The following is a 67,160-nucleotide window of genomic DNA, read 5'->3' as shown; positions in this document are numbered from 1 at the left end:
TAAAGCTCTATTTGCCTGAAGAGCCAGTGCTGCTATCTGGAAGTATACACAAGTATGGCGTGTGCATCGCGGATGCTTCGTGTGCAAGAGGTGCGTATTGATATACGTAGATGATCGAGCAAGGACATGAGATGTGGACATCTGTCTATCTGTATGAGATAATGCGGGGATTGAGCAGCTGACTAGGAGAGTAGATGACACACACACACGTACAAAATGCTGGTGGAACGCAACAGGTCAGGCAGCATCTATAGGGAGAAGCACTGTCGACGTTTCGGGCCGAGACCCTTCGTCAGGACTAACCGAAAGAAAAGATAGTAAGAGATTTGAAAGTGGGAGGTGCCAATCAACTTTCCAGCTCTTAGCTTCATCCCACCCCGTCCGGTCTTCTCCTATCATTTCGGATTTCCCCCTCCCCTTCCTACTTTCAAATCTCTTATTATCTCTTCTTTCAGTTAGTCCTGATGAAGGGTCTCGGCCCGAAACGTCGACAGTGCCTCTCCCTATAGATGCTGCCTGGCCTGTTGTGTTCCACCAGCATTTTGTGTGTATTGCTTGAATTTCCAGCATCTGCAGATTTCCTCGTGTTTGAGGAGAGTAGATGAACTTGGATTGTGCCGTTGTGCGCTGGAGACAGTGTGAGGGCCCGAGTATGATATGGAGAATGCATATACTTTATTGTCAGCTATTATTTCCATACGAAGCAATAGATAATACATAGATTAACCCCATTACCCACCAGTTTCCACTTGTAACCCATTGTCTCCACATTTTTGTCAACTTCCCCGTTGATTTTCCCTACTCCCCTAAAACATCTTAGGACGTGTGCGAGCATGCCGGGAAACACACGCGGTTACAAGGAGAATGTCCAAACAGACAGCACCGGAGGCCAGGACTAAACTCGGGTCTCTGGAGCTGTGATCTCAATGTGTTTACTTACATGTGTATAGATGTGTGCCTCCGGAACTTTAGTATGTGTGTACTGGAAGGGCGTGCGCGTTTCGATATCAGTTGTATTTCCAGTTTAATAGCTGGGAGAGGGACCATTTTATCTTTTGGCGTTAGGTGGCCGCATGTCAAATGTTTTTTATAGAGGAATTTGGGAAGGTATTTAATTCGGCACCTGATCCGACATCGATAGTTTAACACCGTCGCCAGACATTCGACTGGTAACCGGCTTTAGAGTGCCGAAATTCGCGGCATTTTCTGCGCGGAAAGATGGTTACGGTTAGGAAACGCCGGTGCAGAGGCCGCTTCGGGAGATTATTGTATTACATTCTGAATGTAACCAAGCGTCTCACAGCTTCCGCGGGCTCCTCTGCCTTCAGCACTTTCTAATAGCTTTCAATGTTCTGTCTTTTGAGCTTTTACGAGAAGTGGTAACTGTTCTTTTCATTTTTTGGAAAAAAAAGTAGTGAAAAAGCATGGCCAGAGATACCCTAGCACGTACCGAAATGAACCATTTATTGGGAATGACATTTATCACTTTGTTGCTGATTCATTATCGACTGTCTAGGGCTTCGTGTCGCCTATGTAAATTATTGGTACTCCGCGGGGTTAGTGCCTCAATCGATCTGACTAATGGATCCATGATGTGGCAGCGATTTGTGGGATCCGTAGCTTGCGGTTTGCCATTTCACTTTAAAGTTAAAGAGTCGTGGAGCGCTGACCCAAGTTACTTCTATTGACGTCCTTGCAATCTAAAATCTATTTTGCAATGTTTGACAATTTTTGTATGGATTTGGAGATACAATGTGTTGAAACTTCTCCCTTTCTCAAATCGTGCGGTGTTACTGAACGTGTAGATGAAGGGACAAATTTTCTCGACTTATCAAAACAGGGTATGAACAACATTAACTTGCTGTGACCGTAATTTGGAATGTTCCAGCATTTTCAGTATCAGGAATTCCATTTCATTGGCTCTGTACGCAACCCTGGAATTTCTGGATAGTGAAGATGCATACATTAGGAAGCTTTTCATTGTCACAGCTCGGCACTCAGCACTATCATCCCATCAAAACTAATCAATAAACTCAAAGACCTAGGCCGCAATACCTCACTGTGCAAGTGGATTCTCGATTTCCTCACTTTCAGACCCTAGTCAATTCGGAGTGACAACAACGTCTCCTCCACCATCACCATCAGCACTGGTGCACCACGAGGCTGCTCTATTCGTTTTTATACTTATGACTGTGTGGCTAAGCACATCTTCAATGCCTTATGTAGATTTGCTGATGACACACTGTTGTTGGCCGAATCAAAGGTTGTGACGAGGTGGGAGATTGAAAATCTGGCTGAGTGGTGCCACAACAACAACCTCTCACTCAATGTCAGCAAGACCAAAGAGCTGATTATTGACTACAGGAGGAGGGAATCAGAGGTCCATGATCCAGTCCTCATCAGGGACAAGGCCAGCAAAATGAAATTCCTCTGCGGCGTTATCATTTCAGGGGATCTGTCCTGGGTCCAGGTCGTGACTGCCATTACAAAAAAGGCACGACAGAGCTTCTACTTTCTTAAAAGTTTGTGAATACTTTGGCATTCACCTAAAACTTTGACAAACTTCTACAGATATACAGTGGAGATTATATAGATTGGTTGCATCACGGCCTGGTATGGAAACACCAATGCCCTTGAACGGAAAAGCCTACAAAAAGTTGTGGATACAGCCCAGTCCATCACAGGTAAAGTCCTCTCCACTATCGAGTACATTTACACAGATCACAGGAAAGCAGTATACATCATCAAGGACCCCCCCCCCCCCCCCCACCACCCCCACCATCCAGGCCATGCTCTCTTCTCGCTACTGCCATCAGGAAGAAGGTACAGGAGTCTGGGGACTCACACCACCAGGTTCAGGCACAGTTATTATCCCTCAACCATCAGTCTCTTGAACCGGCAGGGATAACTTCACTCACTCCAATACTGAACTGATTTCACAACCTTACTTGGACTCACTTTCAAGTACTCTACAACTGATGTTCTCGGTATTTATGGCTTATTTACTTGCACAGTTTGTTGTATTTTCCACACTGGTCTGTCTTTGTTGTGTGTGGGGTTTCATTGATTCTATTGTGTTTCTTTGTATTTACTGTGAATGCCTGCAAAAATGAACCTCAGGATAGTATATGGCCACACGCACACACTATCACACACACACACACACACACACACACACACACACACACACACACACACACACACACACACACACACACACACACACACACACACACACACACACACACACACACATATAAAACTTTGAACTTTAACTTTGAAGACGGCTAGAATTTTTGGTGTGCCTGATTGTCTCTGACACTGCAATAGAAATTGTCTTGACTTTGCCTCGTCAATGGAAAAATGTTGTTGTGTTATGTGTTAAGCGCAATGGCAGATCTAAAATCTATCAATTCCTACTCTGAACGTCATTCGCCAAGGTCTTAGTCCAGTTGCTACATCGACTATTTTCTCCCTCTCTCTTTTCTCGACATCTTTAAAACATCGTTACATCTAGTAATAATACATAATTAATAACACTCCCATGACAGACAATAACAGGATTCATGCTTTCCAAAATTGTTCGTAAATTGTTCGATCTGTAAGTTGTTTGATGGTGTTAAATCCCGAAGTCATTGTGAGTGGGGAACAGATGGATTCCGTACACATTGTAGGATGTCAGTGCCTCGTAGTTGAATATTGTTCTAATGGGTATTGAACACGCATGTGTAACATCGGCAGATACGGAAAATAATCGTACTCCACCACAGCCACGTGTTTTAACCCAACCCTCGGACGAGCCCAAATAGCATGCATTTCCCAATCCCCTGTGGATATGACACGTTGAGGTCCCACACTCAACTCTTAAGCAACAATACTTTTACAAGTCGGCAGGAGGAGGGGGTGATTAGAGATGGGGGACACGTTAATCTCATCCACTGTGCGGACCTCCGGCCAACTGAAATTAAAGTGCCGAGAGAAACTATAGAACTGGGCCGAGAAGCCGCTTGCCTTTCCCTTAAGTGTTTCACTCGTACATATTGGAATTGACAAGGTTTACAAACTAATTGTAGCTCCAAGATCAACTGCCGCTGATTAAACAGGCCACATGGTTACTTTCGGATGTCATTATTAATCAAACAGATGCTTGGGAAATAACTAAAATTTCTAAACGCCGATATTTACTGAAGGAAGTTTCGGTCACAATATTGCCATTCGTAGGAAGGTGGTGTTTGAAACTCCTGAATATTTGCAAGCTTTGGGGAGAGCGGAATGAAATGCCCCACACATCGGAACTCACAGATTAAGGAAACCTGCGCATTGTCAATTGATTCACCAGCCAATGGGGATTTATAATACAAAAAAAACTTAGTAACGATGTACTTTAAACTATTGATCACTACTATAGCAAAGAGTGTACTGAAACTTCTCACTTTCTCAAAACGTGCGCTGTTAATTAACGTGTTGAGAGTTCTCCCATTCTGTTTCATTCACTGCAATTTCCATATTGTAATTTCAGATTATGTCACGAAGGGACAAATATACCCGATTTATCAACATTAACTTGCGGCAATTAATACTACGCAATTGTCTATACACGATGTTATAATTGTGATATTTAGCATCCCTGTATATCTTCGTTGACACAATCTCAAAATCACACGTTTCTGGGACCGCTGATATAATCACAACCATACCACCTCCGCCTATCTGCCTTGGCGTCTGCAAGGGGACCCCCTACTTTTTTTGTCAACTTTGGTCGGCAATGGTTGCTTTGTTCTGCTGCTGTCGCAAAGAACAGCCTGCATTAAAGAGAACGGCGAAAGGAGCATTCAAGGAAAAACACCCTACACGGGAAAACCATATACGTAATCCCTCATGGCTGGGGTGGTAGGCGTCGCTGACAATGCCAGTCCTAATTGCCCCTCAACCGAGGAGGCAGTTAAGACTCAACCTTATTAGTGGGTCTGGGCGATTTCATCCTCATCTTTGAGCAATAGACACGACTTGGGTGAGAATATTAGTTGAGGGGGGTGGAGTGGAGGGAGTATTAAGGTATTTCACCCATCCGCCAGCCCCTCTCCCTCATTGTAGGGCAAGGCTGGTACATGATCTGCTCTCACTGATTGACCCGACATCTATAAATATAAACTAGTGGTTCTATCAATTGACCTTAAAAAGAGCCAGTTGATCACGTTAAATTTTAAATTCCAAGAGGCCAAGTATCTCATTCGCCCGAGAATAAAGAGCTGGCTCAATGATATTTTAACCTGCTGCATCTCTCCGGTGAGAACTATAAAACAGAGAAACCAGCCCTTCGGCCCAGCGAATCCCTGCCGACCACCCACCACTCTTTTACACGAATCCTACATTAATCCTGTTTTTTTAAAAAAAAAATCGCCTCACAAGTGATGATGTAAATGACCGCCCCTCAAGGGATCGAACCTTCAGAAAGTGTTACATTCTGTTGACAGAGTATGGACTTATTATCGGTATAGAAGTATAGCAGGCGAGGTTATCGTCTTGTTTTACACTTAGTGACGAGAAAGCAGCAGCAGAGTCCCCGCGCCAACTGCGATGCGGCCTACCACTTGTATGCCGTCCTGATATGATCGAGAGCCTTTCAATGTGCCACTTATCACATCTATCGGGCGGCACACTCGAATCCCCAAAGGACTCTTCGTTTAGTTTCTGGTTCTGTGTGAGATTAGCTAAGTGCAGTTTCGACTCGTACCAAGCTGCCTCAAAATATGAAGGCAATAATAGAACTGTCGTATCAGACTGAAGGGGAAGAAAAGTGGGACCCCCTGACCTTTGCACAATGCACAAGCATATATCATCTGTCTTACCGGAGTCAGCAGCAATCTCAGTACCTGCACAACATGAAGACAATTTAGCAAAAGGACAGAAAGCTTGCAATAGCTGTTTATTGGCGAGTAGAGATGCCGGTCAGGAGTTTGTTTCACTTGAGTGGCCCCGCATTTCTACTCTGACCGCATCCTCAGCAGCAGGTGCTGGGAGGACGTCGTTACTTCTCGCGGCAGAGCCCCGACTATTTGAGCCACCTCCACCTTCCCATTCTTGAGCTGACTGACCTTAGCTAGCACTGCGATTGTTCCTTCCCAGCTCCTCTGGGTTGACATAAAAAGACTTGCATGGGTGCGGCGCCTCTCTCAGAAAGGTCTCCAAGGGCTTCACGTGTAATGAATTGCTTTGATTTGCAGTGGCTGTCAAGAAAGCAATAGGTGTCCAGTGTGTGTGTTTTTATGTGTTTTGAAACATGCTGCATTTTAAATAACGTAAATAATGGAATCTATACAAAGGGAACGAAATGGGGGTAAACCGAAGTCCACAGCACACTATATTCGGGATTCTTGGATTGTTTGCGGATAGGACCTATTTAGATTCCAATGTGTGGTTTATATTAATTACTGTAATAGCTGGTTTGAAAGTCAAAGGCGGATTTTCAAGGAATATTTTGTACGTAAATTGGTTTAACTTGAATTTGTCTGTAATTGCCCTTTTTATATTAGACGGGACAGCGGGAGAACAAGAAACAAATAGGTGGAAATGTAATGGCGAGAGAGAGATGAGAAAGGCAGAGTAAGTGAGCGAGAGAGAGTGACAGAAGGAAAGAGAGAGCGAGCCGGGGTGGCAGAGAGAGTGAGAGAAAGTGGGGGGAGAAATGAGTGAGAGAGAGAGAGAGAGGGGGGAGAGAGAGAGAGAGAGAGAGAGAGCATCACTTGGCGAACCTGTTCACTTCCTCCCATCGGTTGCACTTCAAATAACTTTTTCTTCTCAAAGATTGCCCGAACATTCATGATCGGGCAATAAAGATCAAAGTATTCATTTTAATGTTGCGATTTGTTTAATCCACCTGCATTAGAAGCAGGAGAGAAGAGGGGAGGTGACGGGAGATGAAAGAGGAAGAGAGAGGCAGGGTGGGAGAGAGACTGAGGGAGTGATGGAGAGCTTGAAGGAGAATGGATGAGAGCTGGGAGGGGGAGAAGGAGGAAGCGTGTGGGTGGGAGAGAGAGACAGAGGAGGAGAGAGGAAAGAGGGTGAGGGAGGGAACGATTGAAATACAGTATAAAGATAGAGGGAGATAGAGAGTGACAGAGATAGCGTCAGTGATCTGGTAAAATAAGACTGACTGTTCTATCTCCGTTCAATCTGCCTTTGAACTGAGTGGAGATGCTTTTTTCCCTCCCGTGACTTTTAAAACCCTGACTGACTCAATCTAGCGGCTACACAGAACAGCTGAGCGAGGAAATGAAACATGACACTGAGGAGGAGATTGTAATTATCCTGATACTCTCGCTGCCAGACCTGGTTTGTAAAGTCTATTCCCGTGTGGTTCCCAAAAGTCCTTTGCACCGATCTATTTGACCGATTTAATTTCCTGCCATGGCAGTTTTCCCAACCTCAGGACACGCAACTCTGCTTCTCACCGTCTCACTCACCGTCTATCGGTAAGAAACAATTAGCGTGGCTGCTTATCATTGTGCCTGGTTTAAAAATGGTCCTTTTTAATTGAAATATTAAAGAAGAAAAGTAGAGTTATAAAACGCGCTTACTCTTTCTTTTGGCTAACATGTGTATTAGTAAACATGTTTTTGTTTGATGATTTCTCTCCGGTGTAGTGTGGCCGGGAATGAGATCCTGGGGCTGAAGATACCTGCAGACCCGATCCTGACTGCCAACACGGTCTGTCTGACGCTGCCGGGACTGAGCAGACGCCAGATGGGGTTGTGTGTGAGGAGCCCTGATGTCACGGCGGCTGCGGTTCAGGGTATTCAGATCGCTATTCACGAATGCCAGCACCAGCTCTGGGATCAGAGATGGAACTGTTCGACCCTGGAAAACGGTGGAAAAATCCTGCAGGACACCGTCATCCTGAACAGAGGTACAGGACGTTTTGATTCTTTGCCTCAGGATGCACGCCGCTATGGGGCTGCAAGGGTTAACAAGGGAGGCGCATGTCTGATCCAAAGGGATTTTCCCTGAAACGTGTTTGGGCAGTGGGTGCTCAGGTGCAAGGGGAAGGTGAATAGAATAGGTAGATAAATTTAGGGAAGAAGAAAAAAAATAGAAAATTGTAACCTCCTAACATCCTCCGCAAGCAGCAAAACGACGGAGAGAATGAGGCGGGATGGAATTTAGGAGTAGAAATGGGAAAGGGACAGTCAAGATATATGTACAAGAGATGTAAAGACTTGAGGGAGATGGGCGGTGTGATTTCCATTTCGATTCCCCCCCCCCCCCCCCCCCCCACACACACACACACAAGCACACACGCTCCTTTCACCTTTTCGAACCGCGCTCTGGGTTTCGTTTATGTACCGTTGATACTTGCAAGGTTCACTCGCCAAGGATTTGTGCTGACAATCCCAGGTGAGAGACTGAAGCAAAGTGCACTGGCCCATAGCTCTGAGAACTTTGGTGGCCTACTTTAGCGAGATTTCATCAAACCCGCCCTTGCTACACGCGCGCGCTTGCAGGTGTGTGTGTGTGTGTGTTGAACATGAGAGTGCGCGTCTGCGTGTAGAAACAAAATATGGTGACATGCCAAATTCTACTAGACGTGAGTTTGTTGCTGAAGGGAGAGCTGTTCTCTGAACGTCGCTCTTTCAACACAAAATACAAATTCCACACAGAGATTCAAAGCACTCTCACACTTCATGGTTTCATGCTCGAGCGTTGTCCGTGGCTTACTAAATAGAACTGTCCCCTTTCACCCCACTCCAGAGACTTCAGGCCCCAAATCTCGGGCCGCGCTCCTGGTTGGTGCTGAGGGAGTGCTGTAAAGAGCACAGGTGACCTCTTTCGGGTGGATACAACAGTTTCCCTGGCAATATTTTGAGGAAGGATGGTACCTTGGCCTATATTTAATCCTCTCACTAACATCTCTAAAACTAACGATCTGTTCACGCGTACATTGTTGCTTGTGGGATTTTGCTGTGGGCAAATTGGCTGCCACGTTTCCCACATTACAACATTGCATCGTAATTTGGGGCACGTGGCAGCCAATTTCCCCATATTAATACTGGCTGTAAGGCGCATTAAAGAGGTGTGAGAGGCGCATTAGAAACAGCAGGCCATTCTGTTACAGCTTATGACCTAACATCATTACGTTTTTCGGAGGGCAGAGTCCCAGAAATTACGGGTGATGCAGACCCCATATCCCGAATATTAATGAAACCTCAGCAGTGACCAGAATCTTAGCCACTGCCAGGACAATGGATGAGGACTTGCTCATTCGTTCTTCACCAGTTCTCTCTCTATCTCTCTTACACACACACAAATCACCTGTGCACCACTAATTAATCTGGTTTTATCGCTTACTAATGACAGTGTTTGATTTCCTTCGCAGGCAAACTGAACCAATTCTTAACAACAAAGCACCGTGCGTTTATATTTAAAACTCATCCCTAGATCGAATTTAGACTGCGCATCTCACTCTTTAGGACTTACAGGTTGAGACTCCAATAGGTAGTTGAGTTCCTCTGGGGTTCTCGATCTGGTTAATAGTATAAATAGCGTTCTGATTAACACCAAGGAAACGGCCAAGCGCGGGCACTAGTTTGAGCTGTACTTGGACAGGTTACCTGGACACAGGGTGTTCACATCAGCGGTTTTCATACTGAAACACATTGTAGCGAATGATGAGGGAGAGACGGGGTGGGTGGGGGGTGGGGAGCAATAGCGCAGCATCCGATTATACAGGCCAAGTTAACAGATGAACTGTTGCGCCTACTTTTTGCGAAATCAGAATCAGAATCGGGTTTATTATCACCGGCATGCGTCGTTTAATCTGTTAATTTACAGACACGGCGTTGCTGATTGGGTGTTCCGCCTTGGGTTGATCTTAGTGGGGTGGTAAACTAACGTTTACTCAGGTGGATGGGTAAGACACGGCACCATGAGGGGGAGATGGACAATATTTATCCCTCAGTCGAAATACTAAGTGAAATATAAGATTGCCCGCAATGCATTTAATTGATCGCAAATGTCTGGGGGTGGTCCTGAAAAGCACTACCCAGATTCTGCAATCTTCTTTTCCTAACTTTCCTCATCGACACAGCGGCATCACACTATGGATTTCACCTATTAACGGCATTGTCACTTGTCAATGATATATATTCCAGGATATTTTCAAATTAATGGTACTTTTGTTCCGTAAACATTTTACGTTGCTTTGATGCTTCTGGATAAGCAAATGGTTCAAATAAACGTGCGATGCATTTCAGACGTAGCGTTTCAATATAGATGCTATCAACTATTTAATGGGAACCGGCTTGTCAAAGCGGTCCATTTGAAGACGCTGTGATCTTTACACGCATGTTATTCCATAACATCGCTTCAAAATCTAGATTCTACTCCGGTAACTGCGTACCCCAATCTCAATTCATGGCCGCTTTGATTCTACGCTAGGCATTTAGAAAAGAGAACAGGGGCTGAAGAGAGCGAGGTCGTTTGCATAATAAAAATACACAAAGTAACAGATGTTCGGGATGAATTGCAGATGTGCGTGGGGCTCCAGGTTCGGTTGGGGCTGTGGCTGATTCTGTGCAGCACGTAATGACCCCCCAACTCAGCATCACATAAACATCTGCAAATAACTCAGGCCAAATGCTATGTGAGTCAGGGACGGGATGAATCGCTGTTGCCAGTTCGGGCCATGTGTTCTAATTACATTTATCTGTGTTGCTGTTCCACGTGCTTCTTTCCCTCCCTATCTCCTTGCTTTTCGTGGGAAGTGGCAGGGACACTGGCGGTTCAATTCGTGCTGCCAACCACACGGAGAGATCCGAGTATGTTCTGAATAGTACAAGCTCGGGATTAAAGAGGAAACGAGGAGCCCGTTACTACAATCTGATGAACTGAAACAGAATATTTAAATAGTCTCATGGAACTATTTATCCCATGAAACTGGTGGTGAAGTTATGTTTCAGTTATATAACGCTCTAGTTAGATACCAACCGAACTACCGCTTTCATGAAGCCAAGAGCAATATATTTTAGGAAAGAGCTACTGGCCTTTAGCAGTTTGATCAGTGGGATGAATTAATGCACTGGCATACCGAGTGGTGAAGTTATGTGGGCGGGTTAATAAACTCGGAGTGTTGGTTGTAGACACGATGATGGTGGTGCAATGATAATCTAAGTGGGGCCGAAACCCAACGTTGAACCAGGTGGTTGGGCCATAAGCTGCAGCCTTTCCTCATGGAATCTTTTTGGTGACTGTGCTGACCTTCAGCGATGGCCTTGGACATTCGGCTGTGGGCAAATTGAAGTTGCTCAGAAGTGCAGAGGGCTGGATTGGTGACACCTGAGCCTCCAAACATACTTCACACCTCATCCCAAGTTCTTTCCTGCACTACTTCCACGATCCTACTTTCTGCTTCACCTTGCTCCACTCAATACTTAGTGTATGCCCTGGCTATTCCAAACCGTACTCTTGCAGAACCAGCCCATCCAGTCTCTCCTCATAACTGCAACCCACCTTCCCAGGCAACATCCTGGTGAATCTCCTCTGCACCCTCTCCAGTGCAGTAATGTCCTTCCTATAAAAATAGAAAATGGCCTCAAACATTAACTCTTTTTCTCTCTCTAGATGACCTGTTGCATATTTCCATCATTTCCTGTTTTACATCCATCATGTCCAGGTGCGGTATTGTGCCAGAGGCCATCTCCTAGCCCAAACTGACCATGCAGGTGTCCTCCCTGCCTGCCCATCTTATCTACGGGTGATGGTATTCCTGAACAGAGGTCCTTTTACTGGGTATGGTGCAGTTCTGGTCCAGGTAGATCACCTGCATCAAAATAAAACCTATTCTATTGGACAGAATCTTGTAATGCACATTTAAGGATGAGCCCATTCACCAATTTCCGAGCTCTCTCTCCCTCTCCAATGATCTTTTGATCCTGGCAGTTCTATACACCTCCAGCAGGCCAGAGCCCATCTAGACCCCACAATGCCAAGTCCAACTCAGCTAGCAAGATTCCAGGAGACACTATAGATTCAGGAGTAACACTTTAAAAAGACACCAATAAGTTATGAATTGATGAGGTCGTAAGACTTTAAGAGACATTTAAGGCAATCAGGTCACAGTGAGAACTGTCTGTGCCAAGCATGCTGAGAGCCAAATGCTCCATTATTGGAAGTTGCTAAGCATTAACTGTCTATAAGATGAGTTTCTGTGCACATTTCTTCGTAGCCCTCTTTCAACTCCCACCTTATTGTCATCCATGCAGGGTTCCGTGAAAGTGCCTTCATGTTCTCCCTGTTGGCTGCTGGGGTCACCCACTCGGTAGCCACTGCCTGCAGCCTGGGGAAGCTGAAAGGCTGCGGATGTGACCAGAAGCAGAGAGGAGGAGATGACCAGAACTTGCGATTCAAACTCTACCAACTTCGGGTACAGGCCTTGACCCAGGGTCTCCCTGTCTCTGTTCCTAAGCCTGAGGGAGTTTTCTCTAGGATCCAGGACTCGTGGGAATGGGGTGACTGCAACCATGACATCGAGTTTGCAGAGAAATTTTCCAGGGATTTTCTGGACTCACGAGAGACATCGAGGGATATCCATGGGAGGATGAGACTCCACAATAACAAATTGGGAAGGCAGGTAAGCCACCCATGGTGAATACATGCACTGGCCAGTCAATTGGCATAATGCTCAATGCTTTAACCCAAAAAAATGTTGAATGTCTACAAAATGGATTCTCAGTGTTTTGAGCTGTGACAGGAAGATATGTGTGTAACGGCAATATCCTGCTAGAAGCCACAAATCTGCTGGAACCTCTGTCTCAACCATTCAGTCAATTACCCTCTGAAGTGTAAAATGAATAACTCCCCTCTCAATTAAATGGGTATATGGTGGCAAAGTGGCTGTTACTTGATAAGTACCCAGAGGTATGGGCAATTTTCCTGTAGGCATTGAGTTCAGGTCCCACCATTGCTTGCTGAGGAATTTAAATTCAATTTCTTAGGTAAATGTGGAATAACAAAGTTGGTTAATGGTGGCCATGAAATTACTTTCAGGAATGTCTTTAAGGGAGTATGCCTGCTGTCCTTCCCTGCTCTTGATTACATGTGACTCCAGACTCTTAACTACACTCTGAAAAAGTCAAACAAGCCTTTCTGTTCAGGGGATGCAATAAATAGATGCCAGCAACCCGTCAAAATGGAAAACAAGCAGGGGCAGGGGCTTGTCTATACCACAGCTTAACTGCATTAATGTATATGTTCCTGGCGCTAAAATGTGCATTAGCAGCGCTATAAGTGCCCATCAACAGCGCGATAGTGTAACAGTTAGCACTTCGTTGGACAAGATCGGGGTTCAATTCTCATTGCTGCCTGTACATTCTCCCCGTGACCATGTGAGATTCCTCCCACTTTCCAAGGACGTACGGATTAGTAAGTTGTGGGCATGCTATGTTGATGCACTTGCGAGCTGCCCCCAGCACATCCTTCCAAGGATGGTTGTTGACGCAAATGGCGCATTTCACTGCATGTGACAAATAAATCCTATTCCTGCTGGATTAATGCTGGGGGTTTTTTTTCTTTTTAAAAATAATGTAAAATTATAAACACAAGAGATTCTGCAGGTGCTGGAAATCCAAAGCCACAAACACAAAATGCTGGAGGAGATCAGCAGGTCAGGCAGCGTCTATGGAAATGGACAAACAGTCGAAGTTTCAGGTTGAGACCCTTCTTCGGGACTGGGGATGTAATAAATCAGGACAAGATTATAAAATTATAGTTATTCTGTTTAGATAATTTCTATTTCAGTGCAGTTATTGGATGCTGGATTTCTCTTGGGCAGTCCCTCAGGACTGAAGATGACTTGCTTGCTCTATGGGCTCAGAGGTGACTGGGGAGGCCAATGTGGGACCTGCAGTCTCTTGCACAAGTGGGGTAGGAGATGGGTGACAGGAGTGGGTGTCAATAGCTTGTGAGAAAGTGTACTCCTTGCATTGTTTATGCTGGGCTCCTGTGTGCTCCTGACAAATGGACAAAGCTCTTAGAGCCAGTCTTAGAGCTCCTGCTCCATATTTGAGAAATCATGGGTCAGGCATTCCCACAAGATGGTGGGGAGTGTTGGACTTCTGCAAGGAGGCTTTGGGAAGTCTGTCCACTGGCAGTCTCTTTCCATGGTAGAGTTTGGAGAAGAGTGTGTCTCAGGAGTCAGGTGAGCTGCAGGCAAATGCTGTGGCCTGCCTAATGTGGCCAACTTAGTATAATTTAGGCTTTGCTGCTGAGGATATTGACTAGGGAAAGGACACTGCTGTTGGTTCCTTTATTCTGCTAATGGATTTGGAGGACTTGCAGAGACAGAGTTCACAGTAGCTCTAGTTTATTGTGGTGGCTACTTGTAGATGATCTATGACTCAAGGGTAGAGATCACAGCTTACTGGTAGACCATAAGATATTATGCCAGGTTCAGGGCCTTGATCTTTTCCTCCAGATGGCCAAAGGCTTTGCTGATGCACTGAATGCAACAGTGAATTCTGTCATTAATGCCTGCTTCATTGCTAGGCACTGACAACTGCTGTGAGGTGAGTCTTGACTTATTCCAGATGCGTGTGCCATCTTGTGGCACCTTCATGGAGGCAAAATGTCTGCAGTTAATTTGTGCTGTGATTGAGGCAGCAGAGCTAACTCATTCACAAGTGTAAATCGAAAATGTACCAAAAATGGGTATAAGTTACTTGTGTGGCAATTTTGAGGGATCTATGGATGTGGACCCCAAGATCCCCCTGTTCCTCCAATCTGCTAAGAATCCTGTATTCTGCCTTCAAATTCAACCTTTCAAAATGAATCACCTCACACTTTTCTGGGTTGAATTCAATTTGCCACTTCTCAACCCAGCTCTGCATCTTGTCCATGTCCTGTTGCAACCTACAACAACCCTCCACACTATGCACAAGAATATTTGCAATATGGACACAAGGCCAGTCCTGCTCAGGTAAACATTTGCTTTGGCCACTTAATGTCAATTGGTTTGCACAGTCTTTTTCAACCAACAGACACCGCAAGATACTGTGGTTGCTTCATTAATACACTTTTCAGTTGTTGGTATCATTTACTGCCATCCATTTAATGAGCTTGTCTTTCTTGTTAGCTACACCTTCATAGGCTGCTGAAAGAGGGCACAGGGTGCATGCCTTTATCACACACCTAGGTACCCCTTGACAATGTCCTCTGATTCACGTGAAGCTGCCTATGGACTATCAGACCCTGCCAATGAGACAGCACTTGGCAGAAAGCTATAGTTAGTTGTTTCAAAGCTTCTTTTATTGCTTCTATATAGCTTACAATCACTCAGTTCTGAAACAGCCTAGTTATGGATTCATACTGTAGAGGGCATTGACCTGTAAACTTCAAAGAAACCACAAGCTCTTTCTAATGTAGTTTTACTTGCTTCATGTGATGTTACATTCTCAACTGTGCAGAACGCAATTTCACAATATGACAGAAGAACTGAAATAATAGCCCTTATCGCTGGTAAGACTCACTTAAGTGAGTACCAATGAAGTATGATTTAAATGTTTTGCAATGGGGCCTGACTGTATACACATAGTCCCTTATAATATTGAAGGAAGGCATTTAGTCTGTTGAATCTATGGTGGCTCTCAGAGCAATCCCAGTCCCTAACTTGTTTTTCTGTAATCCATTCCTGTCACACGTGCCACAGAACACTCTGCTGAATCTCCCACCAACCATCTACACTATAGGTAATTACCAGCAGCCAATTAACCCAAAAACCTGCGTGCCTTTGGGATTTGGGAAGAAGCTGGGAAATCCCCGTGGTCACAGGGACAAGGTGCAAACTCTATATAGACAACGTTGGAGGTCAGGATTGAATCTGCATTATTACAACTGTGAGGCAGCACCACTGTGTCACTTTGCAAATGACCTTTACAATCACAAACTGAAATGGCAATCACCTCCTGAAGAAAATAGTTTGACATGGATTCTTCAGTTTGGTCTTTTGAGAGCAAAAATAAATAACATTTTTACATCTGGTAACAGGCTTCACTTCATTTAATTCATGTGTTTTCATGTCATTTACAGATTATTTAAGTGCAATGTCAATTGATGGTCCATTTCACTATTCCTGATATATAATAATCAGTAACATAGACTCATAAAGCTGCTTAGATTACCATCTAGAGTCATAGGACACTACAGTACAGAAAAAGGCCTTTCATCCCATCTAGTCTGTGCTCAACTGTTATTCTGCCTAGTCCCATTGACCTGCACCTGGACCATAGCCCTCCATACCCCTCCCATCTGATAATTCTCCCTACAATTCATTGCAATTTATGACTCATTCACTCAAAGTATGTCAAAATTATTTATGATTTGCATATAGAGAAATTATCACACAGAGAAGTAAGTCATTTGGTCAGTGAGTCTGTACTGGTTGAAGAAGAGTCACAAAGATTAATATCACTGTCCAGCACTGGGTCTACAGGACTGCCTGCTGCTCACAACTCTCAAGTGTGTCCGTAGTTTCTACCTCCATCATTCTTTTTGATAATGTGTCCCACACACCCAGCTTCCCACTATTTCTGTCAGCTACTCTAAACCTATACCTCCTAACTTTGGATCCCTCTGCTGATGAGAATAAGTCTTTTCTATTCATTCTATCTAGATCCTTCTACAAAAGTTCTATTAAATTTGAGTGTATTGATCGATGTTTTGTTAAAAAGGACAAAATATACATCCAGGCATGGTGTATTGTATTCTGAAAGTCCTGAACTAGTGTTGAGCTTGGAGGATTGTTAAATGCCTAGTCATCTCTTTGCTGACATTTGTGCACAGAACCTGGCCGTTCTGCTTATGCACCAATGCAACCTCCTTCCATTTGGCAACATCCAAATCTATGAGCACGAACCTCTGTTCTTTCCCCCCTCTCCTTGTCAAGTCTCCCCCTAAGTGCATTGATACTCCCACTACCAACTGGGCCTGAATCTCTTTCTCCTTCACAATTCCAGTGCCCTCCCTCATCTCAAAGGTCTGTGGGTTGCTAGATTAATTGGCTGCTGTAACTTGCCCCTAGTGTGTCAGTGAGTAGCAGAATCTGGGGGTGATTTGATGGGAACGTGGGGAGAGCAAAATGGGATTACTATATGGGTGCTTGATGGTCAGCACGCACTCAATGGGCTGAAGGGCCCATTTCTGTGATGAATGACTTTGTGAAAGCGGAACCTGGAGCCAGGAGCTAAAGGCACAGCCACCAATAGTGAGCAAATAAATGTGGGATTGTGCAAGAGGCCAGATCAGAGGAGTACGAGGGCTGTAAAGCTGGAAGACCACAAGACGTAGGAGCAAAATTAAGCCATTTGACCTATTAAGTCTGCTCCATCTGGAGCACAGGAAGAGGTCACAGGAGAGGAAAATAGAGGGGTTTAAAAATTGAAGCTAACAAGAATGGGAAAACAGTGTAGATCAGCAAGACACACCCATTCAAGGCAATTGAGCAGAACCCTGTGTGACAGGAAATGGGCAGCAGAGTTTGGGGCAAACTCAGGTTGGGAAGGGTGTTGTGCTGGTTCCGGAGAGCATTGAAGTAGTCAACCCTTACAGGCACACAAAGCTACAGATGAGCAGCAGATGAACAGGGGGTTGGATGGTGGAAATGATCAGTCAGCAACACATGCCAGCAGAAGAACCAAATCAAAGTGAGCTTGCAAATGCACATCAGCAAGAAAATAAACCACATCTGCACAGAAAGCCAACTGAAAAAAAATGTAAAAATACTCACTAAGCCAGAAGACATCTGTAGTCAAACATCAACAATAACGATGCTGAAGGCACGCACTCAGCGATTCAGGAACAGCTTCTTCCCCTCTGCCATCCGATTCCTAAATGGACATTGAAGCTTTGGACACTACCTCATTTTTTTTAAATATAGAGTATCTCTGTTTTTGCACATTTTAAAAATCTATTTAATATATGTAATTGATTTGCTTGTTTATTTATTTATTTTTAACTTTTAATCATTATTTTTTTCTGCTAGATTATAGACAATAGACAATAGGTGCAGAAGTAGACCATTTGGCCCTTCGAGCCTGCACCACCATTTTGAGATCATGGCTGATCAATTCCTATCAATACCCGGTTCCTGCCTTGTCCCCATATCCCTTGATTCCCCTATCCATAAGATACCTATCTAGCTCCTTCTTGAAAGCATCCAGAGAATTGGCCTCCACTACCTTCCGAGGCAGTGCATTCCAGACCCCCACAACTCTCTGGGAGAAGAAGTTTTTCCTTAACTCTGTCCTAAATGACCTACCCCTTATTCTCAAACCATGCCCTCTGGTACTGGACTCTCCCAGCATCTGGAACATATTTCCTGCCTCTATCTTGTCCAATCCCTTAATAATCTTATATGTTTCAATCAGATCCCCTCTCAATCTCCTTAATTCCAGCGTGTACAAGCCCAGTCTCTCTAACCTCTCTGCGTAAGACAGTCCAGACATCCCAGGAATTAACCTCATGAATCTATGCTGCACTTCCTCTACAACCAGGATGTCCTTCCTTAACCCTGGAGACCAAAACTGTACACAATACTCCAGGTGTGGTCTCACCAGGTCTCTGTACAAATGCAAGAGGATTTCCTTGCTCTTGTACTCAATTCCCTTTGTAATAAAGGCCAACATTCCATTAGCCTTCTTCACTGCCTGCTGCACTTGCTCATTCACCTTCAGTGACTGATGAACAAGGACTCCGAGATCTCTTTGTATTACTTCCTTACCCAACTCTATACCGTTCAGATAATAATCTGCCTTCCTGTTCTTACTCCCAAAGTGGATAACCTCACACTTATTCACATTAAATGCCATCTGCCAAGTATCTGCCCACTCACCCAGCCTATCCAAGTCACCCTGAATTCTCCTAACATCCTCATCACATGTCACACTGCCACCCAGCTTAGTATCATCAGCAAATTTGCTGATGTTATTTTCTATGCCTTCATCCAAGTCGTTAACGTAAATGGTAAACAGCTGTGGTCCCAATACGGAGCCCTGTGGCACCCCACTAGTCACCACCTGCCATTCCGAGAAACACCCCTTCACCGCTACCCTTTGCTTTCTATCTGCCAACCAGTTTTCTATCCATGTCAATGCCTTCCCCCAGATGCCCTGAGCTTTGATTTTACCCACCAATCTTCTATGTGGGACCTTATCAAATGCCTTCTGAAAATCGAGGTACACTACATCCACTGGATCTCCCCCGTCTAACTTCCTGGTTACATCCTCGAAAAACTCCAACAGATTAGTCAAGCATGATTTACCCTTGGTAAATCCATGCTGGCTCGGCCCAATCCTATCACTGCTATCTAGATATGCCACTATTTCATCTTTAATAATGGACTCTAGCATCTTTCCCACCACCGATGTCAGGCTGACAGGTCGATAGTTCTCTGTTTTCTCCCTCCCTCCTTTCTTAAAAAGTGGGATAACATTAGCCATTCTCCAATCCTCAGGAACTGATCCTGAATCTAAGGAACATTGGAAAATGATTACCAATGCATCCACAATTTCCAGGGCCACCTCCTTTAGTACCCTAGGGTGCAGACCATCTGGACCTGGGGATTTGTCAGCCTTCCGTCCCATCAGTCTTCTCATCACCGTTTCCTTCCGAATGTCAATCTGTTTCATTTCCTCTGTTACCCTATGTCCTTGGCCCATCCATACATCTGGGAGATTGCTTGTGTCTTCCTTAGTGAAAACAGATCTAAAGTACTCATTAAATTCTTCTGCCATTTCTCTGTTTCCCATAACAATTTCACCCAATTCATTCTTCAAGGGCCCAACATTGTTCTTAACTATCTTCTTTCTCTTCACATACCTAAAAAAGCTTTTGCTATCTTCCTTTATATTCCTGGCTAGCTTGCGTTCGTACCTCATTTTTTCTCCCCGTATTGTCTTTTTAGTTAAGTTCTGTTGTTCCTTAAAAACTTCCCAATCATCTGTCCTCCCACTCACCTTAGCTCTGTCATATTTCCTTTTTTTTTTAATGCTATGCAGTCTCTGACTTCCTTTGTCAACCACTGTGGCCCCTTTCCCCCCTTTGAATCCTTCTTTCTCTGGGGGATGAACTGATTTTGCACCTTGTGCATTATTCCCAAGAATACCTGCCATTGCTGTTCCACTGTCTTTTCTGCTAGGCTATCCATCCAGTCAACTTTGGCCAGCTCCTCCCTCATGGCTCCATAGTTTTCCCTGTTCATCTGCAACACTGACACCTCCGAGCTGCCCTTATCCTTCTCAAATTGCAGATAAAAGCTTATCATATTGTGATCACTACCTCCTAATGGCTCCTTTACTGCGAGATCGCTTATAAAAATCCTGTTCATTACATAACACTAAATCCAGAATAGTCTTGTCCCTGGTTGGCTTTCATACAAGTTGTTCCCAGAATGCATCCCGTAGGCACTCTACAAACTCCCTATCCTGTGGTCCAGCACCAATCTGATTCTCCCAGTTCACCTGCATGTTGAAATCCCCCATAACTACTGCGACATTACCTTTGCCACATGCCAATGTTAACTCCCTATTCAACTTGCACCCAATATCCATGCTACTGTTTGGTGGCCTGTAGACAACACCCATTTGGGTCCTTTTGCCCTTACTGTTCCTCAGTTCTATCCACACAGACTCTACTTCTCCTGACCCTATGTCCCCCCTTGCAAAGGACTGAATCTCATTCCTCACCAACAGGGCCACCCCACCCCCTCTGCCCACATTTCTGTCCCTACGATAGCACGTATACCCTTGTACATTCATTTCCCAGGTCTGATCTCCCTGCAGCCATGTCTCCGTTATCCCAACAACATCATAGTTACCCATTTGCACCTGAGCTTCAAGCTCATCCGCCTTATTCCTGACACTTCGTGCATTCAGATATAGAATTTTTAACCCATTTCTCCTCTCTCTGTTTGAATCGCTGCCTATTGTGCTTAACCCAGCTCCCCGAACTCCCATCAGGCTATACGACCCTAGAATTTTGTTGTCCTTCCTAAATTTACTTATTCTTTCTGCACATTTAACTCCATGTTCCATCAGACCATCCCTCTGTACATGTGTCCTCCTAATCACTTGTTCCACCTCACCTTTCTCTACTACACACTTAATATTCCGGAACCGTGTAGTCCCCACCTGTCCTTTATTCTTCCTCTCGCTATCCTCTCTCACATTCTGGATCCCCGCCCCCTGCAAATTTAGTTTAAGCCCCCCCAAGAAGCTCTAGCAAACTTCCCTGCAAGAATGTTAGTACCACTCCAGTTCAGGTGTAAACCGTCCCTTCGGAACAGATCCCACCTTCCCTGGAACAAGGCCCAATTATCTACAAACCTGAAGCCCTCCCTCCTGCACCATCCTCTCAGCCACGTATTAATCTTTATAATCTTTCTGTTCCTTGCCTCACTTGCACGTGGCACAGGTAGCAATCCTGAGATTGTTACCCTGGAGGTCCTGCTCTTCAGCTTCGCACCTAACTCCCTGAACTCCCTACGCAGGACCCCCTCACTCATCCGACCCACATCATTGGTCCCTACATGGACCACAACATCTGGATTCTTGCCCTCCCTCTCGAGAATAGCCTGCACCCGATCTGAGATCTCTCGGACCCCGGCACCAGGGAAGCAACATACCATCCGAGACTCCCGATCTTCCCCACAAAATCTCCTATCCGCCCCCCTGACTATAGAATCCCCTATCAATACCGCTCTCTTCTCTTCCCTCCTCCCCTTCCTAGTCGAGGGTTCAACCTCAGTGCCAGAGACAGGACCACTGCAACTTGTTCCTGGTAGGTCATCCCCACCAACAGTATCCAAAATGGTATACTTATTTTTGATGGGAATGGCCACAGGGGTGCTCTGCTCTCTCTGTCTGTGTGGTGAACTAGATATACCTGTCTGACTGCTCCTGTGGCTCCTCCCACAGACCCTGCTGACTGCCCCTGTGGCTCCTCCCACAGACCCCTGTATAAAGGCGACTGTGGTCTGCTGCTCTCCCTCATTTTCCCAGGATGTAGTGTTGTTCTTCAGTCAATAAAAGCCGATATCTCACTTCCTAAGTCTCAGCGTGAGTTATTGATGGTGCATCAGTCTGCTCCCCCTGCCTCGCTTGACTGTCACCCGTTTGCCTACCTCCTGTCTTTTCGGTGTGACTGCCTCCCGATAACTCTTATCTATCTCTGCCTCTGCCTCCCGAATGATCTGTAGTTCATCCAGCTCCTGCTCCAATCCCCTAACTCGGTCTGATAGGAGCTGTAGCTGGATGCACCTTTTGCAGGTGTGGTCATCAGGGACAACTGTGTTGACCCTGACCTCCCACATGTATTGCATTGAACTGCTGCTACTAAGTTAACAAATTTCACGTAACATGCCGGTGATAATAAACCTGATTCTGAGATGCCAGTCATCAAATGCCATATAGGTGATGCAGAAAGCCCATGCAATTAACTACAGATAATACACAACTAGAAAGATATATCTATCACGACAAACACATCACATACGGTGCTGCAAAGTGAGAACGACAAAGTGTCGAATATTGCAAAACAATCCACTCATGATATATTGAAAGTTTTAATATTAAAACTCTCATTCCCTTGACCACTAAGTTAATGGATTGGCCTGAAAGTTCAATGCACTGTATGTTGCTGCTATGGCCTGAAGACCCACACTCAACGATTCAGGAACAGCTTCTTCTCCTCCACCAGCAGATTTCTGAAAGGTCCATGAACCCATGAACACTCTATTGTCATTCCTTTTTTATTTGCATTATTTATTTTGTAAGTTATAGTGTTATTTACGTCTTTGCTGCAAAACAACGAATTTCACATACTATAAATCCACTGGGAAGGGATGTGGAAGAGGTGATTGGTTCAGAAGCCTGATAGCTGTGGGGAAGAAGCTGTTCTTGAGTCTGGTCATCTGGGCTTTCAAGTTCCTGTACGTTCACATCCCAGGCATTCTCCCTTTTTCAGTATGGATGTGGACATACCTTTTTCATATTGCCTGCACTTGGGTTATTTTCTTGCTTCTAGACTGTCTCTAGACTTGACCTTTCCAGTGCTCTGCTGGATGGCCTTTCTCACATGTCTTCCATGAACCTGAGGCCATCCAAAGCTCGGGTGCCTGTTCTCTAACATGCACCAGGTCCCATTTCTCATCTCTCCAGCACTCACTGTCCCATAACCCTCTGAGATATTATCCAACTCTAATTCTGGCTTCTTGATTATCTTTGAATCGCCACCTCTTTTGGTGGCTGTTTTTTTAGCTTCTGATGCCCCAAGCTCTTGAATTCCCTCCTAAAACTTTTCTGCTTCTGTCTCCTCTTTTTAAATGCTTCTTAAGCCTACCTTTCTCTTCAAAATGTGGTAATCTGCTCTCGTATCCCCTTAAGTAACTTGGCAACTGTTTTGTGTGTCAACACTTACGTGAAGTATCTTTAAAAGTTTTTAACTTCATTACGGGAGGTATAAAACGCACGTTATTGTTGTTCCATTTTCCCAGTGACGTTTTTGTATTTAAAGGGAGCAATTGTAATCTGGTAACTGAGGTGTTAGCCCATTAGTCTGTTGTGTTTAGAGGGGTTTGCACTCTATTCATTGCACTAGTGCTTCCTATGGTATTTCTGTTTGATTGCTTTTCTTCTAAATTTCAGGCGGTCATTGACAACATGAAACGCAAGTGCAAATGTCACGGCACCTCTGGCAGTTGCCAGTTCAAAACCTGCTGGCAAGTGACCCCTGATTTCCGACAGGTCGGGGCTCTGCTCAAGGAGCGGTTCCAGAACGCAGTTTTCATCAAAACTCACAATAGAAACACAGGCCAGTTCAGCCTGAAGCAAAACAGGAGACGGATTTACAAGGACATGGTGTACTTCGAGAAGTCCCCTGATTTCTGCGAGAAGGACCTCGGCACGGACTCACCAGGGACACAGGGAAGGGTGTGCAATAAGACGAGCCAAGGGATGGATAACTGTGACAGTCTGTGCTGTGGGAGAGGGCACAACATCCTCAAACAGAGCCGGAGTGAGCGGTGCAACTGCCGTTTCCACTGGTGTTGCTACGTGTTGTGTGATGAGTGCAGAGTCAATGAGTGGGTCAGTGTCTGCAAATAATCAGTGGGCAGCTGCAATTGGGATGCATTTCCTTCCAATGTCATTTGGAATCTTTGTACCAAATTTTTTCTCCTTTTACTACCTACTTTGATGGACAGTTTGAATACTTAAGGATAACATGACATGTTTGTTCTAACAGTGATTCTTATCCGATTGGTTTACAGGAATCAGTTTAAACTTGTAGCCAAAAAAAAATGCAACTGCCCATTTTGATAACACTCCATTCCACTTGAAATAACCACTCAATCTTTCCAGAACTGGCTGACAAAAGGAAACTATCAGAAGGTTTTCAGAGTCCAATTTAAATACTATAGGTTTACCTTTACCGGCTTAGCTTATAGAATACAATGCTTCAAAATCCTTTTGAGAGGTGTTTTAACTGCCAGTCTTTGGACAGATTGTCCAGCTGCACCTGATGCTTTCAATGAGGTGGGGCTAAACTAGAACACTCCTGACCACGAGAGATGTGCCTAGCAAGAGGCTAGTGATAGGCTCCCCTCCATGTTCCAATGATCAGTGCCCGCTCCTCGTGGCACTGCCACTGTGCACGTTGCCCTGTTTGCAGCAGCTGCAGGCTAAATGCCCTGGCCTTAAAGGTCACTTCAGTGACAGAATGGGCAACATCAATTCACATCCTGTGGGCTTTCTGGCTGGATGAGCTCAGGAATGTCAGTCTGATGTCAAGGAGGATGTTAGCCAGAAATCTCGGCAACCACATAAGAGACCATGTTGTAGCTTAAGCAGGAGGACACCCAGAAAAAGAGCAAAGTGGATTCTAGGGGGAAACGCAAAAGAGTGAATTGAACTCAAGGCACCTTGCCAGAGTGTTAGTTGTGAAATGAAGAGACAAGAGAGAGTTGAAAAGGCCAAAGTTTAAATCACCCTCTGGTTTTTGAGAGAATGGGTCAGTGGATTGGGTAGGGGGTGGTGGTAAGCAACAATCCAGTCTACAAAGAGAGCTGGAAGCGTCTGAGCGTGACATTTGTTGGAGAATATTATTCAGATAGATGGGAGACATTGGAAAAGGATTAGAAACCAGGGGCCAAGAGTTTGGTGCAGTCAAAGCTAATAGTTAGAGGACATTGTGACAAAGAGATTTTAGGCATTGAATGTTTGATTGTCTGTGGGTTGTGGAGGGTAAGATGAGAGGTAATCGCTTCTCATGGGCTCTGAAACTGCAGCTAGGTGGGGACATAACTGATAATTCTGGCATCGAAGTTTCATTTTGTGATTTTGTTGGTCAGTGTACATCACCAGGCACAGCCGGAGTTAGCCATAGGTACTGGTGACAGACAGACAGACAGGCTTCAGTCTTATGTAACTAGTACATTGGTGCAATGCTAGAGATGTGTAGCTGCCCAGACATATACAACATTAAAAGAGAAATGAAAGATTGTTGAGCTGGAATTTTATTTTAGCCAAAGCTATCCTAAGTTCCACGTTAACGGTGGGAGGGGATCAAATTAGGATCTCATGGTGGGGGGGGGGGGGAGCTGTTTGAAGCAAACTGTTAGCATGAAAGGAGTCCAAAGACTATCTGTTCCACTTGGACTTTTAATTTTAAATTCACTTTGATACATACAGTACAAAGGATTTCCTGCTAAATTATATATCATTTATGGTTTCACCAATGTTATTCCCCACTAATAACCCACATTCCGGCCAAGAAGACTCAGATGTTAAATTCTTCTTTGCAAAGTCCTCACCATAAAGGGAAGTGGTGGGTTGGCAGTCCTTTGCAAATGCATTTCCTCATTAACCGTCAAAGGAGAAGAGAAAGCGGCATTTGAACTATTAAGGGAAAAAAAACTGTTTAAAGAAACGTCTTGCTCTGTGAAGCCCTGTACCTACACCTGTGAACACTTCCTAACTGGCCTACAAATATTCCCCAACCAGAAAAGATCTTTTTGAAATGGAAATTGACTGGGACAGCCGATAAAAGATGTTCCAACTTCAAAGCCAGGTGTTCAAATTGTTTGGCGGACCACCTTAATTAACTTATTTAATATCCTGGGGCAGTACTCTTTAACAGCCACATGGCAAGCCTTAGTCATCAGCATTCCTCAGCACATGCCCTAGTATATCTTAATGATTCCTCTAAGAATTAGAAGGTATTTCAAAAAATTTCTTGCTTTTGGCAGTAACATTGAAAGTTATACTGAAAATTATTAACGAGCAACATATTTCTCCTGAACTATTCTATTGTTTCTTTAATCTGGATTATGCATCCACACTTGTAACATCAGTATTTAATATTTAGCTACGTAGTTGCTTACAGCAGTATGTGGGCGTTGTTGGACATATCAGTGGTGCCATGCATGGACATCACAGCTGGCAGAATAGTACAAGGAAGCAACATCTGGACTGTGGTCCAGCTCCAGGATGGAACGTATTTTGCCTTTTATCTGTTATGCCTCTTGTCAGATTTGCAAATTTGGGATGTGTATATTCTCGAGCTTCTGGAAATTCTGGGCACAACAAGTCCCCATAAACTGCAGGGGAAAGCTTGCTGTACTGCTTAGAGTGAACTTCTGTCTTCCTCCAACGCACGCTGCCCTGCCATTTATTGCTGCTTGTTCACTTGCCCAGGCCCAAGTCAAACATCCTTTACCCCCTCTGCTCCTTTGTGCAGGTCCTTGGATGCATGCCTTAATGTCTCTTTGTACAACTCAGCATCGATTTTTTTATTGTTCATAATGTTCCTGCAAAGCAATCAGCTTTACTGCATTAATGGTGCTAAGCAAATCTAAGTTCTTGTCTACCAACTGACGTAGCTTTTGAGATTTGTTGGTATTAGGGCCAACAAAGTCTTTGGTGTAGAGAATTAGACACAACACTAATTTCATTTATTCCATACTAAACCTATATTTAATGCTAGGCCAAAAATTTTGAGGCATAGTCTCCAGTCCTGCTTATATTTACAGAAATGTAGGTGAAATATGATGTCAGAATCTGATTTTAATATATCAATCTGAAACTAATAGATGTACCCCTCCTATGTATTGAATATCTGTTTTAAGTTTTTAAATATTATTGTTTTCTATCCTTTAATTTCCTATAAATACAAAATGTTGTATATTATGATGTCTAAATAAAGAAATGCCATTCATTCTCATCTCATCCAGCTTCACTTTGGTTTTTCCAAGAAAATGGTGTGTGCCCTGTGCTGATCTTCTAGTAAAAGAGAATGCTTGTAGCTATTTCAATGTGTGCATGAGTGTATGTTGAGTTCCAATAATCTTTTTTTATAAGGTTATGTCTTTTTAGGTTTAAAGAGATATGTAATTTAAATCCAATAATGGGTCAATTACTGGTGTACTAGAAGGTCAACATTTTGTTTTTGATCACATTTGAAGAAGAGATTCAGTGGTTCTCTGATAAATCTGATACGCACCGTCTGGCAGGGTTGAAGTAGTCTGGCTACATCTTCCACATAATAAAGTAGAGTTCTACTCAGAGATATGACAGAGCTCTCACAGCCATGGAGACATACAGTGCAGAAACAGGCCCTTTCACTCACCAAGTCTGCACCAAACATCAAGGACTAATCGTTCATTGAACCCATTTTATTCTCACCACAGACTCATCAACATCCATATATCCGAGCACTCACCTGCACACTGGGGCCTACAGAGGCCTACACTCACCTACAGGGGCCAATGAACCTTGCAACCCACATGGCTTTAGGATGTGGGAAGAAACCCGAGCCCCCAGGAGGGACCCATGAGGTGAAACCCATGAGGTGACAGGGAGAACATGCGAACTCCACACAGACAACACCCAAGGTCAGGATTGAACCCGGTCAGTCTGTGGTGCTGCGAGGCAGTGGCTCAAACCACTGAGCCACTCTGTTGAAGGCCGGGTTCATCTGGCTCTTGCTTTTCCATGATCACTTACGCATCAAAGAGTACTTTCTAATTTACTGCTCTTAGACTCGGAGAGCGGCATTGCTATGCCCGTTTTTGATGGCATTAATCTGTATAATTGGATCAGTCTGATCTGTTTTCCCTTCACAGCAAAAAAAAAATCAGCTGCTCCAAACGCTCATTAAATGTAGTCACCACATTAGAAAAGCAGATGCAGCCTAGAATGGTCAGCAGGCAATGTCCCAGGAGAAACGCACGCAGAGGGTACCCCACAGAACTTTCTGTGGTTATATTACTTCAGAGATCAGAAATCTTGAAGACACTCACACATGCAACATTTCATAACTGAATTATTTTTTTCAAAATTGACACAGAGCCGTGAGGAGCCTGTGGAGCTTATGGGTTGTGCAATGCTGTAGCCACAGCTCAACTTAAGAGTGTTCTGTTAACAATACTGTAGCCACTCAACTCGACACCAGCAACTTTAAGAGTCATGAAGTAACACAGGACCAAATCAGGCCCTTCGGCCCAACTCAACTATGCCAACCAAGATTCCCATCGAAGCTGGTCCCACTTGCCTGCATTTGGCCCATATCCCTCCAGCCCTTTCCCATCCATGTACCTGTCCAAGTACCTTTTAAATGCTGTTAACGTACCTGTCTCCATGACTTCATCGTCAGCCCATTCCATATACTCACCACCCTCTATGGGAAGAAGTTGCCACTCAGGTCCTTTAATTCTCTCCCCACTCACCTTAATCATGCCTTTGAGTTTCTGATATCTATCTATCTATGCCTTTCATGATCTTATAAAGTTCTCAAGAAGGAAGCATCTATCATGAAGCACCTTCTCCATCCAGGACGTGCCCTCTTCTCATTGCTATCATCAACGAGGAGGTACAGGGGCCTGAGGACGCTCGCTCGATATTTCAGGAACAGCCACCGCCAGATTTTTAAACTCATGAACACTACCTCACTATTTTATTTTCTTTTTGCACCATTAATCTATTTATCTACTCATTCATTCACCTATTTATTTACTTACTTATTTATGCGTGTATTTATTTATCTACCTCTCTATTTATTCTTACTGTAATTTATCGCATTTTTATGCATTGCATTGTACTGCTGCCGCAAAGCACAACATGTGTCAGTAATGATTAACCAGGTTCTGATTCTATCTTTATGGAAGCATCTGTACTTCAAAAAATTATGTTTTGTCCTATCATGGTCTTGGCAAAGTTTAAAAAAAATGCATCCTATCCAATACAGGGTTGTTAACACAGGTGGCAAAGAAAGAATATTATTGGATATATGTTGGAATTCTAATGAATGTTCCCTGGTGTGGCAGGGAGCAATGTGCAGAACCTTCATCAAGAGACTGAAGCGCATTGGATTAAATCAGGTTGTGAAGGGATTCAGTTTGCCAGACCAAATGATCCTTTCCTATCTTTTGTCTCTTTCTGTTCTGTTGACCCTTCGACTCCATGTGATGAGCTCTTGGTTTCACGTCTATTGTCAGCACGAAGCACCGAGGCAAGATAGTTAATTTCTCTGTACGAAAGGTGCGAAAACATGCAGAAAAGTGATTTTGCATCATCTCCTGGTAGCTGATTGTACAACAGCGGAGGGAAACTTTGCAAATCACTTGCCTGCCTGTTTTCTCACATGAGATATTTTACAGAATATACCCAATCCTCTGCATTGTGAGCAATTAATGGTCCACTGCACTCCTAACCTGAGCACAGTAAAGGTTGCAGAGGTGTTAAGGGGTCAGACAGTGAGCCACGTCTCTGCAAATTATCCAATCTCTACCTTGCTCCTGTAGCCATAGGGCTGTTGTGGTTTGTCCAGTTAATCATCTAGTCAACGGTGGCCCTCAGTACTGCGATGGTGGGAGATTTTATGCTCTCAGTGTGCTGATGAATGGCACTAGGCTGATATTCCTATTGTTTGAGATGGTCATTGGCAGACTCATGTTGTGGACGTAGCCTGCCACTAGTCAGCTCAATCTTGGAAGTTATTCAGGTGTTGGGGCAGGCATGCATGGACTGGTCTGTTATCTGAGGAATCAGGAATGGAGCAGAATGGTGTACAGTCATCGGCGGGCAAGCCCACTCCTTACACCACTATGGGGACACGCTTTGAAGTAGAAGGTTGGGCTGGTTCACTGTACCTTAAGTAATTTTATAAAGCATAATAAGATCACCTTTCATCAACCATTTGCCAGCATGAAAACCAAAGTCTCTCTCCCATAATAATCCCCTGAGGCAGGGCAATAGCTCATAACCTCTCTTTACACTGCCTCCTGTCCTTGTTTCTTGAGAGCCAGAAGCATGCACAGTGCTCAGGGTGTGCTCTGTGTTACACTCCACTTGATGACTTTTGCTCTCCGTGGCTTGCCTATGTCTAACATTAAGCCTGCTCAGCCTTTTATTTACTTCAACACCATTCTCAGATCCAGAGAAACGTGACAGAAAGACAGATCAGCATGCCGAGCTGTCATTGAAGAGGGCAAAAACACTCCTCAAATGCCCCTCAGCTGAACTGGTTGTTGCTGAGGAAAACAAATACTCACTTTTCACTTGATAACTATGATTAAATAGTTAAAAATGACTGAAGGTTAGCTCAGTAAATACTTACTCAGTATAGTTCATCTTTACTGGAGTTTCTGCATCTATTCTACAGTATCTAATAGGCTGCATTCCCTTTGACCCATCCATTCGCAAACAGAGGGCCAGACAAGGTTAGGCAATTGTATGACTAGATACCCTGTGGCTAGAGTCTGAAATGCAACTGAGGTCATTTTACCATTTTGATTACTCATTAAAATGACTATGTTTACTGTAACTAAGTTCCTGAATAACAAGATCTACATTTTTAATTTAACTATTCCCCTGTTTGATTATTGCTGTTTGCTCATGGCAACTTTTGGTTAAAATGCTTCAGGTTTAAAACAATTACAACATAGAAATATAGAAATATAGAAAACCTACAGCACAATACAGGCCCTTCGGCTCACAAAGTTGTGCCGATCATGTCCCTACCTTAGAAATTACTAGGCTTACCCATAGCCCTCTATCTTTCTAAGCTCCATGTGCCTATCCAAAAGTATCTTAAAAGACCCTATTGTATCCACCTCCACCACCGTTGCCGGCAGCCCATTCCACGCACTCACCACTCTTTGAGTAAAAGACTTACCCCTGACATCTCCTCTGTATCTACTCCCCAGCACCTTAAACCTGTGTCCTCTTGTGGCAACCATTTCAGCCCTGGGAAAAATCCTCTGACTATCCACACGATCAATGCCTCTCATCATCTTATACACCTCTATCAGGTCACCTCTCATCCTCCGTCGCTCCAAGGAGAAAAGGCCAAATTCACTCAACCTATTCTCATAAGGCATGCTCCCCAATCCAGGCAACATCCTTGTAAATCTCCTCTGCACCCTTTCTATGGTTTCCACATCCTTCCTGTAGTGAGGTGTCATACAGATTCAGCTGGACTGCTCCCAATCTTGACCTTGGTAGACTTGTTTGCAGTTAGCATGCTTGGAGAAAAACTACCTAGAAAAGATTTAAGCCTGATCATCACAGGTACACCAGATTTCAATAAGAGGCTTTGTTTTAGTTTATTTGTAAGCATTGAAAAGCTTTTCCACTTATGAGAGAGAGTGGTGAAGATCTGGAACTCACTACCTGCAATGATGGTGGAAAGCATTCAATTACTGCCTTTAAAAGAGAATTACTGTATGCGGCCACTAGAAAGAGAGACAGCAATTTGTAGGACCACAAGGAAATTACAAAGGAATGGGGCTGATGAGGTTGCTCTACTTGGACCTGGCATAAACAGTGGGCAAAATGGGCTCCTTCTATGTTGCAACAATTGAATTATTCCGTTCTTTAATAAATGGCATCGCAGTTCTTAATCTTTCAACATGCATAAATTGTGCGGAAGAAACTGTTTTTTTTAATGTCACTCCTATATCCATTTATATACTAAAAATTAATATCACAGCACTGATTCATTCATTAAGAATCACACTTTTAGTGGTCCTGGCCTTGTCGCACTGTAAGCAGTGTGTTCAATGGAGGAATGTATAGTTGCAGAGTGATGAGTTTTCATCTAAGTTGAGACCCAGTAATCTGGTGGCAACATTAAAAATTGATTTTATTTTGCCTACCCATTATTCTCTGGCCTCTAATCTCAGAATGTCACATCCAGACTTGGTAATATTTCTTGTAAGCAACATGACTGAAGCCTGAGTGAAGTGTTGCAAAATGTTGGGCTCGTATAAGGGGACTTGGAGGCACTAATTTATCCCTGTTCAAACACCAGTTGGAAATTGCCTGTGTGTTTTGCATTAATGGCTTGTGATGTCATCTGAACTTCTCAATGAGATTATAATCGCCCTGAGGATCTATATTATCTATAAATGTAAACAAATTAGACATTTAACATGCACAACAGCAAAGCTAGTGCATAATGTGCTCTTCCTGCTGAGCCAAGTTTTAGCCCACGTACAGGCCATTTATCAGTTTCTAGGAAAAACAATTGATGTGAATTGGAACACACTAACCATGATGTCCAAAACAAGGTCCAGACATTTACAAACGTATTTATAACTCACTCTGACCAATCATCTTGCACTCAAATGCAGAGGAGCTAGTTACTCTCACATTACTGTTTGTGGAATCATGCTGTGCACGTAGTTACTGCTAAATTACAGCATGACTGTACTTCTTTAACTTCAGTTTATGGGGCAAAACTGCTAAAATTCTATTAAAGTGTGTATTTTACAATCTTATCATATCACAATGGTTCAGAAACTGACATGCCATATGATGTCACTACTGCATAAATACTCGTCAATATTTGCTCATTTGACAATTTGATACCCTCCTTCCCTTACCCCCCTCCCATCCCTTCTCTCACCCCACCCAACCCTGAGGCCTATACCAAGGAGATCTCACTGGGTCTTATGTCTCAACCTGCAACGTATTGATAGACTGAAAATCAGGTCTGCACTATGGACAGGTTTCTCAGAGGAATTGCAGATTAGTGGATTTTGTTGGTTGCAAGATTTACACCCTCTTGTTTGATTTCCCTGCCCCAGTTCCACTTGTGGGATTTCTCAGTGAAAGAATGACAGCTGGGAGCTTGGCAGTGCAGGTAGGGCAAGCTCGGGTCATTTGGTCCAGTGCTCCACATAAGCCTATCAGCATCACTGATTTCCTTTCCTGAAATTTGCCCTGAATCTAACACTCCATAGATGGAAATTAGAACGTTAGAAAGTTTTTGACAAAGACAGGCCATTCGGCCCACCAAAGCTTGCCAAATTCCTATCCTTTGAAATAACTATTGAGTTTAGATTTGAAAGTCTCTCAGGTACTCCTCTCAACTACACAACTAGGTAGTTTGTTCCATGTGCCCACAACTCACCGTGTAAAGAAATGCCTCCTAATGTTAGTCTGAAATCTCCCTTTAACCAGTCTCCACCTGTGGCCCCGTGTCCTCGATGATGGATTTATTCTGAAGTAGCAGCTGGCACCCACCCTTCATGATCTTCAACACTTCTATCATGTCTCCTCTCATTTTACTTAGACTAAAAAGATTAAATTCTTTCAATCTTTCTTCATAGTTCATACTCTGCAGACCCAGAATGAGTCCAGTCGCCTTTCTCTGAACTCTCTCCCGTGCCTTCACATCCCTCAGACAATATGGAGACCAAAACTGTACACAGTACTCAAGGAGTGGCCTCACAAGCTAATTATATAGCATAAGGAGAATGTCTCTAGACTTAAACTCCAGTGAACGCATTATATAGCCCAACATTCTATTATCCTTCCTGACAGCTTCTGTGCATTGTCTAGATGTTGACAGCAATGAGTCTACAAGGGCACCCAAATCCTCGTACAGTGCACTTTCTAACTCAACACCCCCCATTGTGTATTTATATCTAATATTCTTACTTCCTCTATGTAATACTTTACATTTGCTTATATTAAATTTCATCTGCCATTTATCTGCCTACATCTGGATTTTGTTTAGATCTAACTGTAATGATTCTACTGCCTGAACATTTTCAGCCTGCCCCCCTAATTTTTTGTCATCAGCAAACTTTACTAGCTTACTTGTAATGTGCTTATTTAAGTTATTAATGTAAATTAAAAACAGCAGTAGCCCCAAAACTGAACCCTACAGAACCCCACTTTTAACAACCTCTAGGTGTGCAAATGATCCTCTCACCATCACTCATTGTTTTCTGTTTTTGAGCCAATTCTGCTGCCATTCACACACCTTACCCTGAATCCCTACCTCCTGTCATTCGATTACCAACCGCTGCTGGGATACCTTGTCAAAAGCCTTCTGAAAGTCTAAGTAAATGATATCATCTGCTCTATTGTTATCATAAATTTCTAATTGCCTCTTCATAGAACTTCAGCATATCGGTGAAACATGATTTCCCTTTTCTGAACTCATGCTGGCTTTCTGCTAACATGCCTGTTCTTATCATCTGCTTTTCCATCTCATTCTTTATTAATGTTTCCATTATCTTACCAATGAAACACATTAAGCTTACTGGTCTATAGTTACCAGGGTCAGTGCAGTCACCCGTCTGATATACCGGGACAACGTTAGCCCATTTTCAGTCCTTAGAGATTTTACTAGTCTTCACTGACTTGAAAAATATATGTCAGGGGTTTGTATCTATAAGCACAGACCTCTTGGATATATATTGTCTGGCTGTGGAGATTTATTAATTTTCAGCCTTTTCAGCTGAACCAGGACCTCACTTTCTAAGATCCCTAAGTCACTTTAACAACCTTATTTTTCTCTATACTTACTGGCATATTCCTAACATCTTTGCAGGTGAATACTTCAGCAAAATATGAGTTAAGAGTATCTGCGGTGCCCTTCTCTGCATAATTTAACACTCCACTATTATTCCAAAAACACTTAACTCCTCCTTGATTTTTCTTTTACTACTAAAGTATTGAAAAATTCTCTTGGGGTCAATCTTGGCGTTATCAGCAATATCCTTCTCAACCTGCCATTTGGCAATCCGAATTTCCCTCTTGACTATAGCTCTCATATTTTCATATGCGTCACAGTTAACATCATTACTATTTTTTCTATATTGAAATGTTCCTTTGCAATTTGGTAGTGATTACTCTATACTTCTGGGTTTTGGTTTTGGACTCCGCCCTGCTCAATCTCTTCATAATGTTAAATGCCATTATCAATGCAAATCTCACGCTTCTCTTTGCCAGAGTAAAAGGCCAAGTCTGCTTAGACTTCTGGGATAATTATATTGCTGTTTGCATGGGATTGCAAATAAGCAACCCAGCCATTTTCAAATTTCAAGCCATTCTTGTTGGGAGGGGGGGTGCTGGTGCTGGCTTTTCACACTGGCAAGCATTTGAAAAAGAAATGAACATTGTTGGCATGGTTTACTGTAATTTGCCTTGACCCATCTTTGCTATTAATTCTCCCCATGGGCCATTCCATCAAAGCTGCCATTATTGTCCCTTAGCCATCATTTGAGGTTGGTGCTGTCCATCCAGACATATGAGAGATTTCAAAAACTATCCAAAGCTCTGTGGGAGTTCCTGGTTTTTATGAGACTGATTTTATACCAAGCTATGATACAGGACATTATTATTGCTGTATACAAAGGGCTGAAATTCCCCAAATGCATAGCAGTCTCATGACGAAACGCTATTGCATATCGGAAGACAATAAACAAAACCACACACATACTGCTGATCTAGACATACCCAGCTGTCCAAGACATAACTACTAGGCATGTCAGTTAACACAGCAAGTATATGTTTTCGTAATTTCTGGCTGAATTCAGCATTAAAAATAAATATATATTCCCAGGGGCATTGCAGAACTTTAAATACCAGCTCTTGGAGGGACAGGTGTGTTATGGGGCAAATATTTGAACATAACCTCCTGTTATCGTTTGTTTTGGATGACTGTTGAGGGACTCTGCCTCCTGTTTTTGTTGCAAACGTTGCTTTGTACAAGAAGTTTCATTCCCAGTTCGAAGGATGGAATGCCTTAAATAGTAGCACAGCATTGTATTGTACGTCTGAAATGATACAAAACGTAGACAGGACTACGTTAGCTATGATGCAACAGCCAATTTGTCTGAGGAATAATTGTGAGAATAACTGCTTCAAATTGGGATCTTTTACCTTCACTTGAGCAAGCACATGGGTCTTGATTTGTGATCTCATCTAAAAGCCAGATCACTCTTGATGTGACACTCCTTCAGTATGACTGCCTCTGGGGAGGAACTTGACCCTTAACCTTCAGAATCACAGTTGTTACAAGTGAGGCACACTTAAAATAAATTATACTTTGTTCAGTGTATTTTTGTGAGATAATAGATCGCTGACTGGTAAGTTTTATCTGGCAGAAGGTACTTAAGGTCTCACACCACCAGGTTCATTACCCTCCAACCATCAGGCTCTTGAACCAGTGTGGATAACTTCAATCACCTCAACTCTGAACAGATTGCACAACCTACAGACTCACTTTCAAGATCGCTATACAACGTGCGCTCAGTATTATATTTTATTCGCACAGTTTGTCTTCTTTTGTACATCTAGTGTGTCAGTCTTTGTTTATGTATAGTTTTGCAAATTCTATTGTTTTTTTTAATCTTCTGAATTCCTGCAAGAAAATGAATCTCAAGGTATTAGATGGTAACAGTCCTGTACCTTGATAATAAATTTACTTTAAACTTTGAACTTAAAACACAGAACAGTTCAACACAGGTAGAGACACTTTGGCCCATAATGTCTATGTTGACCATGATGCCAATTAAACCTACCTGTATCTGCCTCCGCAGGATCCATCACCTCCCATTCGCTGCATGCTTATGTATTGGTATTGGAATTAGTTTATTATTGTCACATGGACCAAGACCTTGTTTTGCATTCTGATAATACAGATCAAGTCGTAACTCAATGCATTGAACTAGATTCCAGCAGCTAGAATAAGGTAAAACAATAACAATGTAGAATAAAGTGTAAAAGCTACTGAAAATATGTTGTGTAGGTAAATGATCATAATGAGGTAGATTGTGAGGCTGAGAGCCCATCTTATCGTACAAGAAGTCTATTCAAGAGTCTGATACCAGTGGGGTAGAAGCTGTCCGTGAGCCTGGTGGTAGGTGCATTCAGGCTTTTGTATCTTCTGTTATTAGGTCTTCCTTCAGCTGCCAATGCTCCAGAGAAACCAACCCAAATTTGTCCAACATCTCCTCATAGCTAATGCTCTCTAATCCAGGCAACATCCTGGTAAACCTCTTATGCACTCTCTCCAAAACCTCCACATGTGGTGACCAAAACTTCATGTATTTCAATAAAAATTAGTGAGGATCAAAACAGGCATGCCAAATTTTTTTAGGTTCCTGGGGAAGTAGAGGCCTTGCTGTGCAGTCTTAGCCATGGTTTCTATGAAGTTGGACCTGGACAGGGCATTGGTGATGTTCTCTCCTAGGAACATCTATCAACCCTCTAAACCTCAGTGCCGTTTATGTAAGCAGGATAATATGCACTAACCCCATTCCTGAAATATTTTGTTTTGTCTTGATGATTTTGAGGGAAAGGTTGTTGTCATGACACCATGTCACTAGGTGATCTCCTTCCTGTACTCTGACTCATCATTATTTGAGGTATGGCCCACTGTGATGATATGGTATGGTTCTATGACTCTACAATAAGTAAATTGTGAAATAGGTGGTGAGAACAAGAATGGCTCCAACAGATATATGATACTCATAAACAAATTCCCATTCTAACATACGGATCAATAAAACCACTTCCGAAGAGTGTCGTTGCCAATTGTCAGGTTCTAGTAGGTGGGGGGAATTAGTGGCATGAAAAAGGCTGCTGTTAGCGGCTACACAAAAACAACACGTAAGCAAAGGATTTTATTTTGTAGAATGTGTTTTTTGTGGTTCCTCTGCTGCCGATGAGTTTCATGGAATGATTTTCTTCCAATAATTTGTATTTTTGTGCAACTCTTGGCCAATTTATTTTTCAACCGTAACCTTATGTTACTCTAGAAGAATTAGACCAAATTTTAATTATGTGTGGTTCCCAGATCACACACAATTATGGTCAACCATAGACAATCCACTTTTGGCTTTAATTTTTGATGGTTGACTAATATTATTGGCACTGAGGATTTCCAAATGTTAAAGATTCCTGGAATTTTCAGGACTTAGGAATTCAAACCATGGACCTGATTGGAAGCAACACTCAGGAAGAAAAATCAATCCGAGCATTAAGCAGTAGATAGGCTTTCTAAAATCGTTTCTGAATATTTTTATTCGATTTTGTTTAGCTATGAGGAAAGGTTGTATGTGCTAGAACAAAGAAGATTAATTACATTCATAGAGTTCTACAGCACAGAAATGGTCCCTTTGTCCTACCGTATCCGTGTTGACCATTTTACCCACCTAATCCCATTTGCCTTACCTATTTAAGACACTGTCTAAATGCCTTTTAAATGTCATGTTTGTCCAACTCCACTGCCTCCTCAGGCAGTGTATTCCAGGTATCAACCACTCTCTGTGAAAAAAAGTTCCCCTCAAACCACCTTTAAAGCTTCTTCCACTCTCGATTTTTTGACATCCCTCTCACAGGGTAAGATCCTGACAGTCTACTCTATCTGTGCCTCACATAACCTAAAAGTCTTCCATCAGCTCATCTCTCAGCCTCCTTCACTCCAGAGAAAATGACCCCTTTCTGTCCAATCTCTCGAATTTGAAAGAGCCAGTGTTGCAGAATGACAGGAAAACAAGGTGGACTGGGACCAAGCAATTTGTTTTTTTTCTTCTCTCTGGATTCCAGCATCTGCAGTCTCTTGTATCTCCGTGGCTCTTCAAAGAAGGAGCATTATTGCTCTGTAAAACTCAACAGACCAAACAGCATCCGTGCAGGCAAAGGGATAGTTGATGTTTTGGGTCAAGACCCTGTATTAGGACTCATCCTGTCAGTTTCATTTCCCGCTCTGTTTCCCCATTATAATAGTAATGCTTCTTCATGCAATTGGAAAATGCGATCGATACACTTCCCTCCTTTTGAAATGAGGTCACAGTGTTTGGCTTACATTTTGAAAGTGCCCAGATGCCTCACTTGCCGACTAGATTAGAACACATGCTAAACCTTGAGGTACTAGCACATTGTGCCCCAATACCCTGCAGATACCTTTAGAGCTGGATGTCCACCTGTTCTCTCAACCAATGATCTATACATGGCATGGCAGCAAGAGGCCGTATGCATAGAGAAGCAGAAAAGGGAACAGTGTGAAAAGAAGGGAATAAACATTGCCTCCTTGAGAAGGTTTACTTGGCATTTCTTTCCAGTAGCACAAGACAATACGTGTCAAAAATAATTTCCATATGTTGAGGAGAATCCTTCTCATGAGTTCCTTAGAAACTTCATGGTATTAATATTCATTTGGACTGCTATCATCGTCTGAATCTAATCTGGCGGTTTGTGACTGAAAATATTGCAAAGTTTTTCAGAACAATAATGCTTATCCTGTGACTGTGTAACAGAAAGAAACTTACTGGAGTGGGTGTCAAGAAGTCAGGAATTTGGAAATGATATTCTTGTGAGTCTGCTGCAGTGCTGTTTTTAATTAGGTTCATTTGGAAATTTCTCTGGAATTCAATAATTCCAATGTGCAGGGCTAAGGACAAGCTTGCAGGAAATGAGCACAATTGTGACTCAAACTCTGAAAATAAAAAACAGAGGATGATTAGCTTAAAGTTTACCCAACATGTGTGAGGTTAATAGCTCTGTAACAAAACAATATCATCAATAACTGCTCTCATCTGCTGCAGACTAGTTTGATGAGATGTTATATGTCCTGACATGAAATGCAGTAAGGACAGGGTCAGTTTAAGGCTGTATTAATCATCTTCTCAGTCTGTTCCAATGAGATCTATAAATCATGCAACGTAAATCATACCATCTTTTAAGAAGGTCTAAGATAAATACAAAAGGTTCTCGATTTTCTTGTGCACTTTTTGGAAATGCAACAATGAGGTTAGTGCACTTTAGAGGAAGGTATAAGATAATGTAAGAGACTGGGTAAAGAACACCAAATGCACACAAGAAATTGTCCACTAATGTCTGCTTCATGGGCAACTTTACTGCCATTAATAGCGAATAGACAACAAGTAGTTGTGATTAATCCATGTGGCATTTATTTAGTCCTTATCATTCTGTTTTTACCTTAGTGTGGCTGGTTAGCACAGCAATAGAGGCTCCAATGCTTTGGATTAATCTACAAGGTTTGGTTCTTCTGCAGCTGGTATTAAAATGGAAGGCCTGTATTTGGAAGAGCCTGATCACTTAAGACCACATGGCTGAGTACTTTGTTTCAATGTAAAAGATGGGTCAATGTCCAAGAGCTGTTCATTCATTGTTACTGACTCGACTGAATGTCTGTCTTCGATTGACCACAAGCACCAAATATTTAAACCCAGAGGAAGAGAACAGACATCATGTGACTTAAATTAATGCCAGGGGAGTTTTCAGGTCCATGAGTTATTAGCGTCAATCCCTGAAAGATCATTCACCTCAGATTCTCCTGGGAATGCATTTCTTACTCTACTTTGGGCTGTTTGAATTTTTGTGAGTAGAGGTTTGGAAAAGACCGTTCTTACGACATTGCCTCATTGGCGTAAAAGACTCTAAATCAGAGAATACCAAAACCAACAACCTGATTATGTGTAAAGTCATGGAAACATGGATTTTAACCTTATATAAGGCCATAATTAATTGGAGCAGAATTAGGCCATTCAGTCCATCAAATGTTCTCTGCTATTCAATCAAAGCTGATTAATTATCCCTCTCAACACCATTCTCCTTCCCATAACCTTTGGTGCCCTTACTAATCAAGAATCTATCAACCTCCATTTTAAATATACCACATGACAGCTGTCTGTGGCAATGAATTCCACAGATTCATCATCCTTTGGCTAAAGAAATTCCTCCACATCTTTGTTATAAAGGGATGCCCTCTAAACCGAAGCTGTACCCTGTGGTCTAGACTCTCCCATTACTGCAAGGTTCCCAGTCTTTTTTTTTACCATGGACCCTTACCATTAACTGAGGGGACTGTAGACCCCAGGTTAGGAACTTCTGCACTATTGGAAACATCCTCTCCAAGTCCACTCTATCTGGACCTCTCAATATTCGGTAGATTTCAATGATATCCCCCCCTTATTAAAAACTCCAGTGAGTAGAGGACCAGAGCAATCAAACAGTCCTCATACATTAATCCCTTCATTCATAGGATCATTCTCATGAACCTCCTCTCCAATGCTAGTACATCCATTCTTACATAAAGGGTCTAAAACTGCTCACCATACACCAAATGTGGTTTGACCAGTGCCTTAGAAAGCTTCAGCTTTATACGTAAGTATCCACTATATGTAGCCACTAGATCCTTGGATTGGACCCACCTCAAAGATCCAGAGAAACACCACTAACACTGTCTCTGCAAAATCTTCCAAATTCACTGGAAAGATATGAATCAACTTCAATGTCCCCTCTCCGGCCAATGTCCCAGTATTGTGGCCTGAATTGCTCTCTGACGGATACATGTCAATCTCCTGCCCAACAGCGGAATCCTGAGACAGACACTCTGCACTGAGCTTTGTCAAGAGAAGAGAGCCCCAGGAAGACAAATCCTCCCGCTCCCCCGTCCTCCGATTCACTGGCACATGACACTCAGAGTGGAGGAGAATTGAGGACAGTATTGAGGACCTGGAGTCCATGAAGAAGCCTTGGATAAATGACAGGAAGAACACATTATCTCACAAACTACCCGTCCTCTTACCCACCTCCTGTCCATCTGTGGAAAAGTCTGCAGTTCCCTCATTGACTTCATTAGCTTCCTCAGAATCCCAAAAAACTGGAGTGGAAGTAAGACACAGAATCTCTTGTGTCTATGTTCTGGTTGGGTAACCTCCATTAGCATTCTGAGAATAAAAAGGAGCACTTTCTGGGACGCTTAAAAGCAGTGGAAAACATCCTGTATTGTCCCGGTACTGAAGAAACCACAACCAAAGGAGTTGAATGACTTCAGACCTGTTGCCTTGACGTCGCACATGATGAAGACCATGGAGCGGCTGATAATACAGAATCTGAGGCCACAAACCAGGCACGCCCAGGATCCTCTTCAGTTTGCGTATAAGGAGAAGGTGGGAGTGGAGGATGCTATCACGTATTTGCTGCACAAATCACTCTCTCACCTAGATGGGGTCAGTTGTGCTGTGAGGATTACATTCCTTGACTTCTCTAGTGCCTTTAACACCATCCAGCCCAAGATCTTAAGGCACAAACTAACGGAGATGGGAGTAGACTCTCACATGGTGGATTGGATAGTGGACTACTTGACAGATAGACCTCAGTATGTGCGGTTAGGAGACTGTAGGTCTGACACAGTGGTCAGCAGCACAGGAGCGCCGCAGGGAACCGTACTCTCTCCGGTCCTGTTCACCCTGTACACATCAGACTTCCAATATAACTCGGAGTCCTGCCATGTGCAGAAGTTCGCTGATGACACGGCCATAGTGGGGTGTGTCAGGAATGGACAGGAGGAGGAGTATAGGAAACTGATACAGGACTTTGTGATATGGTGCAACTCAAACTACCTGCGTCTCAATATCACCAAGACCAAGGAGATGGTGGTGGACTTTAGGAGATCTAGGCCTCATATGGAGCCAGTGATCATTAATGGAGAATGTGTGGAGCAGGTTAAGACCTACAAGTATCTGGGAGTACAGTTAGACGAGAAGCTAGACTGGACTGCCAACACAGATGCCTTGTGCAGGAAGGCACAGAGTCGACTGTACTTCCTTAGAAGGTTGGCGTCATTCAATGTCTGTAGTGAGATGCTGAAGATGTTCTATAGGTCAGTTGTGGAGAGCGCCCTCTTCTTTGTGGTGGCGTGTTGGGGAGGAAGCATTAAGAAGAGGGACGCCTCACGTCTTAATAAGCTGGTAAGGAAGGCGGGCTCTGTTGTGGGCAAAGTGCTGGAGAGTTTAACATCGGTAGCTGAGCGAAGGGCGCTGAGTAGGCTACGGTCAATTATGGAAAACTCTGAACATCCTCTACATAGCACCATCCAGAGACAGAGAAGCAGTTTCAGCGACAGGTTACTATCGATGCAATGCTCCTCAGACAGGATGAAGAGGTCAATACTCCCCAATGCCATTAGGCTGTACAATTCAACCGCCAGGACTTAAGAACTTTTTAAAAGCTATTATTAATGCTTTTTGAGATAGTGATTTAGATGCATATCATATTTTTTTACTGAGTTAAGTATTGTATGTAATTAGTTTTGCTACAACAAGTGTATGGGACATTGGGAAAAAAAAAGTTGAATTTCCCCATGGGGATGAATAAAGTATCTATCTATCTACAGTGCTCTACACGCTCAAACACACGGCCGATACCCTTTCACAGTTAAACGATACTTCCACTGGCCACTGATCTAGCATCAAATCCATCTTCACAGAGGTGCTCCTATAAGCACTGGAGCAAACACTTCATATTGAAGGGTGAATTAATGACAGGCTTCTCACACTGCATTACACCCTGAGATTTTGCATTGGAGTTAACTTGATTAAGCTCATTGGAATTAAAAGCTCAGCTTGCATAGGTTCAAAGGTTGGTGGTCAGATGATTACAAGCCCTCTCCTTCCTTGGTCCGTGTAGCCAAATGCATCTGACCTAGGTTCGCAAGTCAACGAGACCAGAATTTGAGGCCTAGTGTTCAATGTCTTCATCCAGAGTCCTGGGGTCAATACTGAAGATCAAAGCCCGAAGGCTGATCAAAGGCATGGAAGTTGAGGATCGATGGCTAAAACCCGGGTCTACAAGTTTCCATGAGCTGCTGGGGAGGTTGAAGGAGAGTCCACAAGACCACTAGAGGCTGGAGGCCTGTCCTGGGGTTAGAGGACTGTCCATGTGGATAGGTGGATGTCAGGGAGGTAACGGGCATGTTTCGCTGTTGTTGTTCTGTTGTCGTTGCTTGTGTGTTCTGTGAACATTGTGGGTTTGCCCCCAGCACATCTTTAGGTTGTGTTGGTTGTTAACACACGTTTTGAATAAGTGAATCTGAATCTGCACAAGGTTGACTAGCAGAGGTTGCATTTGCTAACCGTCCTCCCACATGAATTAAAGGATGCCACACCTTGAGTTATCTTAATCAGTAGTGAATCAGACTCTCCTCTTCTAACAATACAACTTGAAGGACAGCATGCAACCCTTTAAATGTTGCATCTTTCACACTCCAGCTTTTGATATGGGTGTGGTACATGCGGGTGTGTTGGGAACACAGAAACTGAAGTAGATAAGGAAATCATTGCTCGTAGCTCACTGTTGTCGTTTGTATCTTGTTGAGACTTCATCATTGTCTTCTCTAAGAATAGAGAACACCACTGGCATTTTAGAGGGAGTTGGAGAGTAGTAGAGAAACTAAATGTAATAAAGGTAACAAAGAGACAATCACAGTGGGCAGTGAGTCACAGCAGAAAAAAATGCTTGCAGAATTGACTCTATACTTTCAAGAAGCCTATATGACACAAGAACAGTCCAGTTTTCAAAAATAAGCACCATGAAACTGAGTGAATGATTCAATAATTGGCATATGCTGTGGACAAAGGGAACTTCTATGGATTTTTATGGCTTTGGTCTGGATGGTTTCAGTCTCTAGCACTAATTCCTATACTAGGAGATGGTTAATAGCATTGTGGTTGTTAAACACAGAATTCTTGTTGTTAACCAACATCATAACTCAAGGTTGAAGATGTCCAGTTGGTGTTCCACATAATTGTATATGATATAACGTTTTGTGCTCTGTGTTTCCCAGGTCTGTCTTTTCCGTAAGCTTAATTTGTGGAAGCCGCTGATCAAATACAGACATCTAGTGTAGACCCTTCTCAAGAGACACCACAAATGGAGACAGAGACTGTATTGCAAACTTGTATCCCACACAAGGTTCTTATCCGTTGTAAAGTATGGCCTGGTTTTTATTTGCAAAGATATCCAAAGGCATTGACAATTCCAAGACACAGGAATGCCCAGAATTGGATAATCAAGGAGGTATTTGGATTGTGGTATGATGGAAAGAACTTTAAAATAAATGGGTTAATGATTGTATTACCATAGCAGCCACAGGAACGCTCTACAAATGTGTTGAGAGTTTGTCCATTGACATCAAAACTGCAGTTTCCAGGCTTGTAAATTTGTGGAGGAAGAGAGAGATTACAATAAATCTCCTACAATAAACTATTCACAGGAACAAGAAGATACATTTATACATAGCAACAAAGTCTGCTGGATGAACTCAGTGGGTTAAGCAGCAATGGGAGGAAAGGACTTGTCGACATTTTGGGTTGAAGCCCTGCATCAGTCAAAACTGATACAGAGCCTCGACCCATACGTTGACAATTGCTTTCTCCCACGGATGCTGTTCGACCTGCTGAGTTCCTCCAGCAGATTGCTTGTTGCTCCAGATTCCAGCATCTGCAGTCTCTTGTGTCTCCATACATTTATGAGGGAGAGGGAAAGGGAGGGGGGGAGGTTTATGGAGGGAATTGCACAGCTTAGCAACCAATCTCAGACAGGCTTCCAATCTTAGAGCAGTTAAACTTGGGGATGGTCAAGAGGTCAGGATTGGAGGAGGATTGGCATCTTGAAGGGCTGCAGGTCTGGTAGAGTTTACAGAGGGAGGGTGAGACCATGGAGGGATTTAAAAAAGGATAAGAATTTAAAAATTGTGGCATTGCTGATCAGTAACAGAATAGAGGAGTGGTGGGTGAATTGGAGTTGGTATGAACTAGAAGACAAGCAGTGTACTTTTAGATGAACTCGTTTATGAAATGTCCAAGCTGGCAGAGAACATTGGATAGAACAGTATTAAACACCATTTCTTGTGCATGCCACTTCAGTCCTAGAACATTAATGGTCCCTTTTTATTCTGCAACTAGATTAGCATTATTTGTCACACGTACATCGAAACATACAGTGAAATGCATCATTTTGTGTCAATGGCCACACGGATTGAGGCAGTCTGCAACTGTTGCCACGCTTCCAGCACCAACATAGCATGCCCACAACTCACTGTCGCTAACCACATGCCTTTGAAATGTGGGAGGAAACCAGAGCACCTGGAGGAAACCCACATGGTCAATGGGGAGACCATGCAAACTCCTTACAGACAGAAGCAGGAATTGAGCCCCGATCAGTGATTGCTGGCACTGTAATGCACTGCGCTAACCGTTATACTATCATGCCACACTGAGGGAATGGATAGCTGCATGCCCCTCACCATGGCTATCAGGAAGAAATTATATAAACAAATGAGGGGGAATTCTAGAGTTACAGTGAAGATATCCAATGAGATAGGAGTTGAGCGCCCTTCACTTCCATACACCCAAGACCAGAAAGTCTTACTTGCTTATTCATTCACAGGATCCAGTCATGATTGACTCATCTCTAATTAATCCATTAACTAATCCATGAATTTGACCAGTTTTACCAGTCCACTTCAGAGTGTGGATAAGAGTCTGGAGTCACAAAAGGGCCAGGTAAATACTGCAAATTTCCTTCCCAGATAAATTTATTGTCCTCAGTGAACCAAATGGATTTATTCAACAATCCAGTAATTTTGAGTTCACCATTGCACCCTGCTGGTTTATGCAGTCACTTGAATTTGGTTATCCCAGGTGTGGTGCAATTTGAATTTACGATCAGCACACACAAAATGCTGGAGGAACTCAGCAGGGCAAGCAGCATCTATGGAGGGGAATAAATAGTCGACGTTTCAGGCCGAGACCCTTCATGAACTTGTGATGCTTTTTGTCAGTATGTTCGTGTGATGTGGATGCTGCTGGCAATGACAGTCCATTGCCATTTGAGAGGGCAGGAACTGTCGACCTCATTAGTGGTCTGGAGTCAGACATAGGCTGGAAAGTCATTAGGAAACCAGGTGGGTTTTACAATGCTGACAATTCCAGACACTAGCATTTTTCCCTAAATCCAGATTTATTTAATTATTTGAATTTAACTCCTCCAGCTGTGATGGTAGAATTTTGACTCATGTCCCTGGATTGATACTCTAGAACTCTGGCTGCTGATACAGTTACTTAACCACTACGCATGCAACCCCCTCCTCTGGATGGTAGTCAAATAATGTAACTGCAATGTTGCCAAGCCCCATTTTGTTTGAGTCATTCAACCAATATTTTGCCATTCCAGTACAGTTGGCATGCTTTTGGGGATAGAAAGCAAAAATTTGCAGTGTCGTGAGGAGTCGGTGTAGGGCTTGGTGTGCGCGGTGTCACCTCGGGTACAGGGTTCGTAGTTACCGTGGAGTGTTCGGGGTAGTGGTCTGCTGCTCCTGCGGGCGTCAGGTCGCGGACGGAAACCGTGTCCTCCCACCCATCAGGTGAGACCACGTAGGCATACTGGGGGTTCGCATGTAGTAGGTGAACCCTCTCGACCAGCGGGGAGTATTTATTGCTCCTTGCATGTTTCCGGAGCAGCACTGGCCCTGGGGATGTCAGCCAAGCTGGTAGGGTGGTCCCTGTGGCAGACTTCCTGGGAAAAGAAAATAGGCGCTCGTGAGGGGTGGCATTGGTGGACGTACATAACAGGGAGCGGATAGAGTGGAGTGCCTCGGGGAGGACCTCCTGCCATCGAGAGACCGGCAACCCTTTTGACTTAAGGGCTAAAAGTGTGGCATTCTCCCTCTCCACCTGTCCATTACCCCAGGGATTATAGCTCGTGGTCCTACTAGTAGCAATGCCCCTAGCCAGCAGGTACTGGCGCAGCTCGTCACTCATAAAGGAGGACCCTCTATCACTGTGGATCTAGCAGGGATATCCGAACAGAGTGAAGAGCTGGCGCAGGGCTTTTATGACGGACGTGGCAGTGGTGTCGGGGCAGGGGATGGCAAAGGGGAACCGCGAGTACTCGTCGATAATGTTGAGAAAGTAGGCATTGCGGTTGGTGGAGGGAAAGGGGCCCTTAAAGTCAACACTCAGTCGCTCAAAGGGGCGGGTAGCCTTGATAAGTTGCACCTTTTCAGGACGGTAGAAGTGCGGTTTGCACTCAGCGCAGACTTGGCAGTCCCTGGTCATCGTCCTGATGTCCTCAAGGGAGTACGGCAGGTTCCGGGCTTTCACGAAATGGTAAAATCGGGTGACCCCTGGGTGGCAAAGATGTGCATGGAGGGCGTATAGCTGGTCGAGCTGTGCGCTGGCACACGCTCCCCGGGATAGGGCATCAGGGGGCTCATTGAGCCAGGCCGGTACAGGATATCATAGTTGTAGGTGGAGAGTTCGATTGTCCACTGCAAAATTTTATCATTTTTGATTTTGCCCCGCTGTTGGTTGCTGAACATGAACGCAACTGAGCACTGGTCGGTCAGCAAGGTGAACCTTCTGCCGGCGAGATAGTGCCTCCAGTGCCTAATAGCTTCCACTATGGCCTGGGCTTCTTTCTCCACCGCGGAGTGCCGAATTTCAGAGCCTTGAAGGGTACAAGAAAAGAATGCTACTGGTCTGCCTGCCTGATTGAGGGTAGCGGCAAGCGCGAAATCGGAGGCGTCACTCTCTACTTGGAAGGGAATGGTCTCGTCCACCGCATGCATCGTTGCTTTGGCAATGTCCCCTTTAATGCGGCTGAAGGCCGCGCAGGCCTCGGCAGAGAGGGGAAATGTGGTAGACTTGATCAGGGGGCGGGCCTTGTCTGCGTAATGGGGGACCCATTGGGCGTAATCGGAAAAGAAGCCCAGGCACCGTCTGAGGGCTCTGAGGGTGGTGGGAAGAGGGAGTTCTAACAGGGGGCGCATACGGTCGGGATCAGGGCCAATGACCCCGTTTTCCACGACATACCCAAGGATAGCGAGTCGGTTGGTTCCGAACACACACTTGTCCCTGTTATAAGTAAGGTTCAGGGCTTTGGCCACTTGGAAAAATTGTTGGAGGTTGGCGTTGTGATCCGGCCAGTCGTGACCACAGATGGCACAGATGGTGATGTTATCCAGATAGGGAAATGTGGCCTTCAGTTGGCACTGGTCCACCATCCGGTCCATTTCCCTCTGGAAGATAGAGACACCATTTGTGACACCGAAGGGGACGCTCAGGAAGTGATAGAGCCTGCCGCCCGCCTCGAAGGCGGTGTAGGGGCGGTCCTCTGGGCGGATGGGGAGCTGGTGATAAGCGGATTTCAGATCTATTGTCGAGTACACCTTGTACTGAGATATCTGGTTGACCATATCCGCGATGCGGGGTAGGGGGTACACGTCAAGCTGCGTGAACCTATTGATGGTCTGGCTATAGTCCACAACCATCCTATTTTTCTGCCCAGTCCGAACAACAACCACCTGGGCCCTCCAAGGACTTGTGCTTGGCTCGATGATCCCCTCCCTGAGCAGCCGCTGCACCTCCGACTGAATGAAGGCCCTGTCCCCCGCGCTGTACCTCCTGCTTTCAGTTGCCACAGGTTTACAGTCGGGGGTCAGGTTGGTGAACAGCGGTGGGGGAGGGATCTTGAGGGTGGAGAGGCTGCAAGTGGTGTCAGTAGTGCAGCTGTTGGCATGGTGCTGGGTGGGATGTGTGGGTCGGTGTGTGTGTGTGGTCAGTAGCGGGGTATATGACGAAGTCCCACAAAACTGAGGATTCCTGACAGTGAGTGGTGGGAGGGGCCCATCATATGCCATAGTCACACTTTTGAGATGGCTCTGGAAGTCCAGCCCCAATAGCACAGGCGCGCACAGTTGAGGCATGACCAGTAGCGCAAAGTCCCGATATTCTGTGCCCTGCACCACCAATGTCGCTACACAACCCACCCGGATGTCTGTGGAATGCGACCCAGAAGCCATGGTGACCCTCTGGCTTACCGGCCGTGTCACGAGTCCGCAGCGTTGCACTGTGTCCGGGTGAATAAAACTCTCAGTGCTGCCCGTGTCAAACAGGCAGCTAGTTCTGTGCCCCTCCACCAGGATGTCCATCGTTGACCTTGCAAACTGGTGTGGGGTGCTTTGGTCGAGGGTTACGGAGGCCAGAGTTGAATCGCTGTCTTGGTGCCCGGCAAGTACCGGTGGGTTGGGGGCGGGGCGAGGTGGCACCGACAAAGATGGCTGCCCCCATGTCTCGCACGAGGCGGGCAGGGAAGCTGGCGGCCCCCATGCCTCACACGCAGCGCTACCCGACCCCGCTCGTGGTTCAGCCTTACAGATCTTGGCGAAATGGCCCTTCTTCCCGCAGCTGGAACAGGTCGCTTCTCGGGCTGGGCAGCGTTTTCGGGGGTGCTTTTCGAGTCCGCAGAAGTAACACTGCGCAGACTTGCGACTGTCAGCAGCTGTGGTCGGTTTCAGGGAGTTCGTGGACTCGTCACTGGCAGCGGCGACGGTGAATTCGCTCGCGGGAACCGGCGGGGGAATCGCGCAGCTGGACAGCGTCAGCATTGTGCAGAGCAGCCTCCAGCGTGTCGGCCGTCTTGATTGCCGAGCGTAAGGTAAGATTGGCATTTTCCAGCAGCCGCTGGCGCACGTACACTGACCTGATCCCCGTAACGAAGGCGTCTCTTACCAGCAGCTCCGAATGTTGTTCTGCCGTCAGTCCCCTTCAGTCGCAAGTTCGCACGAGTGTCTGTAGGGCTCGGAGAAACTGCCCGCACGACTCATTGCATCGCTAAGCGATGTCTTGCGTAGACGGTGTTCACCGGCCGCAGGTACTGTCTTTTAAGGGTGTCCAGTGCCCCTTGGTAGGTCGGCAGGTCCCTGATAAGGGAGTAAACTTTTGGGGTGACCCTCGAAAGGAGGATTCTGTGCATAATAGCGGGCTCAGTCACACGAACCTCCTCCAAGTATGATTGGAAGCATGCAAGCCAGAGTTCAAAGGCAAGAGCTGCTTCTGAGTCTTGAGGATCAATGTCCAATTTTTCCAGACGTAAAATGCTTTCCATGTTTTAAAACTTCCAGCCAATAAAATTGATGCACCATCAATAACTCTCAGAGACGTGAGGTGAGATATAGGCCTTTATTGGCTGGAAGAAAGAACAAGCAGCAATTGACCACCACACTGCATCCTGGAGACTGAGGCCGGGGCGGTGTCTCCAATCGCCTTTATACCGGGGTCCGTGGGAGGAGCCACAGTCAGTGGGGGGGCGTGTCCAGACAGGTATATGTAGTTCAGCACACACGGGTTAGTAGGTTAATTGGTCACATGGGTGTAATCGTGCATCCTGGGCTCGTTGGGCTGGAAGGACGAGTTACTCTGTAGTATCTCTAAATAAATAAATAAAATCTCTCACTGATTATTCACCAACAAAAATGCCTCTTCACCCCTGAGAGAAAAGAAATCCTCTTTTTGCAAACGTTTTGTTATCTTATTTATTCCCTTGGTGTTCTCCCCACAAATGTAATTTCTTCTTGGTAACTGAAGACAAAACTGTATGGGGATTCTCCTTAGCAGTCATAGGTTCTCTCAGTTTGAAGGTACCATGGGGATCCTGGGGTTTCTTCCTTCTATGTAGGAAGGTGTCAGATCTCCATTTCTGTTCCCTGACAAGGATGAGATTGGGAATTCAACACATAAGAGATCCATGAGTGTGTGAATTCCCATCCCACCGCTTCCTGAAGCAGCTCTTTGCCTGCACCCCGCCGTGATTTAAACAGCTTTGGAGGTGAGATGGCAGCAACAGGCATTGAGGATCTTGGGCTTCTTATCAAATCCTATGGACTCTCCTTCTGTTACTTTCATAGAAAGAGAAATCAGGCACTGTGAGCCTTCCACCTTAATATTTCTCTCTGTGCTTAGGAATATGAAGGCAATGACCTAACTTGTGTCAGCATCCAACCTGCCTTTTAAAATAACAGAGTTTGTTCATCAGATGAATAAAATTATTGGAAATAATACTGCAAATAAACAACTTTGCAGGGAAGTAACCCCATTGGAATTGAACGTTGGATGAACCATCTGTTGGAGCAAATTTTGGTTGTTCCTTCTACAAGTTTGTAATATAAAACAGCATATACAAACGTTTGTACTTACAGTATATATTCACATATACATGACTATTTGGATTAGCTTGAATTAGCTTCCACCACATTGATAAAATTTGCTTTGTACAATCTAATAGACATACTCATTTTATTCCTGTGAGGGGAGCTAATATTCTTCTAAAATACCTAACAAATATTGAATGGCCTCGATCAGGGGTTCCCAACCTGGGGTCCACAGCCCCCTTGCTTAATAGTATTGATCCATGGCAGAAAAAACGATTGGGAATCGCTGGCCTAGAGTGGATGTGGAAATAATGTTTCCGATAGTGGGGGAGTCTAGGACCAGAGGGCACAGCCTCAGAATACTGTAAAAGGCATCCCTTTAGAACAGAGATTTCTTCAGTCAGAGGGTGGTGAATCTGTGAAATTCACCATCACAGGCTGCTGTGGAGGCCAAGTCATAGGGTATCTTTAAAGCAGAAGCTGACAGGTTCTTCAAGGAGCATCAAAGGTTACAGGGAGAAGGTAAGAGAATGGATTTGAGAGGGAAAATAAATCAGCCAAGATCAAATGGTGGAGAGGTTTAATGGGCCGAATGGCCCCTTTCTGCTCCACTGTCTTATGGTCTAAAATGCTTATTTTGTCAATAGTAACCACTGATTTTGAACTTTTCTTCCTTGGCAATTTTTATATTTTTATCATGCAGTGCCAACAACAAGCTGATTATAATATTGAAACCTGCATTTAATACAGTAAGCTTTCTGCAATCAGTATTTTATTTCAGTCCCATCAAAGTCTTGACATTGGTAACCTGCACAAGGTTATATTCACTGACTGTAATGATGGTGCAAACAGTCAATCAGCTCTTACAGAAGGAAATAATTTGCAGGGCTATGAGGAAAGACTGGGGAATGGGAAGGGATAATATGGACTCAATGGGATACAGTATTTGTCCTCCTCCTGTGCCAGAAGGATTCTATGATTCATGATACTTGTGGTTTTATAAAGAAAAAAAATCAACGGAAGCACAGAAAGAAGCCCTTCAGCCCAACCGGTCCATTCCAACCAAGACACCAACCGAAGCTACTCCCATTTGCCCATACCCCTATAAACCTTTACATGAACTTGTTTTAAAAATTATGAACTTGGTAACTGTTTGACATATTGTAAGAACTGCGCTATTGGTTCCCTCCTTCATGTTCTATCATTGAGCAGATCGCGGTTGATCTGATCCTGGCCTCAGTTCCACTTCTTTTGCTATCAGCCAACTAAAGCTTATGCTCCAGATGCAATTGTCTTATGAAACATGCACCTCTCTCTTCCTCTCCTCCTTTAAGATGTTTGACCAAGCTTATGGCGACATGTAACAATGGCAAAATCTGTCCATTTCGGCTCAAGTACAGATCTTCCTCAGGTTACCCCAGGGTTCTGCTTCTGGACAGTTTGCAAGTCAGAAACGTGGCCATGAACTATGTCCCCACACAACAACAGCGGGCAACTCTATCCCACCCGTCTCACAAATGCTCACTTGTACGTACGAGCTATACATAAGTTGAGAATTCTTAACCTGAGGATGACCCTACATCCACAGCCCTCTGGAGTAGAGAATTCCAAAGAGTCACATTTCATCACCTCCATCATAAATGAGAGACCCTTATTCTGAAACTTCCCACCGCATAACTTCCTCTCAGCATCCGCACTGAACCTTATATTTTTCAATCAGATCACCCCTCATTTTTCCAAATATGTGTCCAACCTGTTCAAACTCTCTTTGATCCCTTCACGCAAAGAATCAACCTGGTGCCTCTTCTTGGACTGACCAATGGAAGGACCTCCTTCTTTAGGTACAGAAGCCAAGAGTTACCCAAATGAGCCTCACCAAGGTCCTGTTCAATCTCACCTGAACTTCTTCACTTTTGTACTCCATTTACTTTATGTAAAGGCTAATGCTGCTTCCTATCGCCTACTGAATCTACACGTTAACTTCCAAGTCTCAATCAGCATACCCAGACTTGTCAGGAAGTCATTTAAAATTTTTAAAAATGTATTTAGCACAGTAACAGGCCCTTCTGCCTAATAAGCCCACCTAACTGTTTATCAGCAGCAAACCTGAACATAACTCCCATTCTATCTTATGTTAAGCTCCTAAACAGAGGGAGAGAGATCTGTCGCAGCCCCCCCACGATCCTTTATATCGAGTATACAGTCCAAGCAGTGCCTAGGTGGCACAGAACTAACATCCCCTCAGAGAATCATGCAGAGCCTTCATCCACTGAAAGATTAGCTTTATTTGTTACACATACATCGAAACATACTGTCGTTTGCGTCAATGACCAACACGGTCTGAGGACGTGCTAGCCGTAGCCGGCAAGTCTTGCCACACTTCTGGCACCAACATAGCATGCCTACAACTTACCAACTTATATGCCTTTGGAGTGTGGGAGGAAACCAGAGCACCTGGAGGAAACCCACATGGTCTGCAAATCCCTTACAGACAGTGGTGTGAATTGAACCCCAATCTCCGGTTGTACGTTTAGAGTTTGTGCCTTTTTGACTCAGACCTACTTGATCAGATTGCTGACTTAGTCTATTTGGCCATGGGCTGGATTGTAGAAAAGAAAAAAAAACATGTAATATAAGTGTTCAATCAGGAAATGCACAGATAAATCAGAGGGCTGGCTAGTTTCATCCCTGGTCCAGCTCTATCCAATATATAATGAGATGCAATACTGACCTGCTAATGAACCATTACATTCAATCTGCTTGTGCGTCTTTTGAACTGAAAAGCATGGGGTGAGATTTCAGTTTGTTATTAATGACATTATAAAAAAATAAATGGATGAGAAAGAAAACAAATACAGGCTGTCCTCTGCTATGCATGTGGAGAAACCCAAGAGGCCCAGGTAGCTATGATCATTGTGGAACATGCAGACAGGAGGTTCCTGACAGCCTAGTCACCCACCCAAGGGCAACCAAGATGATTGATGCTCATTGAATCCTTGAGTTTGTAGAGCCACCCATGAAGGAGATGAAGCTGGAACTGTGACCAGAACAGAAAGCAGCCTGGAGTACTGTTTTGGTAAGGAGAGATATAGTTGTTTTGGAGACAGTTCAGAGAAGGCTCACTCGATTGTTTGCTGGAATGAAGAGGTTTTCTTTTAGAGAACAAACAAGCAGATTGGACTTCTACTCATTTGAGTTTAGAAGAAAGAAAGGCAAATTTATTGAAGCAGATATCCTTCTGGGATTTAGTAATGTGGATACTGAGAAATGTTACCCTTGTATTTAAGATGAAGGCGAAGAGGAATTTCAGAGGCCACAAATCTTTGGAATTGCCCACCCTAGACAGCTTTGGAGGCTGAGTTGTTGAATATATTTCAAGTCAAGATTGGCAGCTACTTGGATTCATTGGAGTCGAGAGTTATTTGGGAACAGGCAGATATAGGGAACTAATAACGAGGAAGTGCTGTCATGAGTATAAAAAGAGTAGGGAGATGCTTAAAAAGGAAATTAGGAAAGTAGAGAGGAATCATGGGAGATCACTGGCAGACAGGATTAAGGTAAATCTGAAGGTGTTTTATAAGAATATTCAGTTCAAAGTAAAATTATTATTATATATGTCACCATGCACGACTCTGAGATTAATTTTCTTGCAGGCAATCCCAATAAATACAAGAAAGACAATAGAATCAATGAAAGGCTGCCCCCAACAGGATAGACAAAAAATATACAAAAGACAACAAACTGTGCAAGTACAAAAATAAATAAATAATAATAATAATAAATAAGCAATAAATATCAGGAAAATAACATGAAGAGTGCTTGAAAGCGAGTCCATAGGTTGTAGGAACCATTCAGTGATGGGGCGAGTGAAATTATCCCCTCTGGTTCAGGAGCCTGGTGGTTGAGGGGTAATAACTATTCCTGAACCTGGTGATGTGAGTCCTGAGGCTCCTGTGCCACCTTCCTGATGGCAGCAGTGAGAAGAGGACATAGGCTAGATGGTGGGGGTCTTTGACGATAGATGCTGCTTTCCCGCAACAATGCTCTGTAGATGTGCTCACTGGTGGGGAGGGCATTACTTGTGATGGACTGGGCTGAATCCACTACCTTTAGCCGCATTTTCTGTTCAAGGGCATTAGTGTTTCCATACCAGGCTGTGATGCTCTTAATATACTCCCCATGACATACCTATAGAAGTTAGTATAAGTTATAGGTGTCATGCCAAATCTTTGCAAACACATAAGGAGCTTTCTTTGTAATTGCATTTACATGCTGGGCCCAGGACAGATCCTCTGAAATGATAACACTGAGGAATTTAGATTTGCTGACCCTCTCCACCTCTGATCCTCCGATGAGGATTGGCTTCTGGATCCCCAGTTTCCTCCTGAGGTCAATAATCAGCTCCTTGGACTTGTTGACACTGAGTAAGAGGTTATTGTTGTAGCACTACTCAGCCAGATTTCCAATCTCCCCCCTCTATGCTGAATCATCACCACCTTTGATTCGGCCAATGACAGTGGCGTTGACAGAAAATTTAAGTACTTCATTGGAGCTGTGCTTAGCCACACAGTCATGAGTATAGAGTAGGTAGAAGAGGGAGCTAAGCACACGGCCTTGTGGTACACCTGTGTTAATGGAGATGGTGGAGGAGATCAAGGACAAGGAGGTATTGAGGCCAAGGTCTTGAAACATTGTTGATGAGTTTTGAGGGGATGATGGTATTGAATGCTGAGCTGTAGTTGATGAAGAGCATCCACTTGTCCCCCCCCCATCCCTTCCCACCGATCTCCCTCCCGGCACTTATCCTTGTAAGTGGAACAAGTGCTACACCTGCCCTTACACTTCCTCCCTCACCACCATTCAGGGCCCCAGACAGTCCTTCCAGGTGAGGCGACACTTCACCTGTGAGTCGGCTGGTGTGGTATACTGCGTCCGGTGCTCCCGGTGTGGCCTTTTATATATTGGTGAGACCCGACGCAGACTGGGAGACCGTTTCGCTGAACACCTACACTCTGTCCGCCAGAGAAAGCAGGATCTCTCAGTGGCCACACATTTTAATTTCACGTCCCATTCCCATTCTGATATGTCTATCCATGGCCTCCTCTACTGTCAAGATGAAGCCACACTCAGGTTGGAGGAACAACACCTTATATACCGGCTGCGTAGCCTCCAACCTGATGGCATGAACATTGATTTCTCTAACTTCCGTTAATGCCCCTCCTCCCCTTCTTACCCCATCCCTGACATATTTAGTTGTTTGCCAGTTCTCCATCTCCCTCTGGTGCTTCCCCCCCCTTTCTTTCTCCCGAGGCCTCCCGTCCTATGATCCTTTCCCTTCTGCAGCTCTGTATCACTTTCGCCAATCACCTTTCCAGCTCTTAGCTTCATCCCACCCCGTCCGGTCTTCTCCTATCATTTCGCATTTCCCCCTCCCCCCTCTACTTTCAAATCTCTTACTATCTTTCCTTTCAGTTAGTCCTGACGAAGGGTCTCGGCCCGAAACGTCGACAGTGCCTCTCCCTATAGATGCTGCCTGGCCTGCTGTGTTCCACCAGCATTTTGTGTGTGTTGTAGGTATATTTGCTGTCCAGATGTTCCAGGGTTGAGTGAGACCTGATGTGACGGTAGGTAAATTGGAGCAGATTCAAGTCGCTTCTCAATCAGAAGTTGCTATCACAACATGGCCTGGAAGGTACCTTCCCTGATTTCTTCACCAACTCCACCATCTCCAGCTTCGGAGGGTCCGACTTGCGAAATGCTGGGACACCGGGGTCCTTCCTAGGCTCGCTGGCCGAGAGCTCAGGTCGTCCACCGCCTGCTGCAGCACACCTCAGACAGGTGCAGGTGGGGGGGTGGGGGTGGGGAATCAATAACTTAATCTGCTGTTTCAACAGCCCATTCAGCCCTGTCGCCTGTAGGTAGCAGGGGACGTGGAACACCCACAGAATGTCAGGCTCATCTCCCTTGCAAAAACAAATTTAATCCATGCTTGTGTTTTCCTGCCTTCAAAACCTTCGCAAGTAACTGCAAAACTTGGAACAAACAATTAATTTCCACAGTGAAAAACTTTAACACTTTTTCCAAGATCAAAGGGAAAGCAAGGACCATTGGTTTGGGCCCCGACACATTAACACTTTCACACAGCAGCTTAAAGGCACAGCTCTCTTAAAAGGTAAGAGATCCTGCAAATTCACTTCACTGAGTAGTGAAATATTTCAATTGGTCACCTTTTCCGCTGAAGCATAGGATTAATTCAAACAACCTTCCAAACAAATGACAGACTTTACCCTCACTCACTCACACACACACACTCTCTCACTTAAGCGAACTCATGTGTGGCCACACATCCATGCAACATTTTTCAAACTCAATCCATTCTCACTGTATTATGGGGGGGGGGGGGGGTTTGCAGGGTGAATGAACCTCCTCCCTAAGGGGGTGGGGCAGAAAGCCGTCACCCACCGTCGGACCCCTGCTGCCACTAAAGGTCCACCAGTGCTTTTGCAGAGCCTCCAGCGAAGAGATATAGGTAACCCTGCGTGGGATGCAGTGGGCAGAAGGAGCCCTTATCAGGAGGGGGCTTGAAGAATGACCTCCTGACCTCTCTTCCCTGACAGTGCTCCACCTACATGGCATGGAGGGTGGAAATGGGAACCCCATTTACCTGCTCCTTTGGGACCCCGGCTCTGAGCAATGGCAAAGTCATTTCCTCACGGGTCACGTGGAGCCCTCAACTCCAAAGCCACCTGTCTAATTTACGCACCTTCCCCCAAGTACTCTAATCCCTCCAATAATCTACATCACCCCACCATGGTCGAGGTTAATCTATGATCCTCGGTGAGATGTTACTGTCATGATAGATCCCACCGGCAAAGGGCTCTAGTTCCTTCCTCCAGTGCAAATCTCAATCGAGGAGTGAAGGCACTGACTTAGAGGGGAAGCCCGAAGCTCTCTTCTAACCTCTCTTCCCCATCCTCCCTGTGCTCTTACCCTCTAACTCCCTGCTCCAGGTCTGTGCTGAGTGGGCGGCCTCTCTAATGGCAATTCCATCTCATTCCTCAAACTACCTATCTCTTTCTTCTTTCCTGAGATTATCTTGTGCAGCTGCCTTACTATAGCTGCTAGCAACCTGAAACCATTCCCCTGGTTCCCCTTCCTCTTAGGGAACCCTGCTTTATTAAGTACGGACACGATGTGGTGTCCCATTTTCACCTTGCGTGAGTCCAACTTGTCTGACTGGTCTACAGGCATCCTGTAGCCTGCCAGTAGTAGGCCAGTAAGCGAGACTCCCAAATCCCACACTGTTGTCGGTCCACCTGGGATTTGGCGCTCTTACTTTTCCTTAAAAAAGATACCCATTTTCTGTTCAATCACCAAACCCTGCTCGCAGCGCCAATTGTTGTGAGAAATCAGGTTTGTGGGTTCGGTGAGAGAGGACAGAAGAGACTCACTACCAGTTAATAGGTTAATTATTTATTTACAAGACAAGGCAAACGCTAACCATTCTGTTAAACCTTCAAACTAAATTCAGTTAACAGAAACTTATCTAAACAGAGTGCCTGAAGTGGCAGGCGACCACAGGAGCAGGATGTCCTATTGGAGCAGATGGCATGGTAGCATAGTGGTTAGTGTAGTTCTTTACAGTGCTTGCTGCAAGATCATGGTTCAATTCCCGCTGCTGTCTGTAAGGAATTTGTACGTTCTCCCTGTGATTGTGTTGGCTCCCTCAGGGTGCCACGGTTTCCTCCCACATTCCAAAGATGCACAGGTTGGGATTAGCAAGTTGTGGGCTTGCTATGTTGGCGCCAAAAGCACGGTGACACATGTGGGCTGCCCTCGACACAAACAATGTATCTTACTGTATGTTTTGATGTTTCAAAAAATAAAGCCAGTCTAATCTTCAACCCCTCAATCAGGATCCTGTACATCAAGCCTACTTTCCTGGCCAATCCCCAATACCTTTCGATTCTCTTAGTATCCAGAGTTTTATCCGTCTCAGTCTTGAATATGGCTGGTGATGCAGCATGGACTGGCCGTTGGAACAGGAAACACAAAACAATCAGGATGGCACCTTTGAGCTGAATTCCTGGTAATCACTGCACAGATTGGTGTTTTTCTGGCAAGTGCTTTATGTTTACATCGGCCACGGACTTGAGACAAATCCCGATTACTGCTCAGTCATCACCTACAAAGCGCAGTGCTAAAGAAGTGACTTCAAATGGCACGCACCGCACACTTTGACCTCACCTACGCTAAACTCTTGGACTGTGGCATTACAGCCAAGTCTTGAGCTGATTGAGGACTTCAGGAAGGGTAAAATGAGGGAAGACATACCGATCCTCATAGAGGAATTGGAAGTGGAGAGAGTGAGCAACTTCAAGTTTCTGGCTGTCAAGATCTCTGAGAATCTAACCTGGTCCCAACATATCGATGCAGCTATAAAGAAGGCAAGACAGCGGCTATATTTATTCAGGAGTTTGAGGGCTGTCACCTAAATCACTTGAAAACTTCTATAGATGTACTGTGGAGAGCATTCTGACTAGCTGCATCACCATCTGGTATGGGGAGTGTGGTGGTGGCTACTGCACAGGATCGTAATAAGCTGTAGAAAGTTGTAAAATTAATCATCTCCATCACGGGCACTAGCCTCAGTAGTATCCAGGACATCTTCAAGGAGCTGTGCCTCAGAAAAGCAGCGTCCATCATCTAGGACCCTCAGGACATGCCCTCTTTTCAGTGTTACCATCAGGAAGGAGGTATAGAAGAGATATATACACACTTCAGGTTTTTTTGTTTATTTACCATGTATTTCATTGTACTGCTGCTGTAAAGTTAACAAATTTCACAACATATGCTGGTGATATTAAACCTGATTCTGATTCTTACCAAATCTGTGACCTTTGAGTCTGAGGTGCTGGTAACCTCGTAGGCTCTCCTTCATGTTGATTCCTTGGTGTTTGCCCTCATCAATTTCTTCAACCACCTGCTATTCCATTCTCGTAATCCCTTCTCCACTGGTATCCTGCAGGAGAATTTCACTGGAGGGATTGCATAAAAACTTGGACAGGAAACCTTCCTCACCAGCCCATCCCCAATGTGACTTTTGCATCTTTCCTGCCACTGAAGAGCTTATAGTCTGATGGCTGCCATTTCATTTGAAGCGCTGCCTCCTGGCATGGCTGGCAGTGCCCGTGGCAGATCAGGAAGGGTGAGAATAATTCATCTTCCCTTCTCTGGGGACTTTTACAAATGTTGCCATTTCCAGATGCTTGCAAGTAATTCTGTTGTAGAGGATGCAGCTCTTTGGCCCCTGGTCTTCTGACGATGGCTGCTCTCTTTCTGACACGTGATGCATAATTCACGATAGAGAATTTCCTCTTCCACATCCCTCCTGGCCTGTCTTTGCATGGTGGACAACCCTCACCTGGATCCCCCAAGAATCTAAATGTGTATCTCCCAGGGCCTCCAAGCAGCCTCTAAGCTGAAAGGGAGGGATGTAACATAGCCACTTTTGCTGACAGCACAAGACCTGGTGAGAAAGTGGGCTGAGAGGAGGATGTAAAGGGAGTTAGGCAGATTAAGCAAATTGGCTGAAAATGGGAATATAATTGAGAAAAGAGAAGTTTACTTTCATTTCACCCTGGTTCAGAGAAATGTTGGCTCACTTCTGTATACGTTATATGATTATATACGTTATATACAGGTATATAGTTAAATGACAATAAACTTGACTTGACTTGATGACTTTGGTAGGGAGAACAGAAAACTGGATTGTTAAATAGTAAGGAAGCAAGTAAATATTGGCCTAAAGAGGGTTGGTATGCTGGTTTACAAATAGAAAATAAATTTGTCAGCTCCAACAGTTAGTAGGATGGTGTATAATGTATTGCAAGGAGATTGGAGGCCAAAGTAAGGTAGTTTTGCTGAGATTAATAGAATGTTGGTGAGATCACACCCAAAATTTTAGACTTTGGACCTACAAGAATCCAGCATAGATTCACTGCATGGTTTCCTGTGATGAGGGAGAAGTTGTCTGAGGAAAAAAAGTGAGGGAAAATTAATCTTCAATCAAAAGAGTTTGAAAGAATGAGATGCAAAGCCTTACCCCAACTGTAATTTTGCTGATTCTGCGATGAGAGCTTTGCCATGATAGGTCAGGTCGTCCAATCCTGCCCCTTTTCAAGGATCACTGACCTCACTCCCAGCCACTCCCAAGGCTTGCTGCCTACCTCCTCATACAATCCTAGAGCCCAGGCTCACCTCAGCTAGTTGAGGACCCCACAAAGCCAACCAATCACGTCCCTAGACTGGAGCAACGAGCTGGAGTGTGTTATGACATGTGTATTAAAAAGATAGTTATTCAGGTAAGACTGTACATATATGATTTAATCATAGTGTCCAATGTTTAAAACATATAAAATACTACCATCCTAAGCATATAAAATATGTTCAAGCCTTTTAATCTGTTCCCCACCCCAAAAAGGAAAATGCTTACCAACTTTAGGAAATTAATTCAGTAAATAAAAGTAAATGTTTATTAAATGTTTATTTTCTATACCTTTGTCTATCTCGTCCGCAACTCAGTTGCATATGAAGCTCGTCATGCAATTAAAACAGCCTTAATGAGGGGTTATCTCACTTAACAATTTTGAGAGGAATTGAAAGATGAATACTGAATTGCTCTTTTCTTTGGCAGGCCAATGAAGAACTAGCTAAGGGTAGGCTATTTAGGTTTGAGGTAAAGGATTTTTTTTCACTACAAAGAAGTTTCTAAGTCTTTTGAATCCTCTGTCAATGGTGGGTTTTTGTTGGCTGATAGATTTCTGAACGTTAAAGGGATCAGACAGGAGCAAGCCTGAAGGGCTGAATGGCCTACCCCTATTTCTATTTCTTATGCTTTTGGGCTTATAGAATTGGTTCTAAAGCTTAAGACAAGGATGGATTTTGATCCAAAGCTTTAGAAAAATGTCCCTCCAGTGCTCTCCATTTACTTGTGTCCCATCTTCTTTCTTTACATTTACAACTGAAACCTGATAAATGCACAGAACTTGCCAATAATTTTATTCCTTGGATCAAAATTATGTTTGGACAGGGATTTCTTTGAAAACTTCAGATAAAGGTAGCGAATTTCCAAATCTTTGAACTAGAGCCCATGTAATCACTCATCAATTCAATCTAAACAAAAATAATATAAACATAACAAAAACATACTACACAAAAGTGATGAGACTCTTGAACTGTGCTGCTGTTTCTGGATACAAACTGGCAATAAGGAGTTGAGCATAAAGAACATATGTTTTAAGCAACATTTTATTCTTGCATCAACATTGAACTACATGAGTCATTGGGACATGGTTTAGTATATTGGACTTATGTGTTTCATTTAGGCAAGTTCAAACTCAGTGAATATTCTGGAAGTCCCTTCCTAATGCACATTTGAATGCTGGTGACCGAACCTATTCAAGACCGAAAGCCATTGATTATCTATGAGGATTGCCTGGAAAGTGAACACGAGGCTCAGGAGTAGCCACAACTTTAAAGATGGTTGTTTTGTCCTGCTACCATTCCTTATATTATTAAAGTATCCTGATCCTGATGTGGGGTCTTAACCCAAAACATCATTTGATTCCAAATATTTGGTTTATTGATCATTACAGAATGTCTCTCTGGTGCTTCCCACTCCCTCCCCTCTCCCTTCCCCTTTGCCCAACCATGATTCCCCTCTTGTGTCCCCTTCCCACTCTCAGTCCATAATAGAGACCCATATCAGAACACACACAAAATGCTGGTGGAACACAGCAGGCCAGGCAGCGTCTATAGGGAGAAGCACTGTCGACGTTTCGGGCCGAGACCCTTCGTCAGGACTAACTGAAAGGAAAGATAGTAAGAGATATGAAAGTAGGAGGGGGAGGGGAAAATGCAAAATGATAAGAAAAGACCAGAGGGGGTGGGGTGAAGCTGAGAGCTGGAAAGGTGATTGGCAAAAGGGATACAGAGCTGGAGAAGGGAAAGGATCATGGGACAGGAGGCCTAGGGAGAAAGAAAGGAGGAGGGGAGCACCAGAGGGTGATGGAGAACAGGCAGAGTGATGGGCAGAGAGAGAAAAAAAAGGAGGGGGGAAAAACGAAATATATCAGGGATGGGGTAAGAAGGGGAGGAGGGGCATTAACGGAAGTTAGAGAAGTCAATGTTCATGCCATCAGGTTGGAGGCTACCCAGCCGGTATATAAGGTGTTGTTCCTCCAACCTGAGTGTGGCTTCATTGCAGCAGTAGGCTATGGACTCCCCCTACCCCCGTCCTTATTCTGATCTATCTCTCAGTGGCCACACATTTTAATTCCACGTCCCATTCCCATTCTGATATGTCTATCCATGGCCTCCTCTACTGTCAAGATGAATCCAAACTCAGGTTGGAGGAACAACACCTTATATACCGGCTGGGTAGCCTCCAACCTGATGGCATGAACATCGACTTCTCTAACTTCCGTTAATGCCCTTCCTCCCCTTCTTACCCATCCCTGATTTATTTAGTTTTTCCCCCCCTCCTTTTTTTTCTCTCTCTGCCCATCACTTTGCCTGTCCTCCATCTCCCTCTGGTGCTTCCCCCCCTCCCCCTTTCTTTCTCCCTAGGCCTTCCGTCCCATGATCCTTTCCCTTCTCCAGCTCTGTATCACTTTTGCCAATCACCTTTCCGGCTCTCTGCTTCACCCCACCCCCTCCGGTCTTTTCTTATCATTTTGCATTTTCCCCTCCCCCTCCTACTTTCAAATCTCTATCTTTCCTTTCAGTTAGTCCTGACGAAGGGTCTCGGCCCGAAACGTCGACAGTGCCTCTCCCTATAGATGCTGCCTGGCCTGCTGTGTTCCACCAGCATTTTGTGTGTGTTGCTTGAATTTCCAGCATCTGCAGATTTCCTTGTGTTTGCCCATATCAGAATCAGGTTTACCATCACTCATGTGTCCTGAAATTCATTTTGTTTTTTTGCCGCAGCAGTACAGTGCAATACATATCTCTTTGCTTCCACAGATGCTGCTTGAGCTCTTGAGTTTCTCCAGTTTGTTTTTATGCTCCGGATTCCAGTATCTGCAATCTCTGATATCTCTGTATCTCTTCTGAAATATCTGCAATCTCTGATATCTCTGTATCTCTTCTGAAATTATCAGTTTTGTTCCACACTGGCTGAGATGTGTGACAATAAACCAAAGGGCTCTCTGTCCAGATTTCCCCTCCATTCTGATTGGCAAGGTGGCACATGGAGGATTATGGGTGCAAGCCTGTGCTTCTTCCTATCACCAGTGCAGGAATCCCATCAATCTCGCCCATCACCGCCACCTAGTGGGAGTGAACATTCATCAAGATATCATTCTATCCCTGCTTTGAATTGCAAATTGTGGTATTAAACATCAGATTTTACCTCTGGTTGAAATAGCTGTGTTTGAACAGAGCTGAACAATGCAGAAAGAAAGCATTTAATCCATTATGTACTCCTTGGTAAATCACCCTCTTACCCCATATTCTTTCCATAGAGGCACAGCACTATATGTAGCTCGGAAGCCTAAGACTTTTGCACAGTACTATAGTAATTTTATGTATTGCACTGTACTGCTGCTGCAAAATAAACAAATTTCATGACATATGTGAGTGATGATAAACCTGATTCTGATATGGATCTCTATTGTGGACTGAGAGTGGAAAGGGGGCAGGGAGAGGGAATCACGGTTGGGAAAGGGGGCAGGGAGAGGGGAATCATGTTTGGGAAAGTGGAAGGGAGCGGGAAGCACCAGACAGACATTATGTAATAATCAACAAACCAATTGTTTGGAATCGTGACCTTGCCTGATGTCTCAGGGCTGGGTGTGTCACCCACTGACACCACCCCCTCGCCACCTGTCCCACACCCTTCCTGCTTTCCTCCACCCTCGTCATTCCCAATATCCTTTCCTCCCACCAGATTTACAAACTTGCTCTCTGCTCCACATGGACAAAATTCTTATGCACCCTAGTTATATATGTGTGTCTAAGTCTTTTGCACAGTATTGTATTTATCCAAATCCATTTCAAGTATTATACTGAATTCCGTTCTATTGTTCATTTCAGGCGGGAAGTTCCAGATCATAACAATTAGCTGTGTCTAAAAGAAATTATCCTCATCACCCATTGTGATCCTTTCATCAATGGAATTAATAGTGCTGGGCTTGTGATGCCAAAGCAGACATGGGAAACATGAAAAGCCCATTTTGTTTTTAAGAACAGTGGTGTCTTGATAATTCTACATAAAATGCTAAGGATGGATAAAGGTTGATTGGAGGATCAACTATTTGAGGAACCCTCTAAACACTCTGGGAAAAATGGTAAGAATATTTCTCACATTGCCTCACTTTAAGTTTCTGATGAGACCCTCTAGCATCCTGCATTGGATTAGTCCACACCTGAAGGAGATTAGCAAAATAGATAGATTTTTTAGCAGCAATCCAGCAGTGTCATTGTCAATTTTTATTCCAGATTCATACTTCAAATTAAATTCCTTAGCAGCAATTGTGGGATTCAAATTCATGTCTCTGCACAGATAATCCAAGACTTTGGATGCTGATGCAGAAACTTCATCACTAGGACTGCTGCATCTTCAGGCACATGTGAGTATATGAGTAAGCTGATATTTCAAAGCAGCTATGTCAGAAGTGCTATCTTTTTAGAAATGTCCATCATTTGGGCATGGCATCAAAACAAGGTTTGGTTAGTTCAGGTGAAGATAAAGGACCCCATGGCATGAATTAAAAAGTGAAGGGGGCTTATTTGGTTTTGACTGGTATGGGAAATCGATGCAAATCAGCTAATAGTTGAACATGTCGTAGGATATGAAAGAATTTGAAGCAATTGAAGAAAATTCCAAAGTGCCCAATTCTTACACTAAAATTTTGCCCTCTTTACTGGTGTACACTATCCACAAAACACACTGCACTCGCTTTCCCAGAATACTTTCAAAAGCCACAACCTCTAAGTAGGGCAAGGGCAGCAGGTGTGGGGGAACATCACCCCCTGTCGGTTTCCGGCTGAGTTTTCCCACCATCTTGACTTGGGAATAT

General features: G+C 44.2%; 1 protein-coding gene across 1 annotated transcript; it reads left to right on the top strand.

Moving 5' to 3' along the window:
- The first annotated feature begins 7,407 nt into the window (after positions 1 to 7,407).
- On the top strand, positions 7,408 to 24,495 carry wnt10b (wingless-type MMTV integration site family, member 10b). Its single transcript, XM_073071912.1, has 4 exons — positions 7,408 to 7,472; positions 7,644 to 7,906; positions 12,258 to 12,625; positions 23,688 to 24,495. Exons 1-4 carry the CDS (start codon positions 7,408 to 7,410, stop codon positions 24,144 to 24,146), a joined length of 1,155 nt encoding a protein of 384 aa, XP_072928013.1. The 3' UTR covers positions 24,147 to 24,495.
- The last annotated feature ends 42,665 nt before the right edge of the window (positions 24,496 to 67,160 follow it).

Source organism: Hemitrygon akajei, chromosome 18 (genome assembly GCF_048418815.1).
Source record: "Hemitrygon akajei chromosome 18, sHemAka1.3, whole genome shotgun sequence".
NCBI classification, from domain to species: Eukaryota; Metazoa; Chordata; class Chondrichthyes; order Myliobatiformes; family Dasyatidae; genus Hemitrygon; species Hemitrygon akajei.
This window is presented reverse-complemented; position numbering and strand designations above follow the sequence as displayed.

Bases quoted from the DNA above. Each gene is read 5' to 3' on its own strand.
- wnt10b (XM_073071912.1), top strand. From the start codon at position 7,408: ATGGCAGTTTTCCCAACCTCAGGACACGCAACTCTGCTTCTCACCGTC. The intron at 7,907-12,257 runs GTACAGGACGTT...TCATCCATGCAG, and splicing joins CACCGTCATCCTGAACAGAG to GGTTCCGTGAAAGTGCCTTC. The intron at 12,626-23,687 runs GTAAGCCACCCA...TCTAAATTTCAG, and splicing joins ATAACAAATTGGGAAGGCAG to GCGGTCATTGACAACATGAA.